Here is a 72,089-nt window from a genome sequence, read left to right as displayed (position 1 = left end):
GAAGGCCCTTGATCCTTTATTTGACTATGTTGGACAATTCTTTTGGTTGTGTACTGGGGCAGCATGACGTCACAGGAAGGAAAGAGCAGGCGATCTACTACCTCAGCAAGAATTTCACATCATATGAGGTAAAATACACTCAACTCGAGAGGACGTGTTGTGCTTTAACCTGGGTAGCGCAAAAGTTGAAACATTACTTGTCAGCATATACTACCTATCTCATCTCTCGGTTGGACCCATTGAAGTATATTTTTCAAAATCCCATGCCCACAGGGCGGCTGGCAAAATGGCAAATCCTGCTTACGGAGTTTGATATTGTCTACGTAACTCTGACTGCAATGAAAGCACAAGCACTAGCTGATCATCTAGCCGAGAATCCCGTTGATGATGAATATGAGCCTTTGAACACATACTTCCCGGATGAGGAGATAATGCATATTGAAGAATTAGAGCAAGGCGAGAAGCCTGGATGGAAACTATTCTTTGATGGAGCTGCTAATGCCAAGGGTGTCGGAATAGGAGCAGTACTGATTTCTGAGACAGGGCAACACTATCCTGTCACTGCTCAACTTCGTTTCTATTGCACCAATAACATGGCTGAGTACGAAGCATGTATCCTGGGATTGAGATTGGCTATAGACATGGGTGTCCAGGAAATCTTGGTCATGGGTGACTCGGATCTTCTTGTACACCAGATTCAGGGAGAGTGGGAGACACGAGATTTGAAGCTCATACCATACCGGTAGTGTTTGCATGAACTTCGTCAACGGTTCAATCAATAGATTTCAAACACATTCCAAGGATGCACAATGAGGTTGCCGACGCTTTGGCCACTTTGGCGTCAATGTTGCATCATCCGGACAAGGCTTATGTGGATCCGTTACAGATTCAGGTTCGAGATCAGCACGCCTATTGTAATGTGGTGGAGGAAGAGTTTGATGGTGAGCCATGGTTCCATGATATAAAAGAATATCTCCGGATGGGAGTATACCCGACACAAGATACAGGGGATCAAAAGAGAGCAATTCGACGCTTGGCAAGCGGATTTTTCTTCAGTGGAGGAGTATTGTACAAGAGAACTCCAGATCTCGGGTTGTTGAGATGCATAGATGCCAAACAGGCTACAATTATCATGGTTGAGGTACACGCGGGAGTTTGCGGACCTCATATGAGTGGATACGTATTGACCAAGAAGATTCTCCGAGCAGGTTATTATTGGCTTACTATGGAACGAGATTGCATCAGTTTCGTACGCAAGTGTCATCAATGTCAGATACACGGAGATTTGATCCATTCTCCGCCATCTGAATTGCATACAATGTCAGCACCATGGCCGTTCGTTGCCTGGGGAATGGATGTTATTGGACCAATTGAGCTAGCAGCATCAAATGGGCATAGATTCATTTTGGTAGCTATTGATTATTTCACTAAGTGGGTGGAGGCAAAAACTTTCAAATCTTTGACCAAGAAGGCGGTGGTCGATTTCGTGCATTCGAATATCATATGTCGGTTTGGGATCCCAAAGGTAATCATCACAGACAATGGTGCCAATCTCAACAGTCAATTGATGGCTGAGACATGCCAGCAGTTTAAGATCACGCACCGCAATTCCACCCCATATCGTCCTAAGGCAAATGGAGCAGTCGAAGCAGCTAACAAGAATATCAAGAAAATACTTCGGAAAATGGTAGAAGGGTCAAGGTAATGGCATGAAAAACTACCTTTTGCCTTGTTACGCTATCGCACTACTGTCCGCACTTCAGTAGGAGCGACTCCCTATTTATTGGTGTATGGAACCGAAGCAGTAATACCCGCAGAAGTTGAAATCCCGTCCCTCCGGATCATCGCTGAGGCGGAGATTGATGATGATGAATGGGTTAAAGTCCGCCTGGAACAACTAAGTTTGATTGATGAGAAGAGGCTGGCAGCAGTGTGTCATGGACAGTTGTACCAACAGAGAATGGCAAGAGCATATAACAAGAAAGTGCGCCCGCGGAAGTTCGAAGTAGGACAGTTGGTGTTGAGACGTATCCTACCTCATTGGGCTGAGGCAAAAGGAAAGTTCGCCCCAAACTGGCAGGGGCCATTTGTTGTAACCAGAGTTTTGTCCAATGGCGCTCTATATCTAACGGACGTGGAAGGAAAATGTGTAGAAATGGCTATCAATTCTGATGCAGTCAAGAGATATTATGTATGATCTCTTTATCTTTGTGTATCTGATTGTATTTGGCATGTTTTGAGATTGAAATGATGAAGGCATTTTGTTCTGCTATCCAAACACTTTATCCTTTGTTATCCCTTTGAGCCTCATTATATTTTCTTTCGTATCCCTCTTTTGGAATCAACAACAAAACTTGAGAATCGAACGGGGAAGTCAAGTGGGGAAAGCAAGAAAAGGAAAAGGAAAAAAAAGGAAAAAAAAAAGAGAAAAAAAAAACAAAGAAAAGGAAAAGTAGGGAAGGAAAAAGAAAAGAAGAATAGTAGGAAAGAAACGTCGCAACGATGAAGCGATCTTATGGCCTGAACTACGTTTGACTTGATCCCGAAAGGGTACGTAGGCAGCCTCGCTGAGGTTCAGTCACAACAGAGGAAAAATCCAAGAATCCCCAAGAAGGAAACTGGGGCAGAAGTTATGGTTGTTGCAAGAGATACAATTCCGAAAGTTGTAATGTTGAACCCACGTTTGAATTATTTTGAGCTTTTATACCTTTCTTTCTAAAACCCGTCCAAAAGCCACATTACGGTCCAAAGAATGACCTTCTGATCAATTTCAAGAAATGTCAATACGGGCAGGTAAAGTGACTCATGTTGGAGACAACACTCTGGTGACAGAAGGAAAATGATGAAATGAGAGAGTCTTATCGGTGAAAACCCTCACGGGCACCATAGGGCGATGTGAGTTGAAAGAAATGAAAATGAGAGAGTCTTATTGGTGAAAACCCTCACGGGCACCGTAAGGCGAAGTGAGTTTGAGAGATATTAAAAATGAGAGAGTCTTATTGGTGAAAACCCTCACGGGCACTGTAAGGCGAAAGTGAGTTTTTCAGTTGGGCAAATGAAGAAAGTCCATGGTTGAAAGGTGTTTGAAACATGGCAAAACAAGCAGGGTTCTGGTTTGGCGAAAGTTGGGTGTGAAAGTATGAGATAGCAAATGTAGTAATTGACAATTGATTGGTTGGACAGACTGGGCTGGAATCCGAAATGCATGGCACGATCAATGGAATCAGCCTTTCCGCTCAGATAAGTCCTGTCCCTTTTCTCTTCATTACAACTCATTCGTTTTCAGAATCTTTCTATCCTCAAAACCTTCGAGATCATTGCATTTCATTCTCTTGAAGTTTGTCTATAAGATGTTTCAGTGTCAGTTCTATTCAAAACAAAAGAAGGACGTCAAAGCTAACTACCAGCTTCCCAGTTAGATGGCGCAACAAGGTTGGGACATCTCAAAAGAGAGTAAAACATGCAGGACCAGTGCAAATCAGTGGAATAATCAGATGGTTGTGAGGGAGAAGCAAAATTCACAAGAAGGGAACAGAAACACCAAATAGTAACACGAGGTAAAATATTTCGGTCATCAAGATCATAGGGTTGAAAGTTAATCGGGAAATCGTGGCAAGTCAAAGCAAGTCCAAAGAAGCAAGTCAGAGCAAGTCGGAAGCGGGAGCAGGGCCAACAAGGATGCCAGCAGCTAACCACCATTTTGCATTAACAAATTTTTCTTTGATTGGAACAGGGACAGAAATTTCGTTGTCTTGTATGATTGTTGCAAGCAGGGAGTACCGTCCAAGGTAGCAAGCAGGATCCCACCTGGAGAACAAGGGGATACTTTTCAATTTCAGCAGTCAGGAGCCCACCTGGAGAACAAGGAAATACTTTCAAGCGCAGCAGTCAGGCACCCACCTGAAGAACAAGGGAAGTATTGCAAGTTTTATTTTTCAAGCTTTAATCTTTGGTAGCATGACGCGCCCAGCTATCAAACTAGGGCAGAAAATTTCCTTTGTTTTGGTTGTTTTGTCGCAATCAGGAGCCCACCTGGAGAACAAGGGAATTTTCAAGTTCAGCAATCAGGAGCCCACCTGGAGAACAAGGGGATACATTTCAAATTCAGCAATCAGGAGCCCACCTGGAGAACAAGGGAATGTTTTTCAAGATTCAGCAGTCAGGCGCCCACCTCGAGAACAAGGGAAGTGCAATTCGATTTGTAACTCTTAATATTTGATAACATGCTGTATCCAGTTATCAAACTGGGGCAGAGAACTTTCTTTGTTGTCTATTCTGTTGAAATCAGGAGCCCGCCTGGAGAACAGAGGCATACATTTCAAGTTTCAGCAGTCAGGAGCCCGCTTGGAGAACAGAGGTATTACAACTCAAGTTTTAGTTTTCAAATTTTTATTAATGTTTGGTAATATGATGCCCAGTCACCAAACTGGGGCAAGAGATTTTCTTTGTTTTGTCTATTTCGTTGAAGTCAGGAGCCCGCCTGGAGAACAGAGGCACACATTTAAGGTTTCAGCAATCAGGAGCCCGCCTGAAGAACAGAGGAATACCGTTCAATACAGCAATCAGGAACCCGCCTGGAGAGCAGGGAATACATTCGAGTCAGCAGTCAGGCAGCCACCTGGAGAAAGGGCAAAACATCTCAGATCACAATTCAAGGCAGCAACAAAAGGATGTCGCTAGGGAGAATACAATACAACAATGCAACAAGGACCATAAGAGCAAGATTGAAGACATAGATAGGATCTTTTGTAATTCATAGATCGTAGCTTAGTCTAGTTTCTTATTTTTACACGGTGTAATAAGGAGGTCAGCGAGCAGTAACAGCAGCAACAGCAGTGAAATCACAGCTCCTGGTAGTCCCAGCTACCAGACCTTCCCGAACTAAACTGACCTGATTCCTGTTTAGCCCAGGATATGTAGGCAACCTCTGAAGCAGGGTGCGGTCAAACTTTTCAAAAAATGCTTCACACGGAGTATTCGAACGGGCAAAAATCGCTCGTTTCCGCTCACTTATCTTTGCACGAAAATTCTTCATGTTTCCGGGCAAAGAGGGGCAGCTGTGAGCACGTGATTTTTGCCCTATATGAACTACTCCCATAAATTCAAAAACAAAACAACTTCTTTCATTATTTGCAATTTTATGGATTTTGTGTTATTTTCTGTTAATTGTTTGCATTCATTGGTGCATTTTAATTCATATGAAAATATTTTAAAAATATATACATTTGGCATGTGCATTTAGGGTTTAATTTTACATTTTAGGATTAATTGGAATTAATTGTTTCATAAAAGGAAAAATCAAAAGTATAAAGGTAGTTTGCACTTTTAATTTTGATTTTTTGATTTTTGAGTAATTTCGTGTTAATTTGTTGTGCTAATTGTCATTTTTGGGGTTTAATTAGCTTCTCTTTAATTTTAGGATTTAATCTAGATTTTTGATAGTTCCAAATCAAGAGAAAAATAATAAAAATAGGAAAAAAAAGAAGAAAAAAAAAGATCTTGAAAGAGATCAGATTTTTTTTTACATTTGGGCCTAGAGTAATAAAATAACCCGACGGAATCCGGGAATGCCTGACACCTTCTCCCGGGTTAACAGAATTCCTTACTCAAATTTCTGGTTCGCGGACTGTTAACAGAGTCATAATTTCCTCGGTTCGGGATTCATCAGGTGACTTGGGACACCATTAATCTCCCAAGTGGCGAATCTGAAATCTTAGTAATAAATCCCGTTCCGATTGTCCTCTAAGTGGAAAAACTCCTTTATACCCTTTACGGGGTGTAAGTAAAAAGGAGGTGTGACAACGATTTGCTATGATTTTCCCGTGATTTATTCGTATTGTTTTATACTCATAAGATAGGTAATAACTTTTGAGCAAACAATTTGGCGCCGTCTGTGGGGATTTCCTAGCAAAATTGCGTAGTTCTTCCCTGGACCAAAAGGAAAGAAGCGCCAAACTCGAAGGGGAATTCTAAGATCTCAAATCAAGATCTAAGTTCTCTCTCTCTCTCTCCAATCTCAAACAGTGCAAACAAGAATAAGCATCCCCCCTCCTTTCCTAAGGGAAGGTCTCTGTAAGACATACGAGCTCCGGTCAGAAACCGGCACGGAGATATCTCGAGCCGAAAGTCGCCTCAAGACAGCCTATGTACCCCGGGTGGGGAAGACAACGGATAAGCCGCTCAAAGTCTCGAATCCAAAACGAGTTTCAGCACTCAATACCCGCAATATGGGACTCAGGCTATGTGCCTCCGTCGTCAAAATCGACAAAGTTCAACAACGGTTGAACCGGGACTCAGGCTATGCGCCTTCGCCAACAAGTCCAACTACGGTTGAACCAAGACAGGCTATGCGCCTTCACCAAAGAAGTTCAACTACGGTTGAACCGGGACTCAGGCTATGTGCCTTCACCGAAGAAGTTCAACTACGGTTGAACCAAGACAGGCTATGCGCCTTCACCAAAGAAGTTCAACTACGGTTGAACCGGGACTCAGGCTATGTGCCTTCACCGAAGAAGTTCAACTACGGTTGAACCAAGACAGGCTATGCGCCTTCGCCCACAAGTTCAACTACGGTTGAACCAAGACAGGCTATGCGCCTTCACCAAAGAAGTTCAACTACGGTTGAACCGGGACTCAGGCTATGCGCCTTCACCAAAAAAGTTCAACTACGGTTGAACCAAGACTCGGGCTAAGCGCCTTCGTCATTAAATCAAGGCTATGCGCCTTCGCCAGTAAGTTCAACTACGGTTGAACCAAGACTCAGGCTAAGCGCCTTCGTCATTAAATCAAGGCTATGCGCCTTCACCAGTAAGTTCAACTACGGTTGAACCAAGACTCAGGCTAAGCGCCTTCGTCATTAAATCAAGGCTAGCGCCTTCGCCAGTAAGTTCAACTACGGTTGAACCAAGACAGGCTATGCGCCTTCGCCAAAGAAGTTCAACTACGGTTGAACCGGGACTCAAGCTATGTGGCCTCACCGGTAAGTTCAACTACGGTTGAACCAAGATAGGCTATGCGCCTTCACCAAAGAAGTTCAACTACGGCTGAACCGGGACTCAGGCTATGTGCCTTCACCGGTAAGTTCAACTACGGTTGAACCAAGATAGGCTATGCGCCTTCACCAAAGAAGTTCAACTACGGCTGAACCGGGACTCAGGCTATGCGCCTCCGCCATTAAATTCAACAAGCTCGACCTCGCTCGAACTACGAGGATGGACGCCTTCTTCCTCAACTTTAGCAAGTTCAACCACAGTTGAACCGAGGCTCAGGCCAAACGCCTTCGTCTGTGAAAGCAAAGCCCGACCTCCGACAAATCGAAGCGCAGGATAGACTATCGCCATTCAAGTAAGTACTCCCAACTCGAGTTAAGATTCGGGCCACGTAAAGTTCGGCCCTACGAGGCCGCATTTTTCACCATCAAGACCGGTAGTTCGACCGCGTCCGAACTGGGACTAAGGCTAAGCGTTGCTATCGCCGAATAACGGCTAAGACTCGCCCGCACCGAGTTGAAAAAGCAGGGCCATCAATTATATTTGGCTAAGGCCATCGCCACCAACGGTCGACCTAAATTCGACTACGGTGAGTAAACGAATCGACGACAGTCGAAGTCGCCTACATGGCCAAGGCCATCAACTATATCATGGCTAAGGCCATCACCGCCAACGGTCGACCCAGATTCGACCGCAGTGCGTAAACGACTCGACGACAGTCGAAGCCGCCTATATGGCTAAGGCTACCCAAAAGAGTAAACGATTAAACGGTAGTCGAAGTTGCCTTTATGGCTAAGGCCGTCGATTCCATCACGACTAAAGCCGTCGATCTAAATTCGACCAGGGCACGCCGACGTTCAACAAAATAAGCACAAGGCAGGCAATGGAAAAGAAAATTTATATATCTACAAAGTCAATGATATTTACAAAGTCAATGACGGGTCATCCCCGCTTACACTCGGCCAAAGCCAATCAATACGAGAAATAAAAAATATATATATAAGAAACATCTAAACGCCAAGCGGCGAACAAGACAAGAAAAAATGCATAAACATCTTTTTACTCGGTGCCGTCCGCGCCACCGTCTGCACTAGCGTCAGCCTCTGGCGTCGCCGCATCAAAACCACAGTCGGCACGGGCCTCACGAGCCTTCTGACGCGCCCCCTCGAAAGCAGCTTCGGTCACGCCAGCCTCCCACAAACTCTTGTATACATCACGTTGGGCCTCGGCAAAGACCAAAAGTTCTCGAGCCTGGATGGAAGAAGCGGCTTGATCCCGTAGCCGCTGATTCTCTTCTTCTAAGGCTGTGATCCGGTCCGCCATGACCTGGGCGTCCTGCTCAAAGACACCAATCCGCTCCTCGAGACTCGCTTCTCTAAAGGCCGCAGCATCCTTTTCCAATGCCCGTTAGGATTCGTGCACGCGGATAGCTTCCTTCAACGCCCCAGCCCTCGACGAGGCATCCCTCACTTGAAGCTTCAATACCGCGACTTCACCCTCCAACGCNGATTCGAATTGGAATTGTCAAGTCATCCATAACTATTTAGTCAAAACAAGAATTCATTTTGATCGAACCGTCTAGTTTGCTTTGTTTATTGGTTTATTGTAGGGCATATCTCATTGCAAGATTCATCGACTGGAATCCGATTTTATTTCCATTATACTTATTTCCATTTTATTTAGTTAGTAGAACCTTCTAACTATATATTACTCTTATACAAATTCTCTTGTTTCTCTTGTTTTCATCCAGGATTTTCTCTAAAGACCTCACTTGAAGCTTCAATACCGCGACTTCACCCTCCAACGCGGTCACTTTTCCGCTCCATGCTGCAGCGGCCTCCGCCACCTTGGCCTGGCCCCAGCGCTCACACTCAGCTGCGGCCCCCTTTGCCGACTCGAGCTCCTCATCCTTCCGGCAGAGCTGCTCCTCGAGAGCGCTCGTTCTGCCAAGTGTTTGCTTCATCTGAAGCTCCCGCCTCGCCAGCTCTTCGACCAAGGCCCGGCTACGGGGATCATTCCTCAAGCGCACGCGCAACTCTCGGCACTGATCCCGGTAGTGGCGATACTTCTCCAGCACCCGCATAAATATCCCCGAGCGGACCTTGGCTCGACGGATGCTCTCCACCTCCAACAGATAAGACTGCAAAGCAAAGACAACGATCAGAATAAAAGAATAAACTTAAGGCAAAGAAGAAGCCAACCGACGTAATAGTACATACCCTCAAGCACATCACGGCCACTTCATTCATCAGCCCGACATCCGTAACGCCCCTCAACGACGCATTCTCGGCCTCCGAGCATAGCAGCTCGAACTGCGGCACCAAGCTTTCCCCTTGGAGCAATAAGTTCAATTCCGTGGGAACCTCGATGAAGCGAGATCACCCCCCTTCGCGCACCGCTGAATTGGTGGAGCCTTCCTGGAACGTACGGACGTCGTCGGGATCCAAGTCGGATTCAGACTCATCCTCACCCCCTACAGCATCTCTTCCCCCTTCAACCGCCAGCGAGGTGGAATCTCCCGCCGCAGCCGTCGAAGGAGCGCTTGCCTCACCCACATTAGCAGTCGCTGAGGAACTACCCCCCGTCTCAGCGACTGGAACCACCAACTGAGTCGCCGAAGCGACGGTATCATCACGACCTAAGCCAACCGAGGCAACCCCCATTGTTTGTCCGCCTTCAAGGGCAGGCGTCGCAGCTGCAATCCTCTCCGCGTCCGCCGGGGGGGAGTCCAAATTAATTACCACAGGAGGAGCCGGCGTGAACACGACCCTACGCCTTATCAACGGCCTCTCCTCCTCCCCGTCTGATGATGATTCCGCCCTAGGACGCACAACCCCTGACGGCCCCTCATCCCGAAGCGCGGCCCGTACTGGAGAAGGAACCGCTGAAGATTCAACTGATACCGCCCTCGGTATCGAGCGCGACACAGGCGTCGCAGTAAGACGAGCGACTGCACCCGGTCGATGAAAGGCCAACTGAGGAGCCCTGACGCGGCGTGCCCTTCCTGACCACAAAAAAAACAAAATTGAGGAAGCGTCGAAACAAAGCGGAACAGAAGAAGAAGTCATTTCTTCTTACCTGCCACAGGACTACGGCCATGCCTCTCCCAGAAAGACGCCCATGTGCGTATCCCCACCGTGTGGGGGAGCACGACCTCCACCCATCCGCGAATCCCAGCTAACGGAGCCGGCGGCGATTTCTCGGCTGCAAAATTGACACGAGTTAATGCTTACGAGCACAAGACGTAAGGAAGGGTAAAAAGAAAAAGAGAGAGGATTCAATGGCTAAGGAACTTACGTGCATGATTCCAAGCCTCTGGGAATCCAGTAGAGCACGCCACTAAATGTCCAGTGCTGATGTAGAAGAAGTGCTCGAAAGGGCGAGGTTCAACCTCATCATCCAGCTTCGCAGTCAGGCCCCTTGTCCCGCGAGGGCACGCTCGAATCATGGTACCCCGAACCCTCTGTGGGGCGTAGAGGCTAAGCACATGCTGCAGCGTAATCTCCCTACCAGCCAATTCTGCGTATTTGATGAGCATTGCTAACAGCTTGTAAAGAGAAGGAGTAAGCTGACCCGGGCATACCCCGTAATAACGACAGAAATCAACCACCAACATTGGGAGTGGGAGCTTAAACCCCAACTTGAAGGGGTAGGCGTTAAAGATGCAGTATCCCCTACGGTCTGTGTGGACCCTCTCCTCGCTTCTAGCGAGAATGACGTCAGCATAGCCGGGGATGACCCCCTGTCCCCGCAGTCGAGACATCCCAATATCCCCCATTAATGGGGCTTCACCCACCTGATCCTCCCCACCATCGGCGGTGAAATCAGTCATCGGAGCTCCGGGCAGAGATACTATCTCGTCAACCGACGGAGCTTCGCCGGTCTCCACCTGTTCTGCACCCCCCATCGCCGGAATTGGCCCCTCGGTCGCCGGTGAATTAACCGGAAGGTCCGTCGGAAGAACATTTTGGGAAGAAATGCCTGCCATTGTTGATACAATAACGAGTAAGAAACGAAGTTCGGGGGACAAAGACGAAGGTGAAACAGCAATACGGAAATCTTCTTCAGAATTTCTCTCAGACAAGCGATAAGAATATGAAAAATGAATGCCTCAGCCTTTATTTATAGGCAATACAAGTGGCCCTCATGCATCCCAACAGCCACCATTAACTACATGACCAACCGCACACCGGTTCAATTCCATAGGAATGTGCGTCATTATGATAGGCTCCATAAAGCAGCCTTGCAAATCACGGGAAGGCGTCTCGCCCTCGAAATGGTCATAACGACCTATGAATGCCAAGGAGGTGTTCCTTGCGCCCTAAAAATTTTTTTTTTTTCGACACCGCCGAGCACGTATCAAGCGTGCCCCCATTCTCCTCGGCCGCACAACATACGACCCGTCTGCCATGGCCGACGTGTATGCTTCCCAAAACAAACGTGAGGATCAGAGAACAATGCAGCTCGACTCCACTCGAAGTAAGTTAAAAGGTCAAGTGCTTTCGCCCAAAAGGAGAGCTCGACCTCGATCAAACAACGACTTGATAGCCCGATAACAGGACACTAATACTCCACAAGGCTAAGGGCCATCGCCAAAAAGAATTCGGCCTCGACCGAAGCAACAGTCGACGTCCCCATCCGTGTTTCTCGAAATACAGCCAATGGAATCCACTCATTGATCTCGGCCAAGGCCCGACCTCAATAAGCGGAGGGACTAACTGTATGGGCCAGAATCCGACCCCACGATAATTAACGAGGCTAATCCCGTTTTAAGTTAATTCATTTTAATTAGTGGCACGACCGCTCAGAATTGATGATGTTCAACCCGCGTCTGGCTCGATCGACAAGGCCATAGCCTATCTGCCACCATAAAGGCGAGATCCCAACGTGGTCACGGCCACTTATTGCCAGCTCACGAAGCCCACAGCTATAAATACTAAGAGTGGAAGCCCTAGAAAGGGGGGCTTCTTCTTGACCACTATGGAGAGAAAGAGATGTCCACCCGATGGGAAGGGGAAAACACCATTGTAAGGCTCTGAACCTCTTCATGGAGAGGCAGACCAAACCAATATTATAAATAAAGGCTTCTAATGTTTCTCCCCCTAATCCTGAGTACTTATTTTCGTTTTCTTTCATTTGGTCCAACGGATTATTACGATTTGCTATGATTTTCCCGTGATTTGTTCGTATTGTTTTATACTCATAAGATAGGTAATAACTTTTGAGTAAACACAGATGTTCAGCCACCAATGGTATGCACTCAACTCATGTTTTGAATTTTAAAAATTATGAAAGTACACGAACAGCAGATGCCATTATGTTATCAAAGAAATGAAGTGGGATCCAAAGTTCTTAATATGTTTTAAACTAAATGCTTTCACTCTTCAGTCCAATAATTCTCATGAATTTCTAGTATATTTGCAAAAACATCACTCGTGAATCTTTTGGTACCCTTTAGAATGTTCACTTAGCTAGATGCACTAATTAATCTATGAACATTTATAAAATAGTGAATACCTCCATCCATATGGAACATTTAGTTAATTTTCGGAGTGATATGGTTTTTCTTTCTTCAGTTTCTATCAACTGGTCATTTAAATCTGGTGCTCTAGAGATTTTAAACACTCTGTGAAATAAGAATTTATATTTTCCTGTAGTGGCATATTGAGGCATCTAGGAGAAAGCACACGAGCCAAATTGAGCACTCTATTCTGATTTGAGTGGCCAATCAAGTGTACCTATTCATTGGTTTAGCAAGTTTGACCAATTGATTCAATCCATATCTAATGCATTTCTAACTCTCAAGCTAGCCATTGTTGCGTAGCAATCCTCCAAATGGCCTACTGCTCCGGAGGTTGCGCATGGTTTTGGGTCACTACTAGCCATGAACTATGCTTTTTTTTGGATTCAGATTAAAGATTAAGATTAGAAGAATTAACCCAAATTAGTGTTATCAAAGGCGCGCTTAAGCCCTGAAGCGAGGCTCAAAACATGTTGAGCGCTTCGCCTCGCTTAACGGGCGCTTCAGTGTTGTCATCAAGGCTCTAAGACATACTTTCCTTGCTAACGAGCTTAATCCGGAAGACGCGACACTAAACAATTGATATTTCACTTTATCGTAACAAAAATTCAATTTCTTTGTCCATATATTTGTTATTCATGCTTATAGATATTAGTCTTGGACTACGTACACATACGTATTTGTAATTTTTCTCCATTTGCGGCTTTCTTCGTTAAACCCCACGCTCTATTTGCGCTTTGCGCTTAAAGCCCTAACAAACGTTAGAGCTTTTTTGCGCTTTTCGCCTTTGATAACACTAACCCGAATAACCGCATTCAACCACTTAAACTAAAAATAGCCGGTGAATTCATAATATATGTGCATATTTAATGTATTATATGCGTATAATTGAGTATAATTAATATGCAGTTAAATTTGGATCTAACAAGTTTGAGATTGTTGTGCTACCTTATAATAAGCTTCGAAACTTCTCTAGTAGAAGAGAAGCACAAAACCAAAGTGTTAAAGTGGATGAGAGTTGAGACTGAGCCAAAATGGATATTTATTTTTTCATTTTAGTCATATTATGTAGTTTTCTCTAAAATTAATTTCCGATTAAAAATTATTTCTTTCCAAAAACAGAAGGAGAACAGATGCCACATAAGAGTTGGGATAAAAGTTGTTAGTGAAAATGCGTTTGACTTATAAACTGAAAATGCTGAGATAAAAAAATTAACTGATGTTGGAATGCGAATGTTTAAAGTACTTTAATGCCAATTACAAATTTTATCGGAGTAGAAACCCCCAAATATTGTGTATATTTGCATGAAGAAGATCATGGGATGCTTTGGAAACATCAAGATTAGAGAACTTTGCACAAGTTAGACGGTCTAGACGACTTACAGTTTCTTTTATTTGTAGTGTCGCCAATTATGAATATGGAATCTACTGGGCAAGAATGATAAAGTCATGATCACGAAATCTTTATGTACTTACATGTTCTAAAGAAATTAGGTGACATTGAAGTATTATGACAAGTTCACACTATTTTCTTCAGAATACTTCTTCTTCTGGAAATGACCTACTTTTTTTGAGTTTGCACTCTTTGGTTAGATCTGTTTGGCGATCTTAAAATTGCAGATGAAGTGTATCTTTGAAGAGAGTAGGAAGGAGCAAATTATAAAGTACCAGGTAGTGATTCTCTTTTACCTTATCACAAGAAGCGCGTGAATGTATTTATGATCTATATATGAAAATACTTGAATTATCATGTTAGGGTTTGAATGTCTACGTCAAGACTGTTGATGAAGATGTCTCTGATAATGAGCTGCACGAACTGTTTAGCCAATGTGGCACGTCTGCAAAACTTATGCAAGATGAGAAAGATGTGAGCAAGGGCGTTGGATTTGTATTCTCTCCACAGCAGGGAAGACCAATAAAGCTGTGAATGCTGCTCAAACAAAAGAGGAAAGACGGGCACAACTACAGCTTCAACATGCACAACAAGTTGCCGGACTAACAGGACCTTCAGCTGTGTTTTTTAGCGGATATCCTCCTGCCCATTATCCAGCCCCTGGTAATACCAGCACGACCTGGGCTGATGTATCAGGCTCCCGGTATGAGGCCAAATTGGAGGATTAATGGATACACAAACATCACTACACCTGCCTTTTCCAGTTCCTGTGGTTAGTCCCTGTACTTCACATCTCAACTTTCTCCACTACAGGAGTTTGCTATGGTTATGGGGCTCATATTGAAGCACGCATTCTTTGCCTTTTAGCAGTAGTTGGCACACGCTAAATTGCACTGACTTGCTATAGTTTAAACTTATGATGATGGAGGTTACATTTTGCATCTTATTTTTCAGATTCCTAATACTTCCGACAATATAGGCAGAACAGGGGAAGGATGGACGGATGATGATAGGCTATAATTACGTATTTTAGTCGATTATTATACTCTAATTTACTGCACTTTAGTTGGGTTTGCGCTTTAATCGCGAGTGTTTTGCACTAACGGTGTGTTTTATGCCTTGTAGGAGTGATTCCGAGCTATATAGATGTTATGGAATGAATTCAAGTGATTTAGAGCTTTGAAGTCTGAGTAAAAGCCCAAGGAATTATGTCGGGATCGTATTCGGGGATCAACGGATGATAGAGCAACAAAACGAAGAATTGAGTAGGCATATTGCGCACTGTCTAGTAAAATGCACATAACTTTTTGCTCAGAACTCCATTTGAGCTCCACAATATATGGTTGGAAAGCTAATTCAAAGAGATACAACTTTCATGTTTTACATTTTTTCAAATTCCAAACGGAACAGGGTGAAAAATGCTGTCGAAATCGCGACTTCGGACCTGAGGCGGGCTGAGGCAGTACACTTGCCAAATACTGCGTCCATACCGCGGTTGACCGCGGTCGCGGCCGTCCAGACGTGAAAAAATTGTCCTTTTTCGCGTAGGAGAAGGTATAATTATTTGGGTCCGACCCTACTTGGTATATATACATGGAAAAACGGTATTTTTGAGAGGTTGGACATATTTTTGACGTAGATTCGACCTAAGGAGGCAGAGACATAATAGGAGCAAGGCGGGGAATTCTTCAACGAGTTTTTCCTTCCTCTTCCTATATTTCATTGTTGATTATGATTTTTAGTATTGTAGTTTTACAAATTATTATAAATAGCTAATTTGTTATCTAGGATTTTGATGGAACCTTTTGTAAGATAAATTCTTGTTATGTTTTTATATAATTGAGCCATAGTATTTTCTCTATTTGTTCAACTATATTATTCTTGTGGTTGATTGAAGGGCCCTCAATTAGCAGTGCCTATTTAGTATGTATTACTCGGGAGAGAGTGCCTATTTAGGTAGTTGTTGAACAACATCACTCCCGACGTATGTGAGGAATCAATTACCAAGGGTTTAAAGGTGGTTTAGGGATAACGAAACCTTGGGTGCAATCTAAGTGAGCTGTAATAATAGCCAGCTAGCGTAATTCGGGAGAGTGCGTCTAGTAAATTGTGATAATTACTCGGGAGAGAGCTACGACAGTCAGCGCGCTCATGATCGATAGAGAATACTTAGGCGAATTTATAGAAAACGTAGCGGGAAAGATTCTGACAATTGGGGAAATCATTACCCTAGACCTCCTTAATATTGACTCCAATCCTTATCCTTGTTAATTGATAGTTTTACGGCTTTCTAGATTTGTTAGTTAGTTAGATAAAAATAAATATCTAACTTTTATTATTGCAGTATTGTATATCCTCGGTTGCTTTATCTTTACCTCAGCCTTTTGGTACTCATGTCTCACAAGGTAGCTAATATGTCTAATTACATTCAAGGTACTAAGGAATATTCACCTCGAAATGGAAACCTGGTTTTTTTCCCCTAGACTGTTTTTCTTCAAGAATTAAACGCATGCTGGGACTTAAATAGTGTCCTGAGATTATTCACTTAATGTGCATGCTAATACATAAAGAAATGAATTAGTCTTTTTCCATAAAGAAATGAATTAGTCTTTTTTCCATAAAGAAAGGAATTAGTCCATCTTAACAAATTGATCTCTCAATTTGGTGTTCTGTTTGAAGCTGTCTAATCTTGTTCTTACTTACAACCACTCTAACTTCAGTGAGTCATTGGTCTTCTGATGTTTCCTGACATCCAGAGAATTATTAGCAAATCAATCTTAATAGTGAAATTTGTATGCTTTCTTCAGGCCGAGCTTGCTGCAAAGATAATTGGAATGCCATTGGAGATGGACAATTCAAAGCTGCTATTATTATTGGAGTCATCCGAATCTTTAGCAGCCAAGATGGAGGAAGCTGTTGAGGTGCTCAAGCTCCTTAAGGCTAAAGTCTGTATCTGCAGTTCTTTCCTTAGCATTTGCTTCTGCCCATAGTTCATTCTGCCAATCAAGAGCCTGCCTATAGATGCCTTGCCACCCCAATAATGTCCTCCATACTTCAGCAGATTCTCTATAAGAGAAGAATAGATTGTCTGTAGACTCATCCAATTAATTGCACAATAGACCGCTAGCATTACCAACAACTCCCCAAGCAACAAGTCAGTCCCTAGTAAGTAGCATATTTTGTATAGCCAAATTTAATACAACGATTGTTACATATTAATCTCCTTCATGATAACCTTTGAAAGTCACCTCATTTTGTCACGACTCGAAATCCTAACTTCAGGATCGTAATTGCGCCTATCATTTTACTTGCTTGGCAAGCCAATGTTAGCTATATTTATTATCTAGTCTTTAACAATTCTAATTAATTAATAACAATTACAACTGAAAAGTATGAATTAATGTAATAAGCTACTGAACGATGTAATCCAAATACAACCCAAAAACTGGAGTCATGAATACATGAGCGTCTAGAATACTACACATAATAATCTGAATAAAACATAACTGTTTGAATCAAAATAAATAGTAATAGTAACAGAGAAGGGGACTTTAGGGCTGCAAACACTGTGCAGTTATATCTCAAGTCTCCGCCAGTAGCTATATCAGCGGCCTCACTAAACCATGTCGGGACCAACGCCAGTAGCTACTCTGTAAGTGTTGTGCTTAATAACCTCGACGAAGTAGTGACGAGGCTAAAGCGGACCACTTACAATAATTGTACATAATAATAATAATAATAATAATAATAATAATAATAATAATAATAATAATAATAATAATAATAATAATAATAATAATAACAGGAAAAGAAAAACAGGAAATGGAAGTAAAGCAATTAACTCGTGAAAATGAACTCAAACCTCACTATCAGAGAGCCCAGAATAATAAGTCTCGTAATCTCATATAAAAATGCCGAGGCCAACTCAACAATAACACCAAGTATACATATACAACCCGTTGTGGCGCGCAACCCGATTTCACCATATCATTATTGTCAATGCCAAGTACCACATATACAATCCATTGCGGCGCGCAACCAGATCCCACAATATCATTATTTGTCAATATCATGATTCGCCCTTATTCCACCATTTCAATTCATTATTTTTCAATTTTTATTTTAGCGTGCAACCCGCTCCCCAAACAATTTTATTTAACATAAACAATCTAATAACTCAAGTTACAAGGAATTTCTACATCAAGAGAGTAAAAGTACAAAGGTAATAAAAGACCGCCTAATAACCAAAGAATCTCTAACAATTCGAAGTTTCAACTTCACAAGTTTATCGATATCTAACAAACTCAACAACTTACATAAATAAAACTACATCATAGAATGCAACAAATATTACAAAAATAATAGGACAAGTAAAATATGTGACAATCAAGGTGTGCAAGTAAAACAATTAAACGCAAGTAGAAAATAAGCATGGGGTCTTGGAAGGGACGAACAATTTAATACAAAAATAATTAAATGACAAATAACAATTATGGCGTAGAAGTCAAATAGAGCATGTAACAATTAAGGCATGGAATAAGATAATTCATGAACTAACGAGAAACACGGAAACATACATTTTGACGGCGTATATACACTCGTCACCTTGCATATACGCCGTTTTCTCACATAAACCACACAACACGTAGTTTAAAAATTCTTAATTCCTTCAGGTCAAGGTTAGATCCAACACTTACCTCACTCCGCGAACCAAAGCAATCAACTAACCACGACCTTGCCTTTTGAACAACTCTCCAAACCAACCAAATCTAGCAAATATAGTTCAAGTAATTTAAAATAAGCTTTAGAAACTATCCACAAGTGAAAAAGATTTAATCTTTAATAATTTTGAAAGATGTCAACAAAAGTCAACCCCGGGCCTGCTTGGTCAAAACTTGAGATTCGTACCAAAATCCAATTACCCATTTATCCCCGAGCCCGGTTATGTGATTAGTTTCAAAATTCGACCTCAATTTGAGGTCTAAATCTCAATTGCTACCTAAATCTTTAAATTCTACCATGAAAAGGCATAGATTAAAGGTTAGAATCAATGGGTGTTTGTGGATATGGAAGGAAATAAGTTAAATTCTACTAATCACCGGAGGCCTTCGATCTCCAAGCCAAACATACACACAAGTGTAATAACATCATACGAACTTGCTCGTGCAATCAAAATAACACCTAGAACTATGAATCGAACATCAAAATGTATGAACTTTTCAAAGAAACTTAAGAAATTTCAAATTCACAACCGAGCGTCCGAATCATATCAAATCAAATTCTGTTTTACACCAAATTTTGCAGACAAGTTATAAATGGTAAAACGAATCTATACCAAGCTTCGGAACTAGAATCTGAACCCGGTAGCAAAAATGTCAACCTACGATCAAACTTAGGAATTCTTTAAACCTTCAAATTACTAGTTTTAAACAAATTACGATAAATCAAGTTAGGGACTTTCGAATTCAATTTCGGGTATACGCCCAAGTCTAAAATTACTATACGGACCCACTGGGATCGTCAAAATACCAATCCGGGTCCGTTTATATAATATGTTGATTGTAGTCAACTCAAATCATTTTAAGGCTTAAATTCATATTTTCTTTAATTTTTCACATAAAAACATTTCGGAAGAGAAAACGGACAGCGCACACAACTCGAGAAACACTAAAAGGAGCTAGTCGATGGTTTGAAATGCAAAAATAAAGGCAAAAATCAAAATGACCCATGAGGTCATCACATTCTCCATCTCTAAAACAAACATCCGTCCTCGAATGGACATAGAAAGGTAACTGGGATGGTGAAAAGGTAGGGGTATCTACTCCGCTTGTTGGACTTAGAATCCCACGTGGCTGCCTCGATTAGCTGACCTCTCCACTACACTCTAACAGAAGGATAACTCTTAGACCTCAACTTTCGGACCTACTGGGCTACAATGCCCACCGACTCCTCCACAAAAGCAAAATCCTTATCCAATTGGACTGAGTTGAAATCTAATACATGTGACAGATCACCGTGATACTTTCGGAGCATGGAAAAATGGAACACTGGGTGAACTGCTGATAAGCTAGGTGGAAATGCAAGCTTGTAAGCCACCTCATCAAATCTCTCAAGAATCTCAAAGGGTCTGATGTACCTAGGGCTCAACTTGCCCTTCTTCCCGAACCTCACCACATCCTTCATGGGTGAAACCCAGAGCAAAACCCTCTCTCCAACCATGAATGCAACATCACAAACCCTCTGATCGGCATAACTCTTCTGCCTAGATTGAGCTGTACGAAGTCGATCCTGAATCATCTTGAACTTTTTCAAGGCATCCTGAACCAAATCGGTACCCAAAAACTTAGCCTTTCCCGATTCAAACCAACCACCTGAAGAACGACACCTCTTCCCATATAAGGCCTCATAAGGAGCCATCTGAATATTGTATTAGTAGTTGTTGTTGTAGGCAAACTCCGCAAGCGGCAAGAACTGATCCCAAGAACCCTCGAAATCCATAACACAGGCGTGAAGCATATCCTCCAATATCTGAATGGTGCACTCAGACTGTCCATCCGTCTGAGATGATATGTTATACTCAACTCAACCCGTGTGTCTAACTCACATTGTACAGATCTCTAGAAGTGCGATGTGAACTGCATACCCTGATCAGAAATAATGTACATAGGCAAGTCGTGAAGACGAACAATCTATCGGATATAGATCTCAGCCAACCACTCTGAAGAATAGGTAGCTGCTACTAGAATAAAATGTTCTGACTTGGTGCCACGACCCCAATTTCTCTCTGTAGGATGTCGTGATGGCACATAGTCTCTAAGACTAGGTAAGCCTCACATACATACAAAATTTAACTAAGAAAATGATAAAACTTTCAAATTGCTCAACTACTATCATAAGAAGGACTCCGCAACTCAACAGAACAAAACTCCCAAAATCCGGTGATACCAAGTCACAAGCTCTACAAGAGTATATTGAACATCCCTATACAATCGTATCTACAAAAAGGGAAAATGAAATAGGACTAGATAGAGGGTGACTCCGAAGCCTACAGACACCGGCAGGTATACCTTGGAGTCTTCAAATCTGAGCTCGTCTCACTAGTGCCTAGGCTAGTAAGAGGTACTTGGATCTGCATAAAGATGTGCAGAAACATAGCATGAGTACACCATAACGGTACCCAGTAAGTATCAAGACTAACCTCGATAGAGTAGTGATGAGGTCGGGTCAAGACACATGCTGGAATAAATAAAAAATATGAACATGCATAGCATAGTATGATAATGGAAACAAGGGAACAATGCAAGAAAGATATACAACAAGAACAGCTACACTGAGACTAAGTCAATTAAGGCATCGCAAAGAAAAATAAGGAAATAAATGTCAAGGAAATAATGCAAACAAAATACAAGTGATGTAATTGAAAGATATCAACAAGAATCACTAGCGAGGTACCGCCTAGTAGTCTTATTTCACAAATCAAATCATATTTTTTCCTTATATCACTGCGGGAGCCTTGCATTTAGTTTTAAAAATTATTTTTCCGAAATAGCTACCCGTGTTTTAGCCCACCTTATCACACCGCGTGACTTCAAGTAGTTTCCCTTCTAGCAACACGGGCATCAAGCCCACTTTATCTCACCGGATGTGTTTCAACCCCAAATCCGTATACCAATGCATGATTATCAACATCATAACATATCACAAATCGCACCTCAAGTGACATTACAACTTGCCAAAGAAGTCAACAATAATAGTGTTTTCCACAATAAATAGCCCATGGCTCAACCACAATATGTACAAGAGTCTCAACAATAGCAACCAAAAGTGTATAACTCAACAAAATGGTATTTTAACAACTTTATAACTTTGCCTTAATGTAAATCGCGGCCTTTATAACTTCAACACCAAAATTCAACAATAATATATTTCAAGAATAACAACTTCAAGTAAATGAATCTCAACAGTTAAACAAGGAATAAGGAATTGAGAGAACAATAAATTCAACTAAACATGTAAAGAAATTAGCAAGTAAGAGATAAAACAAGTGTTAACGATGGCAAGTAAAACATGTAAAAATAGACAAATGATGATGAATATAACATGTTATGGCAACTCAATTTAAAAGCATAGAAAGAATACTCGTCATTGCTAAAACTGATCAATTACCATATTTAGCCCGTGTACACACTCGTTATCTTGCATACACGGCTTTCACATATCACAATTAATACAAACAACACCAATCCTAAGAGCTAATTCCCCCAAACAAAGTTAGACAAGACACTTACCTCAAAATACGCTAACTCAATCCACTAGTAAGTTTTTCCTGCGATTATCCAACTTTGAACAGCTCGAATCTAGCCAAAACAACTTTATACCATAAATACAAACTATATGAAGCTATTCTGAATAATACAGTTGTAATCTTTAAGGAGAAACAAAAAGTTAACTCAAAAAGTCAAACCTAGGCCCGCGTCTCGGAATCCGACCAAACTTACAAAATCCGAACACCCACTCGATAACGAGTCCAACTATACAAGAATACTCAAATCCGACTTCAAGTCACCTTTCAAATCTTCAAATTTTGGTTTAAGAAGTTTCATAATTTTTCCCCAAAATTTTTAACGCAAATTACTAATTAAATGATAAAAAAATAATGGATTAGTGTATAATAGCCAAATCCGAGTTAAAATCACTTATCCCGATGATTCTTTTGAAAATCCCTCGAAAAATTGCCACAAATCGAGCTCTCTAGGTCAAAAGATGAAAAATAAAATAAAGCCCTCGAACACTCCCTTTTTTTTGCCAGCTATTCCGCGGGTATCACCTAGGTGCATGGTCAAACTGGACATGCGAAAAGCTTATGATTCTATTGAATGAGTATTCTTATAGCAGATCCTAGTCAGCTTGAATATCCCTGCTATCTTTGTTAATTGGATTATGAACTGTGTATGTACTATATCATACTCTATCTTAATCAATGGCCATCCAACAAAGCATTTCCAAGACAAAAAAGGACTCATGCAGAGTGACCCACTGTCTTTTTACCTGTTTGTATTAGCCATGGAATATTTGAGTAGAACGCTGAAGACTTTGCAGGCAAAACCAAACATCAATTATCATCCCAAGAGTGATAAGCTAAAGATAGTTCAATTGGGGTTTGCAGATGATCTTCTTTTGTACCATAGAGGAGATGTCATCTCTATAGTAATACTATATGAATATTTTGTTAACTTCTCCAAATCATCAGGACTGAAAGCAAATGAGAGTAAAAGCTCATCTACTTTGAAGGGGTGAACTATAGTGAGCAGCAGAAGATCTTAAGTGCCTTGAATTTCTCCAAAGCTAAATTCCCTTATAAGTACTTGGGAGTGCCTTTGAGTACTAATAGGATATTTGTCTTATAATACAAGCCATTGATAGAAAAAATCATGGGCAGAACTAAGACCTAGACTTCCAGATACCTTTCATATTCAGGAAGGTAAAAATTGAATTAAACTATACTGTTCGATATTTTAGTCTCAGATTTTTGTGTTACCAAAGAAGATCCTAAAGAGGATACAGGCTACCTGCAAAAGTTACTTATGGATAGGTGGGATTGAAAATTCAAGAAAGGCTCTACTTTCATGGGAGAAGATCTATCTACTAAAGAAAGCTGGAGGCTGTCATCTGCAAATTATTATGGAACCTTTGTAAAAAGAGAATAGGTTATGGGTCCAATAGTTGCATATGTATTATGGAAAAATGCAGCCACTTTGGCTCAAGGTACCCAAGCAAGCTTCATAGGTGGTCTAAAAGATCGTAAAGGCAAGAAGATACATTGAAGAGGCAAGAATATGCATAACTGGTATTTTATGGTGGAAGCACTTCTATGTCAAGAAGCTCTACTTATAAATGTGTGATGACCCAATAGGCTATTTTGAGCTTTAGACTTTATTTTTAAGTTTCGAACCCTCGACTAGCTCCGTTTAGTGTTTTTCGATATGGTGTTGTTCTAACACGGGCCAAAGAAATATAGAGTGTTGGTATTATTTATAATGCAAAGTCCAAATTTTCTTTTTTAAAATCCATTTACAACAAATAGCCATGGGTCTTTTTATTTTTCAATCTATTTCCAAGTAGCTTCTTGCATGAAGCCTTAAAGCCAAGTGTTGAATGGCTTTGACAAGTGGCTATGCAAATCTACCATGTGTCTTCATGCATGGAAGACTAGGTACACTTGTCAAATGGACTAATATATTTGGACAAGTGTTAAAAGACTCTCCACACTTGTCATACATGCAACCTCCCTAATTGCCTATAAATAGGATGGTCATTAGCCATCATATTCACTCAATTTCTTAACCAATAATTCATCTTGCCAATCATTACTTTCTTCCTACAATATTTTAATTTCTGTAACAGCTACAGAAAATACCTTCATCTTCTCTTCTTTCTGGGCAACTGTTTTGTGCAAATTCTAAACTTCCAGCCACGAGTTCACGTGTTTAGAGGTGCTGTGGAACCTTGGGGAGCGACCGGTCTTAACGATTTGCACCCAGTCGGGCCCGAATCGCTTTCAAGGCAATGGCTTGCCACGACATAGTATTTTTGATAAGTTGTAGTCTTCTTTTCTTTTTGTTCTTAGTCAATGTTATCTACTCATTTTTCCTTACAATTTGAAAACGATTTCGTATATAATATTGACTAATGGCCACCACTTTGAACAAAACACTTCCTGATCTGTCAAAACTTGAGCCTTTAGATGGAAACAATTATAAACGTTGGTCCCAGAAACTTTTGATTTTCTTTGAACAATTAGAAGTTGATTATGTTTTGTTTAACGATCCTCCTGCTGATAATTCTAATTCTGCTAATATTGTTGGTGTTGATGATGCTGCTAAGAAGAAATTTGAAAAGGATAATAAAGCAGTAAGAGGGCATATGCTTAATCATATGACTAACCCTCTCTTTGATTTGTTTATAAATTATAAATCTGCTAAAAACATATGGGAAAGTTTGGAGAAGAAATATGGTGCTGATGACGCGGGAAAAAGGAAGTATGCCGTTGGAAAGTGGATCATGTTTCAAATGGTTGACGATAAGCCAATCATGGAACAGGTTCACGAGTATGAGAACTTGACTGCTGATGTTTTGAATGAGGGCATGGAGATGTGTGAGGTTCTTCAGGCTAATGTTCTGCTTGAAAAGTTTCCACCTTCCTGGAGTGATTACAGGAATCAACTGAAACACAAGAAGAAAAACTTAACTCTTCAAGAACTAATCAGCCACATGAGGACTGAGGAAGCAAACCGTCTCAAAGATGAGGAGTCTGAACGGCTTAAGGATAAGATGAAATCTCTCTCTCTTTTAATTCTTCTAAAGCTAACCTTGTAGAATCTTCTAGTACTTTTGTGAAAGACAGGTTTAAAGGAAAACAAAAGAAAGTCCAGAAGAAAAGACATGGGAAGAAGCAGAATTACTTCAATAAGCCAGAGGGTCATATTCAAAAGTCGAAAGGACCTTGCTATGTCTGCGGCAAAATTGGTCACAAGGCTTTTCAGTGCAACCAGAGACAAGGACAAAGCTCAAAGAATGGAGGAAAAGATCCAGTCCAAGCTAACCTTACTGAGGGTGGTGATGTCATTGCTGTTGTGGTTGTTGAGGTGAACATGGTGGCTAACAAAACTGACTGGATCTTGGACACGGGCGCTTCAAGGCACCTTTGCGCCAACAAGGAGCTGTTTCACGACTTTGAGGAATCTGCTGATGGCGAGTGTGCCTACATGGGTAACTCAACTACAGTTGAAGTTATGGGTAAAGGAAAAATTCTCCTTAAATTAACTTCTGAAAAAACCTTACCCTTGAACAATGTTCTGTATGTACCCTCCCTTCGTAGAAACTTAGTTTCTGGTGCGCTTCTCAACAAAGCAGGACTTAAACGTGTTTTTGAATCTGATATTATTATTTCTCGCGAAGGAGACTTTGTTGGGAAGGGTTACCTTTGTGGGGGTTTATTTGCACTTAACATCGCTCAAGAGATTACTAATAATGCTAGTACTTTTAATTCTGCTTATATTGCTGAGTCTATTTATTTGTGGCATGGTAGACTGGGTCATGTTAGCATTGCTTCTGTTAAACGACTTAGAAAAATGGAATTAATTCCTGCAATTAATATTGATAATTTTTCTAAGTGTCCTGTTTGTGTAGAAGCAAAACATACCAAAAAGCCTTTTAAGAATGTAACTAGTAGAAAAACAGAATTGCTTGAACTAGTACATTCAGACTTAGCAGATTTCAAGAATACTGTTAGTAAGGGTGGAAAGAAATACTACATCACCTTTGTAGATGACTTTTCTAGATACACTAAGGTATATCTTCTTAAGTCAAAAGATGAGGCTGAAAGCATGTTTTTGAAATACAAGACAGAAGTAGAGAATCAATTAGACAGAAAAGTCAAGAGGCTTAGGTCTGACAAGGGTGGTGAATATAGTACTAATACTCTAGAAGCCTTTTGTGAGAAAAATGGTATTATACATGAGGTTAGTGCTCCCTATACTCCCCAAGAAAATGGTATAGCCGAACAAAAAAATAGAACCCTTAAGGAAATGATGAATTCTATGCTTTTGAGTTCGGGTTTATCTGATAATATGTGGGGGAAAGCTGTTTTATCTACATGTTATGTTCTTAATAAAGTCCCTCATAAGAAGTTAGATAAAACCCCGTATGAGTTATGGAAAGGGTTTGCCCCTAACTTGAAAATTCTGAAAGTGTGGGGGTGTTTGGCTAAGGTTGGTCTACCTGATTTTAAACTAGTAACTGTTGGACCCAAGACTTTTGATGCTATTTTCGTTGGTTATGCTCAAAATAGTGATGCATATAGATTTATGTCTTTGAATGATAGTTCTATTTGTGAATCTAGAGATGCAGATTTTTCCATTGAAAAATAATGTGCCTAGTGTTGTGCCTAACAATTCTTCTATATCTATGTCTGTTAATTCTCATATTGTGCCTTTTTCTAGTGTTACTGCTAATGAGCATGAAAATGAACTTAGAAGAAGTAAGAGGTGTAGAATTGAAGCTAGCTTTGGTCCTGAATTTATTACTACTTTCTTGACTGAAAATATTGATCTTGATGTTTTGAGTGATGAATTAGTGTCAATCTATTTAATAGAAGAAGACCCTAAGACATACAGTGAAGCAATGGGGTCAATAGATTCTAGCTTTTGGAAAGAGGCCATTAAAAGTGAATTGACTCTATAGTTTCTAATCACACTTGGGACTTATCTGATTTACCTAAAGGTTGTAAACCCATAAGTAGCAAGTGGATATTTAAGAAGAAATTGAGACCTGATGGTACAATTGAGAAATATAAGGCTAAACTTGTTATTAGGGGCTTTAACCAAAAGAAAGACATTGATTACTTTGACACTTATTCTCCTGTGACTAAGATAGCGACTATTAGAACTCTTGTTGCTTTAGCCGCTATTCATAACTTAGTGATACATCAAATGGATGTTAAAACGGCTTTCCTAAATGGTGAATTAAAGGAAGAGATCTATATGTCTCAACCTGAGGGATTTATGATCCAAGGACAGGAGAATAAAGTATGCAAATTGAGAAAGTCTTTGTATAGTCTAAAGCAGGCACCTAAGAAATGGTATGAAAAGTTTAATAGCACATTAGTGGATGTTGGTTTTGTTGTTAATGCATCTGATACTTGTGTTTATTCCAAGATGATAGGATCAGATTGTGTTATTATATGTTTGTATGTGGATGACATGTTAATCTTTGGTCCTAATGTGAATATTGTTAATGAGACTAAGAATTTTTTGTCTACTAAATTTGAAATAAAAGATCTTGGAGAAGCAGATGTGATTTTAGCGGTTAAAATCAAAAGAACTTCAAATGGTTTTTCATTGTCTCAGTCTCATTATATTGAGAAAATGTTGAAAAGGTTTAATTGTTTTGATGTAGCACCTGTGATAACTCCTTATGATCCTAGCATACACTTGAAAAGGAATAAGGAATCTAGTATTTCTCAAACTGAGTATGCTAAGATAATCGGTAGTGTAATGTTTCTCATGAATTATTCACGACCTGATATTGCTTATGTTGTTAGTAGATTGAGTAGATATACTCACAACCCTAGTAGTGAACAGTGGGATGCTCTTCATCGTTTGCTAAGGTATTTGAGAGGTACTATGGATTAGTGTTTGTATTTTAATAAATTTCCTGCTATTTTAGAAGGATTTTGTGATGCAAACTGGTTTACTGACAATGATGAAGTTAGATCCACTAGTGGCTATGTATTTACTTTGGGTGCAGGTGCTATTTCATGGAATCTTCAAAACAGACTTGTATAGCACGATCTGCTATGGAGTCTGAATTCATTGCTTTTGAGTTGGCAGGGCAAGAAGCCGAGTGGTTGAGAAACTTATTGGCAGACGTGCCTTTGTGGGGAAGACAAGCTTCACCAGTTTCCCTACATTGTGACTCACATGCGGCAATTGTAATTGCCAAAAATAGTGTGTACAATGAAAAAAGAAGACATATCCGCATTAGGCATGGCGCGGTAAAACAATTATGGTGTTATTTCCTTGGAATATGTAAGATCCGAAAAAAAATTTAGCGGATCCTTTAACCAAGGGTTTGGTAAGGAGAGTTATCCTTGAAACGTCGAGGGGGATGGGGCTAAAGCCCATGGATTGAGGAAGTATGGTGGGTACTCGTTTGTGGTCAAACGAAGCCACATGAGACCTCAATATGCACTATATTTCCTATCTCTATGGCGTGGTGGTAGTGCTTTATAAGGTTGAGCTTATTTTCCTCTTAATGATTCCATAGCCTTAAGGTAGTCTATGTGTAGATAGACTTGATGGAATCACCTACGTGAGTGTAAAGGTGCGGTCGCCTTTTATTAAAGACTTGAGATGTCTTTCTAGAGCACTCATGAGACCCAAGGTATGTGCATGACCATAAAAGTACTTTGTTAGTATCGCGGAGTTTGCATAAAATTAAGGATATAGTATGTGTTGTGGGGGTCTCAACTAATGTCCATTCAGTTCAAGAGTACTTCACTTTGTGGATGTTAGTTGTTGCCTCATTTCACTACGTGTCAATTCAAATCGAAAGATATTGACACTTAAGTACATGTTCCTTCTTTTGCCCAGAATTGTTCTATTTTTGTCTTTGCATTAGTGGGGGATTGTTGGTATTATTCATATTGCAAAGTCAAAAATTTCTTTTTGAAAATCCATTTACAACCAATAGCTATGGGTCTTTTTATTTTTCAATCTATTTCCAAGTGGCTTCTTGCATGAAGCCTTAAAGCCAAGTGTTGAATGGCTTTGACAAGTGGCTATGCAAATCTACCATGTGTCTTCATGCATGGAAGACTAGGTACACTTGTCAAATGGACTAATATATTTGGACAAGTGTTAAAAGACTCTCCACACTTGTCATACATGCAACCTCCCTAATTGCCTATAAATAGGATGGTCATTAGCCATCATATTCACTCAATTTCTTAACCAATAATTCATCTTGCCAATCATTACTTTCTTCATACATTATTTTAATTTCTGTAACAGCTACAGAAAATACTTTCATCTTCTCTTCTTTCTGGGCAACTGTTTTGTGCAAATTCTAAACTTCCAGCCACGAGTGCACGTGTTTAGAGGTGCTGTGGAACCTTGGGGATCGACCGGTCTTAACGATTTGCACCCAGTTGGGCCGAAATCGCTTTCAAGGCAGTGACTTGCCACGACACAGTATTTTTGATAAGTTGTAGTCTTCTTTCCTTTTTGTTCTTAGTCAATATTATCTACTCATTTTTCCTTACATAGAGAACACTATATCCTTGTCATGAAAAATTAGGAAAATCTACACTGCCTGGTCCCCAAAGTGGCTCATTTAAAGAAAAGGCCATATTTCTTTTTTATTACCCAATTTGCGTATTTTAAAAAAATATGGCTACGTTTTATAGCTAAAACCTAGATGTAATCCCCATTCCATACCGCGGCTTTCCATACCCTATTCCCGCGATTGTGGCATCAAGATGGATTGAGTGGGTGAGGGAGGTGATCCAAATTAGGCTTGAGAAAAAACTGGCTACAAAATATATGGCCAGAGCGGCTGTAAATATTTTAGGTTGGTAGAAGTTTTAAACTAATTATTTTAAGAGTTAGATTGATAGAAGTATATTTTATCACATGAATATATGAATTTGAATTGCTAAATGGATCATCTTTCACAAAGTTTGTTAGAATATAAATTTTGTCAATCATGTCTAATGTCTTATAGTGAAAAGTATATCACATAAATCAATAAGAAATGAGGTTTTTGGACACAATATTTTTATTGAGTGTACATTAAGTTGTTAACTAATATATTACCTTAGAATGAAACATTGATATTATCAGAATAATTACACTGAGTCCATTATTATCGAAGATACAAGACGGAGAATATGCTTAAGATAATTAAAGAAAATAAAACTAATAATTTCCATTTTTCTTAAGCAATTGATACAAACGCGCATCCAAAAGTCAGCGTAGACCCAATTTTTTTTAGTTGATTCATGGTCGTTCAAATCTGACCACATACAGGAGTAGTTTGACCAGTGTAGGACTTCTCCAAAAGAGTTGTGGACTTAGAATTTTTGTTCTTGTCATCTAATTATTCTCCTCATTAAAAAGATATAAGCTAAATATTTTTTGCTTATGCCGTGATATTCAAACTGAAACAGTTATAAGAACATGTATTTGTTAATTCTATTCATCAAAATTTAAACAGATCGAAAATCATCTTATTTTTTGCCTTGGACTTGAATATTGATGTTTTATTGTCTCATCATTTGACTCAATGATGCTAAATATGCTAATATGCTAAATATTCATGACTCAATAAGCTTATAAGATTAACGGAAACTTTAACAAAATACTGATAAAGGAAGTTTTGAGAGGAATTTCATACTCATTTTGACTAAAGTTATTTAAATGATCAATGAATTAAAACATTCTAATCACCAAATATCGATTCTTAAATTGGATATTGAATTATGTTCATTTTAATCGATTTTTATTGATTTCATGTAATAAAGATCTTTTGTAATCAAATTAATTAGTTTTATTGATCATTTGTTACGGATCAATTTTATTGCTCTTTTTGTTAACAAAAAATTAGTTTATACAAATGTATTTTAGGAAAACCCCCGACGATATGGGCACATAATTTTTATCAATTTGCTGTAAAAACTATAAAATGTGATTTTAGGCACAAAACTTTCTTTTAGTTATTTATGCAAATGAGATTCGAAACCATCGGGGTCCTATTAGCTTCTATATTCTTCACTTCCAAATCAGATAATTCATATTCTTAATTTAAAAATATTCACAAATGTTAGTCCTAAAACACTCTTATAAGTGACGAGAATAAATTAAGATGGTAGAAATGAATCAAAAATGCAAAATAAATAATGAGCATTTATATAACCAAATTTAATTAGTTGGAGACTAAAAACTAGTAATAATTATTTTTGTTGTTGTTGTCATAAAATTCAATTTTTAGTATGTCATTTCTTTCCACGACCCAAAAATCTTTTCTGGTAAAGAAATCATATGACAATTATCAGCATGATATTTTTAATTCTCAAAAATAAAAGAATTCCCATAATTGGGGAAATAATGGGAAAAGGGAAGCTTCTATGGAAACCAACGAACCAAAAACAGAAAAAGAAAATAAATAAAGGGCTGCTTTTGAATCTGTGGAAACTTCAAAAACGAATATATCTGAGCATATAGAGTTTTAAAACAGTTTAAATACTTGGTTTAAAGAATCAGAGTATTAAAATCAAACAGCTAATTCAACTTGCAGTTTGAGTAGTTGTTGAAAGAATACCGATTCAAAGAGAGAGATCTAAATTTCGTGTGAATCATGGCTTCAAGTTCAGCGAAGAACAATCCGTTACTACCAATGACGACGGCGGCGGCCGATTCACCGCCGCCGCGAACGGAGGAGAAGCTCTTCAAAGGATCGGCCATGACCAAACGCGGTGCTTATGCTGCTATATCTTACATGTCATGTGCTGGTATGAATATTTCCTCTTTCTTCGTTTGCTACTTATTAGCATATCTGTTACTGTTGAATTACGAAATTGCGGTTTTGAAATTTTGCTTCTTTTTTTGAGGAATCGCAATTGTCAAATTTTCTCCCCATACATCGAAGACAGTTGTTAAAATTGCAATTTTTAGAGCTAGGAAGAGAGTTGATTTATCTGTTTATTACGTTCGATTCACATTGAGAGTTTATTTGTTGATCGTGAGTGGAGTGATTCGTCATGGAACCTAGTGTTTTACGGCTGTTAGTTAATTAAACAGTTGAATTTTGACTTTCTCTATCACATCGGAGAAACTAGTTGAAATCGCAATCCTTAGAACTAGCATGGGAGTTGCTTCTACCTGTCCGATTCAAAAAAAAAAGAGTTTATTTTTGTTGATGGAGAGTCGAGTGATTCGTCATGAAATCAAGTATTATAAGGTGTTTCCTTTTCCTAATTGTCTTTAAAAAGTTGAGCTTTTGATTCATGCATGACGTTATTAATAGGAAGTTCTCTTTCCAATTTGGTGTTATTCAAGGGAAAACCATGTATCCAAGTACTAAGTGTGTAAATATCTCACTGTTATTAAATAGGATTAGTCCCTCAATATCTTTGAAATGTTGAGCTTTATGTGCCTTACACATCAAATACCTTAGTTTTTTTTACTCCTTAAAAGAAGAACTGCCGTTCTTGTTGGTTCTTTTCAAGTTATTTTTTTCTTTCCTCAGTTGTATAAAAAGTCATCATGCTTGTCGACTTGCTCAGCTTTTGATGGTATGATCAGATGCTCCTTTGGATGAATTTACCCCTCATTGTATAGTGGGGGATTTTCGGGGGTTGGACATGAAAGTGTTATGCACAATCTCATACCATCTAGAATGCCACTCTGACTTTAAATTGCACCAATTGTTCATTAACATGTTCATTTGATCTTGGCAATGTTGGATTTAGACCCTCAGGCCTCAGCATTACTCTTTAAATTATTTAGCACTTTTACACACAAAAATGTGTTGATTATATTGGACACTGTATACATATTGATCCAATTGTGTGTATTCACGCATCCTTAAAATGTCTCATCTTGTCAAATGATAGACATGTTTGAAGACTCGACTTTTCCTTTGCTTTGCTTTTTTCCAAGTCCACTTGTGTTATAAATCAATGACTTCAATGGGATAAAAGTAACTGGATAAGGAAGGTCAAACTTACTATTAAGTTATTAACTTATGATGGACACTTGTATTATTTGGAATCGTAGCTTTTATGTCCACCAAAGTTGTCTTTCTAGGCATTATAAGCAATTAATATTAAATATATAAAAGTATTGTGTTGTGTCTTTGGCACATCTTATGCTACATGATTCAGACAAATAGATCATATTTATGCCGTTCCGGATGTGACTTTTGTCCAAATATGCCACTCTACCGTAGTGGGAACTTAACATGTTTGTTTGTGGGTGATAAATCCATGTCTATATGTCAGTGTTATATTAATGATATTCTACAACCTAAAGTGGGCAGATTAAAATCTGCTGTTTATCACGTATCTGAAAAAAGAAAAGCTAAAAGATTTCAGATTGGTCTAGTGACTCCATTTAACATACTAAATTAGGGTTTACCTTTGACTTTGCTTGTTGAATCAAAACATGAGGACTCTGAAGATAAAGACTCAACAAAGACCCCATCGCATGTCGTTCCTTTGAGCTTACTGTCCATTTCTGGATGTTATTCTTTGTCTTGCACTGTCAATGTTAATTCAAGTACAGTGAGGTCAAGGGAGTCCACTCGGTACTAAAATTATATTATAGGACATTTAGCTGAAAAATCAAACACTTAATAATGTGACCCCAATGACAAGAATTAAGATATAGCCACTGATGTCTTGTAATGATGCATGGTAGCAATAAGCATATACATCTAGAAGAATCTCAAATTCAAAGTCAAGTGCTGAAGTATAGTTGCCAGTCTTGAATTTTGATTCTGTCAGGTCGAATTATAGAAACTTCCTTTTATTTGTTCTATCCCTTTGCTTCACCTTTCTAAGCATCATAGTCCTAGAGTTGATTTAGTCCTATTGTTTATCAAAGACCTTTTGGTTCTCCATAATATATATTTCCTTGTGGTTTCCCATTTGCGTTTAAGGATGTTTCATCTTGTTCTTTTGGAGAAGCTCACCATAGTCATTTATGGCACTGCTTGATGCTTACAAAATTACCTGATTTTGACTTGCAGTTCTCTTGGTATTATTCAATAAAGCAGCTCTTTCTTCATACAACTTCCCATCTGCAAATGTCATCACACTCTGTCAGGTACCTAGAGACTCTGGTTTTAACAGTGATGCCTGACAGTCTCAGCATTGTACCACACATTATTTATTCATTTTCCGGAGCTGGTTGCAAATATTTATCCTAAGCAATTTGTCTTCATGACCTTTAAATAGATTGTCAGTTCATCACGCAAAAGCTCTGGCTTATTTCTTAAGTTTTACATGGTTTATCAAATATAATGTTTTGCTTTAGTAATAACTAATATCTCCATATAATGTGTTATATTTCCAAATAAGTTGTGGAACTTGTGCTTGACAGGAGTTATTTTGTTCTGTGCTTTTCAAAAGCAGTTCTCTATATCAGTTGGCATCACCGAACTGATATATTTAGCTTCCTGTCATTTGCAGATAATATGTTCATGTTGTTTTCTTTATCTCCTAAGACGGTTGAAGCTCATTTCTTTTCATTTGAATGAATCTCCGGTAATACCTGACAATTTTAAAACATTTGTGCCACTGAAGACACTGATTGATACTTCACCCGTTGCTGTGACCTATCTTCTCTACATGGTAATTGCTTCATTTAGTATTTTTATGCTTATTATTTCCTCAAAGGTCAGGAGTTCGCATCTCACCAACAGATTTTATGTGGTCTCTGGTTCTCCTTGAAAGCTAGTTACGATGGAGTCTGTTCGGGGAGTAAATGTGCCAATGTACACAACCCTTAGGAGGACAACTGTTGTATTTACAATGATTGTGGAATCCATTCTTGCAGGTCAGAGGTACAGTCGCCCTGTTATTGGAAGGTGAGATTTCCTTTTTCTTTTAGTTAGTTCTGTTGCAGAAGCTATGTCTACAAAAATACTATGGGATCTTGAGATAGACAACAAGGAAAAGTTCCTCATCAAGGGATCAGATTATTAGGAAAGAATATTTAAAACTTAACTTCTCACAGTTTGTAAAACCGAGGGATAACTGGGATTAATGTTTCACTTTCTATTCATTTTGTTCTCTCTCGTGTTCTCGATTTAGGAATTGAAGTTGCTTCCGAGATTTCTTATTAAATCATCTGGCTCACCAACAGCGGACTTTCTCAACAAACTAAACAATTTCCCATAAAGAAGAAAAATTCAATATGGAAAATAGTGACAAGAGGAACCGGATTAATGTTTCAGTTGTTCCTTCATTCTGCTTCCAGAAACAAGATTTATAACTCTGGGAAAAAATGAAAGTTTTTTCGACTCAAAATGCATAAAGTTGAAACGAGGCTTTTGACCCTGGGAAATGAGATTTCTGACTAAATGCATAAAGTTGGAAACTGGTTGCTCAACCTGACAGCCTTAAATAGCATAATGGTATGATACATGAGAGCCAAATATATCGCTATATTCTGTTGCTTCATCTGTGCTACGCTGGAAGCTGCAAGAAAGAATAGAACGTTTAATTTTCTCTTTTGTCTCAGTTCTGTTAAATTTCTAGTAATTAGTATTAACGGTCTATTAAGGGGTTTATCATTTAAACACTAAGGGCTTGTTTGGTATGATGGATAAGCAAAATTAATCTTGGAATAAAAATTTAGTACCGCCTTATCCCTTGTTTGGTTACTAATCTTGGGATAAGTTATCCCAAGATTAAAAAAAGTACCGGGATAACTTATACCTGCCAGTGGGTGGAACAGAAATCCCAGGATAAGTAGTATAATTGACAATCTCAGGATTAATACAACATACCAAGCAATCAATAAGAAATAATACTAGGATAACTAATCCCAGCATAACTTTGTTAGCGAAACCAAACGACCCCAGGGATTCTGTTATGCAGGAATTATAATCCAAGGATTGTAATACAGGGATTTATAATCACTGGTTTATTTAGTGCTTGCCAGATGTTTGGTTCTGTGAGAATGCACGGGAGAAAATATTATTGATGTATTGACATATGTTACAATGAGCCCTATATATATACACACACATAACATGTCCTACTCCTAATATATATTGGATTAGGGTTATTTATTTACTCCTATTTACATGACTATTCTAACACTCCCCCTCAAGCTGGTGCATATAAATCATATGTACCGAGCTTGTTACATATGTAGTTAATACGAGGACCAGTGAGGGACTTGGTGAAAATATCTGCAAGCTGATCATTCGACTTCACAAACTTTGTAGCAATATCTCCCGAGAGTATCTTTTCTCTAACAAAGTGACAGTCAATCTCAATGTGTTTAGTTCTCTCATGGAACACTGGATTTGACGCAATATGAAGAGCAGCTCGATTATCACACACAAGTCCCATCTGACTAATCTCACCAAATTTCAACTCCTTGAGCAACTGTTTGATCCAAATTAGCTCACATGTCGCCATAGCCATCGCTCGATATTATGCTTCTGCACTAGACCGAGCAACCACATTCTGTTTCTTGCTCTTCCAGGACACCAAATTTCCTCCTACCAAGACACAATATCCAGACGTAGAACGTCTATCAGAAGGTGATCCTGCCCAATCAGCATCTGAGTATCCAACGATCTGCTCATGGCCTCGATCCTCAAACAATAAGCCTTTGCCTGGAGCTGATTTTATATACCGAAGAATGCGAACAACTGCATCCCAATGACTATCACACGGAGAATCCATAAACTGACTCACAACACTCACAGAAAAGGAAATGTCAGGTCTTGTCACTGTAAGGTAATTTAATTTACCAACCAACCGTCTATATCTTGCAGGATCGCTAAGAGGCTCCCCCTGTCCTGGCATAAGTTTAGAATTCGGATCCATCGGAGTGTCAACCGGTCTACAACCTGTCATTCCTGTCTCTTCAAGAATATCTAAGGCATACTTTCGTTGTGAGATCACAACACCTGAGCTAGACTGAGCGACCTCAATACCCAGAAAATACTTTAGTTTGCCCAGATCCTTAGTCTGAAAGTGTTGCAAGAGATGTTGCTTCAATTTAGTAATACCATCCTGGTCATTGCCGGTAATAACAATGTCGTCAACATAGACCACCAGATAAATACAGAGACTCGAGGCAGAATGCCGATAGAATACAGAGTGATCAGCTTCACTCTGAATCATGCCAAATTCTCGAATAACTGTGCTGAACTTACCAAACCAGGCTCGAGGAGACTGCTTTAGACCATAAAGTGACCGACGCAAGCGACATACAAGGCCACGAGACTCCCCCTGAGCAACAAACCCAGGTGGTTGCTCCATATAAACTTCATCCTCAAGGTCACCGTGTAAAAAAGCATTCTTAATGTCCAGCTGATAGAGGGGCCAATGGCGAACAGCAGCCATGGATAGAAAAAGGCGGACTGATGCTATCTTAGCCACAGGAGAGAAGGTATCACTGTAATCGAGCCCAAATATCTGAGTATATCCTTTGGCAACAAGACGAGCCTTAAGACGATCAACCTTACCATCCGGACCAACCTTGACTGCATACACCCAACGACAACCAACAGTAGATTTACCTGAAGGAAGAGGGACGAGCTCCCAAGTACCACTCGTATGTAAAGCAGACATCTCGTCAATCATAGCCTGTCGCCATCCTGGATGAGACAATGCTTCACCTGTAGACTTAGGGATGGAAACAGAGGACAAAGAAGATAGAAAAGCATAATAGGGTGATGACAAACGATGATAACTCAAACCGACATAATGGGGATTAGGATTAAGGGTGGCCCGTATACCTTTCCGAAGTGCAATCGGTTGATTAAGAGGAGACAAGTCCGCAGTATTAGCAGGGTCAGGTGCAGGACGTGAATCAGCTGGACCTGATGCTGGGCGCGGACGACGATGATATGTCAAAAGTGGTGTTCCTGTGGCAGGGAGTCTAGGAGGAGCCACACTAGACTCCTCAACGGCTGGAATGGATAAGACTTCTATAGCGGAAGGTGAAGGAGGAGCTATAGGAGACTCGGGTAAGACTTCTGTGGCGGAAGGTGAAGGAGGAGCTATAGTAGACTCCTTAAAGGTCGGTATAGGTAAGACCTCAGATATATCAAGGGGGTCAGAAAGGTCAGAAGAGGTAAAGAAAGGTTTAGACTCAAAAAATGTGACGTCAGAGGACATAAAGTACCTACGAAGATCAAGTGAGTAACAACGATAGCCCTTCTGAACACGAGAATAACCAAGGAAGACACACTTGAGAGCACGAGGAGCTAACTTATCTTTCCCAGGGGCTAGGTTATGAACGAAACAAGTGCTCCCAAAAACACGAGGGGGAACAGAGTATACGGGTGATTGGGGACACAATACTGCATACGGTATCTGATTCTGGATGGGAGAGGAAGGCATCCGATTAACTAAATAACAAGCTGTGAGAACTGCATCGCCCCAAAAACGCAGCGGAACATGAGATTCAATGAGAAGTGTGCGAGCAGTCTCAATGATGTGCCTATTCTTTCTCTCTGCAACCCCATTTTGCTGAGGGGTATAAGGACAAGAGGTCTGATGAATAATTCCTTGAGAAGTCATAAACTGCTGAAATTGAGAGGATAAATATTCTAAGGCATTATCACTGCGAAAAGTGCGAATGGAAACACCAAATTGATTTTTAATTTCAGCACAAAAATTCTGGAATATAGAAAACAACTCAGAACGATCTTTCATTAAGAAAATCCAAGTACATCTTGAATGATCATCAATAAAACTAACAAAATAACGAAATCCCAAGGTTGAACTGACTCTACTAGGACCCCATATATCAGAGTGAACTAAAGAAAAAATAGACTCTACGTGACTCTCAATACTACGAGGATAGGAGGCTCGGGTATGTTTCCCGAGCTGACATGACTCACACTCTAATGTGGATAAACTAGACAAACCAGGCACCATCTTCTGAAGCTTGGATAAGCTTGGATGTCCTAAACGTTTGTGAATTAGGTCCGGAGGATCTGTAACTAGACATGCCTTGGAGGATTTTAGGGAGTTAAGGTAGTAAAGCCCTTCTGATTCAAGTCCTGTTCCAATCGTCTGCCCTGTACTGCGGTCCTGCATAATAAAAGAATCATCAATAAAATATATACCACAATGGAGGGCACGAGTCAAACGACTAACAGATGCAAGATTAAAAGGACAGCCAGGGACATAGAGAACGGAATCTAGAGTGACAGAGGGTAGGGGATTCGCTTGTCCAACTCCTTTTGCTTTGGTTTGAGACCCATTGGCTAAAGTAACAGTGGGAAGAGACTGTGAATACGCAATATTTGACAAAAGTGATTTATTACCAGAGATATGATCAGAAGCGGCTGAGTCCACAACCCATTGTCCAGGAGGACTAGACTGGGAAACACAAGCAAAAGAATTACCAGCAACAGAAGTATTAGTCTGAGCAACAGAAGCTACTTGTGGAGATGTCTGCTTACTTGCTCGATACTGAAGGAACTCATTATACTCCCCTTCAGATAAAGAAAATCCCTGGTTACCTGTAGTCTCAGTCTGAGCAACATAAGCATTTTTGGTTGGGCGGCCATGTAAAGAATAGCATACATCACGAGTGTGTCCAAGTTTATGACAATAGGAGCACTTGGGTCTAGATCTTCCAAAACGACCTCCTCCTCGTCTATTTTCCATAGTATGAGATGCCCGATTGTCCACTGATTGGGATACGAGGACAGATGAGTCAAGTGTCTGTGATGAGCTCACTGGGTGACTAGGTGCTGCAGCAAGGCGAAGTAATCGAGAGAATAATTCATCAACTGAGGGGACGGTTGGACTAGCCAAAATCTGGTCACGTACTGAATCAAGGTCATTAGGGAGTCCAGCGAGTGTAAGAACTAGAAACATCTTCTGTCGTTGCTCTTGTTGTTTTTCAATACTAGCAGAAACTGGCATCAACGTCTCAAATTCTTCCATGACTGCCTGAACTTGTCCCAAGTAAGTAGACATATCTAATTCCTGTTTCTTCAAGCTTGTCATTCGCGATATTACATCATAGAAACGAGATATGTCATTAGTGTATAGATTACGAGCCTTTTCCCAAACTAAATAACATGTCTGGAATGGACGGAACAAGGGCATCAACTTGGAATCAATAGATCGCCACAGGATACTACATAACTGAGCATCGACCTTCTCCCACTGTGTTTTGGCCTTTTCATCACCTTCGCTAGCCTTTTTTGTTAAATGATCTTGAACTCCTTGACCTTTACACCACAACTCGACAGATGAAGCCCAATCTAAGTAGTTTGAACCTCCCATTAAAGGTTCTGAGGTAATCATAACACCGGAACTGCCAGAACCCGGGTTTCTAGACCCGAAAGCATCGACTCCCAAAGACATGGTTGGATTATCACCAAATAACAAAAAAGAATCTACTGAAAATTCTCTGAAACAGATGAAGAAAACACTGTGTTTGCCGGAAAAGTACTGTAGCTGCCGGAAAAATTAGTGTAGTCGCCGGAAAAACTCAAAGTGGTCGGAATTGAAAAATAAAATTATGGGTAGGCTCGGTATTTGAGGGCGATCCAACTGCCCTGAAGGAACTTCGTCAAAAAATGGCCGTGAAGTGGTGCACGCGCCGGCGCGTGGGCTCACGCGCGTGAGCTTCTGGTGGCGCGTGGAGGCGCGTGGGGTACTGTTTGCCGGAGATTTTTTGTGGGGTTTGGTCGCCGGACAGTGGCGACTCTTGTGGTAGTGTTGGATTTTGCATAACACTGACAGAGACAAAGCAGACGCAAACAGGCTTGAAAAAGTCGCCGGAAAAAAAGGGTTCCAGTGACTGATTTCTGTTCCCGGAATCGCTGGAATTTATGCACAGCGATAAATCTCTCACAATTGCTCTGATACCATGTGAGAATGCACGGGAGAAAATATTATTGATGTATTGACATATGTTACAATGAGCTCTATATATATACACACACATAACATGTCCTACTCCTAATATATATTGGATTAGGGTTATTTATTTACTCCTATTTACATGACTATTCTAACAGGTTCATTGCATTAAAAATGAAATATACGGTGTATAATGTAAAAATTTACAATTTTACCCTTATTTTAAAAGTAAATTATGAATAGAAAGATGTAATCAAGGTTATTTTTGTTTTTAGGTGTTTTATACCCATAAAGTGAATCCCTGTGTGAGTTATCCCATGCTGGATCCGGCACAAAATAATACCAAATTTGTCATATAAAATTCTAACCAAACACGGTATAAGATATTATTGAATTTTATACCATGACCATTTTCCTAATCTTGGTAACCATAATAACCTCTGGGATTCTCCTTTTACACTTCTAAATTGACCCGTAAGAAGATGAGTTATTGTTGCCTGCCTTCCGTAAGTTTTATTCTTGCTTCTTCTGTTAAGGGTTCTCTTAATCACACATCATTCAAGCACATAGTTTGAGTAACGCCGTGAGCATATTTCTCGCTCGTTCTCTAACAAACATTGCCTAACATTACCAGTGTGGTGATAATCGTGTTTGGTGCTTTTGTCGCTGGAGCTCGGGACTTGTCATTTGACTATTATGGCTATGCTGTTGTCTTCTTATCCAACATCACAACGGCAATATACCTTGCAACCATAGCGCGGATTGGTAATGTTTTTGCCTTGTCATGTATTCTTTTCAGGTTGATATCTTTTTGGTCCTTTCTAATATTTCCAGCTATCCAGGAAAATCAAGTGGCCTCAATAGCTTTGGCCTAATGTGGTGCAATGGTATTGCTCTCGTTCTCTATTAGTCATCCTTGCTGTTCATCCTAGTTCTGGTTTTCTGATTTTTTTTGCTCTTTTTACCTCTAATAGGAATCATCTGTGGACCTCTCTTACTTGTTTGGTCACTTATTCGAGGTGACCTGGCACTGACAATGAACTTTCCTTATTTGTTTTCACCAGGTTTCCTGGTAAGTTTCACGATTAATTTGATTATGGTATCTTACTATCTCACTGATCTTTTCCTGCACCACATAATGTGATAGTCCACTTTGCTTCATCGCATTGTCTCTTGGGAGCTCAAAGTCATAGGTGTTCTTCCCCACTCCCCCATCTCCCACCTCTGGAACAATATTTTTGCTTCCCTCGGGTAAAAAGGAAAAGAATAGAGAGTGAATCCTGCTCCAAACATTAATGTTGTTTCCAAAGTAAATATGTCCCACCATTTTCATATTAGCATACTCTCACCTGGTTCCTTCCAACTGTTGCTGGACATTTAACTGCTACTTATAAGTGTCTTAATGGGATGTCATATGGCTGTGTTTTGACTCTCGTATTTTGTAAATGAGCAGGTCGTAATGCTTATGTCTTGCATATTGGCATTTTTCTTGAACTACTGCATATTTCTCAATACAACACTGAATTCAGCCGTCACACAGACAATATGTGGTAACTTGAAGGTTTGTTCTCCAATGAATCTTTTTATTCTATTAAGCTTTCTGATTCACCTTGCTGGGTTGATACTCCAATTGGAGAAAGTGCAAAGTATCATTTTTTTTGGCAAAAGATGTTTGTGGTCTTGTGGAGGAATCCAAGTCCATAATTCAGGTAGTCAAATACTTTGCTTTGTTGCAACTGGAGTTGAATAGAGTGCACGATTGCAAGCGATTGTGCTATTTTGAGAAAATGAAAGGAGATTCTGTATTTTGCTTGCATCCTTGCATGCTGACCAGAGGTTCTTGCTCATAGGATGTAATTTTGAGGTTTGGCTCCCCAGTGTGCAAGTTTTTGGTTTCTAATGCCAATTAAAATATCTCATCATCCTAAGCTAGGACTAGCCATTAATGAATAGTAAGAATTTCTAGCACGTTCAGCTCTTCTTTTTGTTATTTTTCACAAAGTTTCAGTTACTGGAGAACAGTCATTTCTAGAGTACCTGGGCTCCTCATAAGGCTTGTCGCAGTAGAGGGTGCTGATAACCCACATGTGAAGGGTAAAAGTTATCTGTGTGAACCTTGCATCTCTTGAAGGTCTGTTCTGAAGGAATTCTTTTTTTACATAAATCCACCTAAATAGGTGGAGGGTTAGGCTCTAACCCCTGCATGTTCTCATGTTCATTAAAGCAAATAGAACAGCTACAAAATGGAAGAGGGGCCATATTCCTTCTCTTTCTTTTGCTAAGTAAGCAAAAAAAAGAGGGGTGGGGTGGTGCCTAACCTCCTTAAGCCAGCTATGAGTGGATATGCCCGCTCCTTTTGTAATTTGATCCTATAATATAAATTTTAGTATAGTAAATCCTTTCCAACTGTGTATAGGACTCCTATTTACAAAATGACAATTGAAACAAGTTTTACAGTTAGAATTCTTTGACGTTACCTACTATCAAATGGAAATTCACATCTCTATCTAATCACCTGAACCAGCATGGGGTTTGCTCCATCTACCTTTTTTAACTCTGAATAATTTTACTACAATATCCATATAAAAGTGATGAAGAACCTTCGTCACTTGATTCTCTTTCTAGATTTTCCTGCTTTTGTTTTAATAGCTTTAGTTAAGAGTTGTTAGAGGAAGATGTGGCAAAAACAGTTAGAGGCCTGCAGCCTTTGTCCATCATACCTTCCTCTTGAGATATAGTACCAATTATCCAGTGCTCGTTTCCTCTCATGCATGTGGTTGCACGTAAATTTTCTCGTCCTCACATTAATCCTTGATTTCTTGTTGAAGAACTAAAGAGTATTGTGGTCTTATAACTTCTCATGTGAATACTTGGAATTTAAAGATGGACGTACAACTCATATGAGGATCAAATACCTAGCAGAACAAGATGTTAACTTCTAAAGTACGGATTTAAGTGTTGTGTTTTTCAATCTATTGGAACTGCCATAATCTCGACCTACCATCAGCTACATCCAATATCCCCAAAATGATGGCAAAGGAGAACAAAACCGCTGAACTTATCACCTTGTCCCACAGAAGCCAGCTTTATAGAATAACCTCATATCACTATATAATTACTGGATTATCATCCTTGTAGTAATTTCAATAGATAACTTGCAGATATACTTTCTTAACATACCAAAAAATAGCTCTTGTCCTTTGTCGAAAGTTTTCTCATTTCTATGTAGTTGTAGCTGAGCATGAAGCTACATGAATCTTTTGCAGAGCTGATGGAAATTTAGATTAAGTTGTCCTTGAGGCTTGTGATGCGGAAATATCTAAGTTTGAAACTGAACCTTTACTCAAAAATGTCAGATTGCACTTTCAGTCAAAAGTTAGGTAGCAAACTGAAGAGGTGATCTACCAACCTCTGCCCCCCTCCTCCTGCCCTTCCTAAACCCCTCTAAAGAAGAGTAGAAAGTGATCCAATCGCTATGGGGCCAATAAACAAGATTCAGAGCCCTACTGCTCACAACCTCTTTGCCCTGCAATTTCCTATGCACCTTCAAATTTTCATCTACTCCCTGTGTTTTTTGTGAAACAGCACTTCTAATATGAAATTGAAAAAAGAAGGGAGAGTTATTCACTATACTGGGCTGGCTGTCAATCTTTATCTCCTTTGAACTTGAGCTGTGCTAATCGCAGTTAGCTTGTGAATCTGCTCTCTGCATTTGCACTTATAGGATTCTCTTGAAGATGAACTTCTTTCTGGGTTTTCATTTTTCAGCAGAGATAGGTTGCACCTTGGTAAGTGGCTTGAGTCCACTTTCCAACCAAGGTCCTATGCTTGCGAGACTTCCATTTATTTAATTTGTCATGTACCTCGGGTAAACAGAAGCTAAAATGTCAGTGATTGATGAGTCTCTATCACTACTACAGCTTTTTCTTCCTTTTATGCAGGACTTTTTTACAATCTCCTTAGGATGGTTCATTTTTGGCGGGCTTCCATTTGATATGGTAAGCGTACTATTGCTGTTTCTGTGATCGTGTTCTATTTTGTATGCTAATCATTGTAGATGGATATCTGCTTTCAGTTGAATGTACTTGGGCAGCTTCTGGGATTTGCTGGCTCTGGTCTCTATGCCTACTACAAGCTCATAGGGAAGTGATTGTTGAGAATGTACATGTGATCGTTCCAGGAAAAGTTATTATTTGCAGCATTATTCTCCCCCATTTTTGTAAATGGTAATTTTGTGATGCTTGAAGAGACACTCAGCTGCAAGGTATAATTTCCTTAGGTAATTCAGGTATCCGATCCTCATCGGGGTAGTAAAAGTCCCTGTTGACTTAATGTTACTGAGAATTGGGTGAGCGTAAAGATTGTAGCTTGTTGCAGGACCGAGCAGGGCCCTAAAAAGGAGAATTACGCCACAAGGACGAGGGAAACTTAATTAGTTTGAGATGTACACAGTAATGACATTCTTTTTATGAACAGATTTTAATTTAAACCCATTGCTTAACGAGATTCTTCATGGGGCAAGTTGTGACCCCAACGATGTTAGCTTAGCTGTATGATGCCTTTCTTAGGCAATTTTTTTCGTTTTCCTACTAATTTATGTATCTTTCGGTGTTTGTCTCGATTTTCTGCTAGTCCATCTTATCACGAGAGAATTTTAATATTTACATTACTTGGTTGGCAAATACGAGTGCAGGAAGTGAATACTTTTGAGATCAACTGGGTCTTCTAGCTAACTTTAGAAATAGCTGACCGGCTTGTCGGAGGAAAATGAGAAAAAGAAAGTCAAAACTTGATTTGAAGATGGCAAAGACGAAATGTACAAGAAAAATATTTAACTTTTGTATAATGACTAAAGAATTTTTACACTATTAATTTTCTTAAAGGCCAATACAAGTAATTATATTTATTATTAAGTGTAGTGGTAGCATAAAAAAGATGATAAACCTATATAATCTTGGAAAACTTACACAAATGTCCCAAATAAATCTCAACTTACCAACCTCTAGCCATTAGTCATAGACTTACCAAAACTAGCCAACAAAAATTGAAAAAGCAAATAATAGGGTTCTTTCTCTCAAAGAATCACATGCAAAAATCACCTTCCATATTTTTAAGCGTGATTAGCAACATTAGATACAAGACGGAAAGGTAATTTCATGGACGGGGTAGCAAATAAGGTGATGAAATACAAAAATCTATACAATATTCCAAACATCTAAACAAAAAAGGAATTTTTTCAATAGGTATAGTTGAAATTCATTGAAAATATATAGATAAGTCAATATACAAAATTTGAGGAAGATTGGAGGTGATTTGGACTGGTTTTGTATCAAAATTCGTAATTAAATCGAGTTCAAAAAAGTCTTCTGCGACACATGTATCAAACATGTATCACGCATGTATCTCACACACAGGTATACATGGATATATACATGTGATACACAATTGATACAAATATGATACATATGTGATACACAAATGATACACAGTGTGATACGCATATCATTTTTTTTCATGTTCAGCTTTTACTTCGAATTTTCAATTTGAACTACCTCAAAACTTCACCAAATCATCCAAAATTGAGATTCAAGCTCCTTAAGTTGTGCCCAATCTATTCTAATAACACCCACTCAAAACAAAGCAAAAATTTGGTATTTTTTTTGCTTCAAATAACTAATTGGCTAATATTAGTAATATTTTATCAATTGGCCAATTTTTGTAATGAGCTACTTATAAATAGACATAGCTGGTAATTTCCCTATAAACTTTTTGAATTTATATTAGTAGCTCCTGTATACCAATACTAATACCTCAAACATATCTATAATAGCCTCGTTCGTTACGAATATTTTTGAATGTTATAGCGAAATGCTGTTATAGAAAATATATTCATGAAAATTGGTTTTGATAAAAGTTTGGCTTTTATAGTGAAGTGTTGTTATATAAGAATATTGTTATAGGTGGTTTGATCTATTGTTGGTTCACAAAATAGTTGCATGTACTATAAGAAAAATTTAATATAAAAAGTATCGTAAAATTAATTCAAACGACAAGGAATTTGAACCATTGAAAGTTGGAAAAAATAAAAAAGTTCACAATCCCTACATCTAATGGTAGCCACCAAATCATTTGGAAGTTTGAAGGGCATTCATATATTACTATGTTGATATAAAATAAAAATAAAAAATAAAAAGAACGAGAAGAAGCAAATTTGTTTAACACGTTCGTCTTGGTGCGTGATTGAAACAGTTAATGCCGGGAACCAAAATAACTGTCGTTCTATTCCTTACAAAAGCTGAAATCAGCAAAAATAACTGCTGTCCTCTCTCTCTCTCTCTCACACATTCTCTCTCTTTTGAGAATCTCCTCCAATTAAACGAGACTGTAACCCTAATTCTTCACCAAACAACCAAACCCCTTTGAAACAAAAGGGGAAAATTTTGACCGAAAATGGTAGTAATGAATCAATGTACAAGTCAGAAGTAAGAAGAAGATTAATTGAGGGTTTGCATATTAGTCATGCAAACCTTAGAGACAATGGAGGAAGATGATGTTAGCCCTAAAGTTTCATTAAGAAGGAATGGATCGTTTATTTGTGTAGCAGCACCTTTCTTGTATGATAAATTACCTGAGGAACCCCTTAAGCTTACCATCCTCAAATTGGATGGCTCTTCTTTTGGTAACATTTCGTATAATTCTGCAATTTTGATGCATATTTTGGGTTGAGCATATGTGTGAATTTTGGATGGTTTGTAATGTATTTAATTTTGGGATTTGTAGATATTGAAGTGGCTAGAAATGGGAGCGTGGAAGATCTCAAACGGGCGGTGGAAGAGGCCTTCAGCCATTGCAAGATTTCATGGTATGCACACTGCTAATGGAAATGCTGCTAATATAGCAAATTCTAGACAGTTTTGTGATGTGTGGCCGGGGGCCGGGAGGGCGGTTGGGGGTGGGGGGTGGGGGGGGAGAGTTAAATAGGATTCAAGGAGTTGTTAAAAATTCGTAGAATATATTAGGAATTTACAGAACAAACGAGCATTGTGGTGTTTCTAGCCATTCCACACAAGTTTGGTTGTGCCTGATGCAGTGCCTTAGAAAGGGTTCCTAATTCTTTACATCAAAGGGAAAATTAAATAGGTTGTTGATCATGAATTCTCTACATTGGAATCTATAGTTGTGATGCATTATTGTGGATCTCGATTCAGATATGTTTCGTTCATCTAGCTTTGTGGATTGTGCAACATAGGAAGATAAAATGTGGTTTTGTGATTTTTCTCCTTCAATCATTAGAGTTATTAACGTTAATGGATTTTAAAACCGATTCCTTATTCCATGTCCCCTTTCTTAAACGCAGCACGCAATAATGAATGTTTGGCTGGTCTGGTGTTCCTTAAACTGTATTCATTAATTGTTGACTTCCATTTCCGTCTTACTTTCCACTCTACTTTATCTGGGGTTCTAACTTTTTGGGCTGACAAACAACTTATGTGCTACCTTGTTCAAAACTTCAAGTTGATTTCTTTCTGAACAGTTAAAAGATACCAAATTACATAGTTCTTAGGACTCCTAATTTGAGTCTGACTCTTTTGCAGGTTACATGTATGGGGACATTTTTGCCTGAGCTATTGCGGGCAGAAGCTACTTGCTGATGATGATTTGATAGGAACCTATGGGATCAAGGATGGTGATGAGGTTTATTCTCTATCATAGGATGTTTAGGGAAAGATCATATGAATACAATCTTATATATGTTTTTATGGTGTATGCTTGTTGCAAATACATTGGTATCTGCAATCTGAAAAAAGGAGACAGTATAGGATTAGGCTAACAACGACGTTACAAATTATTCAGTCCATCGAACGCCCAGGCATTATAGAATCTTTAGATTTTATAATTTTAGGATCTTCATCTTCTGCAGCTAAATGTGTTTTCACTTGCCCACATAAGTTTATTCACGGTCATCTGGTTGAATAACAGAAAAGAAAATATCTTTTTCTCTCCTATTCTCTCAAGTCCCAAGGGAATAAATCTGTGATGTATGAACCACTGAGATCAGCACATCTGGTGTAAACTAAGCATAGACAACAGATCAGAGATTCTTTTAACACCTTTTAAGATTCGTTCTATTACTTGGCAAAGGGAATCATTCTTTTATCAGACTGGGATATTTTAGATTATAGGTCACCCTGAGATCCCGTAAAGTTATTGTTGAGTCCAATATTGGCTGTGGGAAGGGAAATTGTACTCCTTGTATGGTCTTGGGAAATCATCACCTCATGTGCTAGCTTTTGGGGTTGCCGAGGTCCATTTCTTTGTCGGTTCGTCAGATCAGTGATGTGCACTTATGCAGCTGTATTGGCTGATTCAGAAGAATGTCAACACTAAGTCTGCATGAAGATATTGATTTATATGGATTCCCCTACCTCTTCCTCCCCTCCCCCCCCCCAAAAAAAAAAAAGGAAAAGAGGAGGGGTGACAGTAAAGATAATTTATGACATTAGAATTGATGCTCAGGGTATACAAATCTGCACAATTATCTGTTTCCGGAGGCTGTGGTATCTTTTACTAGATTTGCACCTCTAATTAAGTAAAATGCAGAACTGTGAAGAAGCAACTGTGGGAAAAAGCAGAGCACCTTGTTCACTACAAGCTAACCTTTCTTTAAAGGTCTTAGATGGAGTCTCATCTTGCCATCATGAGATGCAATTCTCCTTTCCAAGAATGATGTTTTGTTCTGTGTTAGTGAAAGTAAAACTGTGTGATATTCTTTGACGATCTATCATAGATTTTTTTTTCTCTATTTGCAGCTTAGTTTTGTGAGACATGTATCCATTGGTTATAATCCGGTAAAAACATGGCCAGAAGGAGAGGACCGTCGTTTCGATGAACCCAGCACGTAAGTTCTGTAACATCAACTTCATCCTTATCCTTTTCCGTGAATGTAGTTGTTCTTCATGTCTTTTACTATTGTGAAATGCACTCGTTGTTTATGCAATAATTTTGGTACCACAAGTTACATATCTCTCTTGAGGTGTTATTTGAGTAAATGGGAGGGAGCATGATTGTGTCTACCTTGTGTGATAACAGAGTAGAAATAGAAGGTTTCGGACCTCTTCAAGAATTTTCAGCCATTCAGATGTTTGAAGGAATTAAAGAGATCTTGACATGGAAAAAGAAAAACATTTATCTTGGCTCATATATAACTTTTTCAAATTTTTAGGGTGTAAAAGGGAAAATACAGAGATCCTCTCGTCCTGATTTTTTCAGTTCAACGAAAAAATCAAAAGTATTATCTACTACTTGTAGCTGGTAGGGAACTTAATGCAGAGTTTACAGTAATGGGTTAAAGGACCAAGAATTTCATGTAAGGATACTTGGAACATTTGCTTACAGAGATTCGTGGAAGCATGTTTAACACTATAGCTAAGCACTTGTTGAACTAAGTGAGAAATGTTTGGACCTTGCTTGTCTAGATGTTCCTTCTGTAGCTTCATCTTTTTCCCAATGTAAGCTTGGTTATTTCACTTAAGCTTCACATCATCAGAGTAGCACCCTATATTTTGTTGAGACGGCATGTCCAAAATGTTTACTATGTTCATTAATACCTCTAGCACTCCTAGACTGATAGAGCACTTGGGCTAACATTATCTTGGAACACACAATCTGCAGATCCAATGGCTTTGCTGACAAAGAGCGGAAAGGTGAAGAAGAGGATAATCTATCCCAAGATGATTCGGAGAATGATGAAGACAGCAGTTCTGAGGATGAGAATGATGGGGGTATTCTTAGCAGTTGTCAGTACAGGTTGTTTCATTTATTTAGAGGGTGGTTATCGTATCAGAAACTGGCGAACTCAGAAAGGAGAGTGGAGCAGAAGATGGAGTAATGCATCAAGATTACCCCATGGTTACTTAGGGAGTTTTGAAAAATTGTTGTGCAGTTGCACAATAATAAGTATTGCCTTTCCAAAGAGAGTTGGAAAGCAAAACAATAACCAGCACTTTTGCAGCTCTAGGATATGAATCAAGTTGACATCAATGGTAATCAACTCTGATTGGAGGTCTAGCCTCGTAACTTCCCAATCATTGCCAAGCTGCTTCGGCAGAGAAAGTGATGTCAACACATTGAATTATGCTTTTCCTGACGATACAGTCATTTGAGGCTCTGCAATAAAAGACATTACTTGATACCAGCTTGAGCTTATCATTAGAGAAGATATACTGCTGCTGCTTGTAGTGTATCTTCCCATCTATAGATGATAATAGGTTGTATCGAGATGAGCTCGGCCGGCATTTAGAGCGAGTTTTGACAAGCTAGATCAGCAAGATAATTAGGAAAATATCTGGTTTTGTACTAAAAACCTCACGGGTGCAGGTCTGAAAATATCTGGTTATTGTGTAAAAGAAACTCCTGACTTTTCTGGGCATGACCCCCTGTTCATCTTGATGTACCACCCCATTTCAGATTTAATGTAAGTTTTACCTTTTGGCAGAAAACAGAGATACAAAAGTATAATTTGAGGCATTGTTCTCCTATTTTTGACTGAATACTAGGTTGACAAGCAATCCATTTCATAGCTCTGTTGTGTTCTCACTTTAGACTCTTTACTTTATAATGTCTAGGATTGATCTGTAAAAAGAAAGGTTTTTATCTGTGTAAAAAAGGCAGCCCGGTGCACTAAGCTCCCGTTATACGCGAGATCCGATAGACCACAAGGGTTTATTGTATTCAGTCTTACCCTGCATTTCTGCAAGAGACTATTTCCACAGTTCGAACCCGTGACCTCCTGGTTACATTGTAGCAATTTTACCAGTTCCGCCAAGTTTGTCCTTCGTTTTTATCTCTGTTTATGGAACGAAAAAATTGAAAATAAGGTAAATGGTTTAATCAGTTAGAGATCTTAAACTATTTTTAGTCATTCCTTTTTGCTCATTTTTTCCAGAATGATTGTTAAAGTCAAAGAAAGGAGGCCACATAATGAATCTGCATCTAATATGCTACTAGGTATATTAACGTTTTCAACCTCTAAATTGAAATAGGGAATACAATGTGTGTCAAATGCAATCAAACTTGAAAAGGCAAACTTGGAACTTCTCTTGGCTCTCAAAGCAATTATGGAAGCATAAAATCTCATTTTCGCATACCTTGATAGGTGAGATTGTCATTTCATACATATTTTATGCCTTATAATCTAAGTTAGATTATTTCACCTCTACGTCTCAAGAATGGTCTATATTTACGTTTAGTCTTAGATTGTCCACCTTGTACAACATACAGTTCGGCATTTTAAAAAAAAATAATCTTGTAGGCATTTGACTATACCTCGTATAAACGTGTCGTTTTATAGTTAAACTTTGGTGACTTGAAATATTGCCATGTACTTATATAATTATGCTAGATATTTAATTATTTTTTCCACATTTTTTCACTTTAAGCTTTGTATAATTCTTAATATATTTTCTATATGATAGAAATTGTCCCAGCTTGCATCTGGTGGACAATTTGGAACAAGAGATATCAGAGATGTTTTGAAAATAATAGAAGTTCCATTCAGATACGGAAGATGAATTTATTTTGTAAAAATAGCAAGTTTTTGGACTGATCATTCAAAAATACCCTGCGTTTGTAAAGTCATTGAAAAATAGCCACTATTTTGCTGCAACACGGAAAGTTCCAGCATAATATATTGGAGATCGGTGCACCTGTGTATGAACTTCCGGCATATTATGCTGGAACTCCAACACGCAGAAAGTTCCAGTATAATATACTGAAATTCCATCATACTTATGTTGGAACTCCAGTATATTATACTGACATTCCAGTATATTATAATGGAGTATTTTTTCGGATTTTGAGCAGTGTTTTCGTTCAGATTTATCTTTACATGAAAAGTGGCTAAATTTCGATTACTTTTAAAATTGTGGCTATTTTTGAATGACCACTTGTAAATCTGGCTTTTTTGAATTTCTGCCTTTTATTTTTGGTGTAAACATGAGTACTTACAAGAAGCTGAATCTATTTATGTGATTTTAGATAACTTATGATAGTTTAAGGTTAAAATATCATGGTATAGCCAGTTTTCACACTGGTCAATGAAAAATAGCCAGCGTTTACCAAGTCAATAAAAAATAGCCACTATTTTGCTGCAACAGGGACCGGTCCAGTATAATATACGGGAGTTCTGGTGCATTTGTGTACGAACTCCAGCATATTATGCTGGACCGGTATACTTTGCTAACTCCTGTAAATTTTGCGGGAGACTGGAGCACCAGTGCTCTAAACTCCAGTATATTATACTGGACAATTATACTTGCTGGAACTCCCGTAAAATTTGCGAGAGTTCCAGCATAATTATGCTTGAACTCCCGTAAAATTTGCGGGAGTTCCAGCATAGTTATCCTGGAACTCCCGTAAAATTTACGGGAGTTCCAGCATACTTATATTGGAACTCCCGTAAAATTTGCGAGCGTATTTTTCCGGTTTTTGAACAGTATTTTCGCTCAGATTTAAAGTGATTAAATTTCGATAACTTTTGAAACTTGACTATTTTTCAACGACCAGTGATAAATCTGGCTATTTTTGAATTTCTTCCTAGTTTAAGGGCTAGGAACTCCGGCTTCAATTCTCCTTGTAGTTATATAGGACTACACTGCTTTGTGATCCTTGTTTAATATATATATACCTACTCAAAAAAGAAAATCTATAATTTCTCGAATTTTATAAATTACTGTGAGTTATGCCTCAAATTATCTAAATAATCTGAATTCAGCCCTTTCTATTTAGATCAACTCTTACATTTTTACTTATTTTTCAAATTTTATTTTATTTTAATGGCACGTGAGTGGCACGCCCATTGCCACTGTTGAGAATTTGAGAATTGAGAAATCCATCTCAGCCTCTTCAAGATTGTGTGGCTTAGAATGAGATAACCTTTCTGAGATCATCCTTTCTTCCACCAGTAAAATCAAATATCAGCCGACCCATCTTCACAAAATCAAAAAATCAGTGTATTCATCTCAGAAAAAAACTAAGCAGCAAAAGAATTTCAAGAAAATAGCTTAAGCCATGGCCAACATGATCATGGCTTCCTCCAAAGCCCTAATCACTTCTTCCATTCCTTCATCACCAAGAACCAAACTTTCCCTCCCACAAATCCCAATTCCAAAACTACCCCTCCCCAAATTACCCAAATCCCCACTAATCCTTTCCCTCCCATCAAATCTCAAGTCCATTTCAGTTATTCTTGCTAGCTCATTAGCCTTTGCACCCCCTTCACTTGCTGAAGAAATTGAAAAAGCTTCACTCTTTGACTTCAATTTAACTCTCCCTATTATGATGGCTGAGTTCCTTTTCCTCATGTTTGCTTTAGACAAACTTTACTTTTCCCCATTAGGGAAATTCATGGATGAAAGAGATTCTGCCATTAAAGAGAAATTAAACAGTGTGAAGGACACTTCAGCTGAAGTGAAGCAATTGGAAGATCAAGCAGCAGCTATAATGAGAGCTGCAAGAGCTGAGATATCAGCTGCATTGAACAAAATGAAGAAAGAGACACAGTTGGAAGTGGAGAAGAAGATTGCTGAAGGAAGGAAGAAAGTTGAAGCTGAGTTGCAAGAAGCTTTAGCTAGTTTGGACAAGCAAAAGGAAGAGACTATTAAGTCTCTTGACTCTCAGATTGCTGCTCTTAGTGATGAGATTGTCAAGAAGGTTCTTCCTGTTAGTAACTAATGTATTTCTTGAAATTTGTAATTTGGTTTTTGATTTGATAAAAGTTGCATAAATGTGAAATACTTTGGTACTATCTTATATTGTGAATTTATCTCTAGTGGTGTACATCTTGTTGGAGCTTCTTATTTGCTGCTCCTGATTTAATTTTTAGTTGCATAATTTACATGGGGTGGTGAGTTTTTGAAAAACAATGGAGTATGTGAAATTGATAGTGTCAAATCTATGGTTGACTTTTCTAGATTGTATGTGAATATTTTGAGGAAATTTTGGGAGGGAGATGTTAAAGTAAAGTGCAAGCTTCAAATCTTGAAAATGTTACATCAAGGGCATGATTTTTTATTTATTTAAGATGAATCATAGCTGTGATGAGAATACATGGAATATGTTTCAACATGTGGTACACTAATGGACTGTCGATTAATGGACACATTGATACTTCAGATGTGGATATTTCAAATTGGTAATTTAGAACAGAATTAATGGATTCACTATTCAGTATTCTCTTTGTATTGAACTTGTGAAGTTGACACCCCTTCGCCAAAAAATTAAGCTATGTTGCTAGGTAATTTTATACATACTCTATATTGAAACCCCTTGACTTTTTTGTATGGTTACTTCTTTATGTTTTGACACTGTCCTGTTTCCTTTAGCTGTAGTTAAGCTTATAGTCAAAGATGTTTGTTCCACCTTCCTACTTTCGAATGGTAAGTATTTATACATCTGCGGCATTGAACAGTTTAGAATGAAAGCCAGTTTGTGATCAATACTTTTTTGGAGACCACTGATTGTTTTGTTTCAGTTATTCTTGCCATTATGTGCATTGCTTGTAGTATTACTTTGGGCAGGGCATAAGTTTTCTGTTGCTGATGCATTAATGTATGCCATAACTCTAGTAGTAAATCTGCTGTTATGAAAGAACAGTAACAATTTGACAGCTTCTATTATCCACTGAGAAAAGAAAGTTGTATAGACTGGTTGAGATAAAGAAAAAGCAAAATAAGTAAATGGAGGACCGAGGATTACATAGCCAACAGGTTTTCCAGAATGGACAGCTTAATGTTTCTCACTCTCGCCGTTGCATAAGCTGGTTATGAAGTAGTTATGACCTAGGCTATGTGTTTATGAGTATATTCACTCATGTCGCGTCTGTTTGGCACGGGTAGTTCAAGGTAAATGAAGGATCCACGCAATATAGGTCATGTCTATAAGCTAGGCTCCGCGAGACTGGAAAATCGAAATTCAGTTTCAGGACCTTTATATATGATCTTTCTTGATGATTGTTGCGCAAACGATACCATTAGTTTGAAAGGATTTGAGTGAAGCAAAGGATGTTTGTTTTAGCACTCAGGCAGTTTATGACTCTATTTCAAAAACAATGGCTTAAAGTAGTTGTCCATGGACTGAAGAGGACATTTTGCTTTGTGGAGTCTTGCCTTTACCATTAATAAGGAGTTGTCCATATCATGTGCTTGTTTACTTCAGGAGCAGGACTTTCTGTTGCTGAAATTAGTATTATAGGCAGTGACTTGCACCTAATTTTTATCATCATGTGTCCTGGACCTTTCTTTCTTCTCCCAAATTGCATCATTATCTTGATTTGAGAAAAAGAAATAATATGCATTTATGCACCCAAGCGTGTGGTCTAGTGGTTTGTAAAGTGGTCTCAAATCTTGGATACAGAGATCAATCTTAGTGGAGACCTGACATTCTTCTCATTTGCTTAAGCCTTGGTGGGCGGTTACCTAGTATCTATGCTGGTGGTGAAGCTAACAAGTCTGGTAAAATAGTGGTGCATACAAATTAGCCGGAACACCATTACCGTACAAAATAAAAAGGAAATAATATGTATTTATCTGATTGAGTATATAGTGAGACCTCTTTATAATAGCATCCCTATATAACAACCATTCATTATAAAAGCCAAGTTTTTTTCAGAACCGATTTTTTAAGTTAAATTTTACCTCTCTATAACAGTTTTTTACCTATAATAGCAACGACCTTATTTATAGCAGAACGCTCTTTGTAAAATGACCCATCTATAACAACCATATAGAATGTCTAGAACTATTAATAATAATCCTAAAAATATGCAGACAATCTTTTCCATTGAACAAAGTTTTCATCTTGCATTGTACATAAGATTTGAAGATTTGCACATGATATCTTTTCTATTGGACAAAAGCCAAGATAGAAGATTCAACTATTAAGCACTTAGATTGCCTTCAAGGGAAAGCTATTGGATGCCCTTACACTGAAATTTTGGACATAAATATTCGCCAATTCAAGTATTATATCGCTAGAGAGAGAATGGAGTCTTAGAAAGAAGCTACAATTGCAAAGTTTTTCGATTAATCTTGAAAGAATTTATTTTTCTAGTAACTTTAAAATGTGTGACTTAGAGTTTAATCTTTGTACGTTTAGTTACGGATTCATTAATAATATATTAGTTTTCTTTAATATTTAATTAGTAAAACATGCATATTTTTTGAGATTTTAAATTTGGATATTTTTTAATCTTTTATATGTAACATTAAAATAAGAAAAAACAAAATTTTGGATAATTTTTATTTAAACAGCCAAAATATATTTAAATGTTAAATACTGTTATAGGTGTATAACAACATTCACTACAAAAATAAAAAAATATCGAAACAAACTATATTGTTATAGAAAGGTTTGACCGTACAAACTAGAAGAATAATTTTTTTTGTTGTTGTTGTTGCTGTAATTGGATACAAAGTCGGACAGAGAATAAAAAGATAGAGATAATGGGTGACGAATAATTAACCTCATGCAGTACATGTTAGTAATTTCAAATTCATCTCAATTGCGCGTGCTAGGTATGGCAATTGTAATAAAAAGATTGTTTCAAAGTAAATAATAAGAAGATTGTATATGGTAAATAATAATGTAACATTTGTTTTGTGCAATAAATAATAATACACCGACTGTTACGTAAGGATTTTTATTCTAAGGTTATTTATGTCCTTAAATAATTTTAAGTCTGTATTGATAATGCTTTTTTCTTTTTTGGTAATGAAAGATAGTATTGCATTAAAAACATAACGTACACAAACATATTACATAAGGGAGCAGGTTTAAGGGGGGTCTACTGAAACATCATATATGAGGTTTGTTGCATGCCTAGGGGGTTCTAAGGTAGGTTCTAAAGACAAAAGGGAGTTTAGTTTACATTACTAGGGGTTACAACAGTTGTTGATATAGTTGTTTGACGAGTCTGAGGGTCTCGGAAGACCTGGTCCATTAGTATCAGCATGCAGTATATCCAAGACAAAAGAGGGCGCCTCTGAGTATGTGTTTGTGGCGACAGTTGTTGGTGAGTCCAAAAGGTGCTTTGATAATTTATCTGCAACCATTTTCTGCTCCCGATATGCAAACTTGATCAAAGGATTACCTAGTTGCTGAAGAACGGATCTGCAATCATTTAACAAGTTTAAATAAACAAGGTTGTCGGTATGTAATAAAGCTATGACCTCCATGGAGTCAATTTCTACTTCCAAAGGGGTTAGGGTGTGTATCAAAGCTATTTTCAATCCATGCAGTAGAGCTAGAAGCTCTATTTGAATGGTAGTTGCGTGGAAAGTGCACCCTGAGAAGCCCACTTTCCAATTGCCTTGTGAATCTCGAAATAACACCACCATAACCCGAAGAAAAGCCTGAAGAACCAGTCGCACCATCTGTGTTTAGTTTCCAAAAACCTGCATTTGGTGGTTGCCATTTAACATACAAAGGGATTTTGTTAGGTACCAGTGGACTGTCAATTTGCGAGGTTTTTTAAATCCGCCGGTGAGATACACACGAAATACATGCAGGATCATCATTAGGACCATCATACTTGCCGACCATCGATGAACTGATCGGATTAACCAACCAAAGTTGGCTTCAGTCATTATGTATTGAACAGAAGCAAAAGCCTCAGTAACGGTCGGACGATAGTAAAAAGTCATAGCAAACCCAGTAGCTACTTGTACTAAAAAACAAGTAAGCGTAATTCTTTTCGTCCAAGGTAGAAGTATTCCTGAGCTGTACTCAAGATTGAGTTGAGGTTGACATAATTTGTCGAATGCTCAAATATAGCTTTATTTCTAGTTTTCCAGATGTACCAAAGGCAGAAAGGTATGAGTGTTGATGGAGGCAATGCCTGCAATGGAATACCGCTTGTCTCCATTATGAAACCTCTCAGCCATGGATTAGGCTCAGTATTGTTATGGCTGGTAGGAATAGAGGGAATGTTGATATGGAGCTGGGACCAAAGAACAAGTGATGTGTGATAGCCGAAGAAAATTGTGGTATAGTCTCTTCAGTATTAGTACATATGGGGCATATAGGGGAGGAAACGATATTAAGATGATGTAGGTAGGAGGTTGTGGGGAGTCGGTTATGGGCAAGCAACCAAATAAAGTGTATAATTTTTGGTGGGACTTTTAACCTTCATATCCATTGGAATGATTTGGTATTTTGAGGTTGACGGAGAGATTCATAGAGAGATTTTACCGTGAAACGGCCATTAGTAATGAGTCTCCATATAATGCGATCATAAGTATTTGTGATTTGTGGAAAATACACATTGAAGAGATTGTTAGTGAGAGGTGCTGGTAGTATGAAGGATAGGGAAGAGATATCCCAAGCATTATTAGGACGGTAGGAGGCAATACATGCAGTCATTTCACGGGCAGTTAGTAGCCCTTGAATTAGTTTCCTAAGAGGTGTATTTGGTGTTATCCAAGAGTCATGCCAGAAGTTGATGTATCTTCCCGTAGCGGGTTTCCAAATGATGCCATTTTGGCAATAATTCCAGCCCAGTTGGAGTTGTTCAAAGTGATGGAAGATTTGGATCTTGGTTTCAATGGATTGGCATATTTAGAAATAAGGATAGAGGCCCAATAGGAGTTTGGGGATTGAAATAAGCGCCAAGCAGTGCTAGCGAGTAGGGCTTGATTCTTTTCTTTGAGTCGATGAATACCTAATCCGCCTTCATTTTTAGAAGTAGTAATTTGATTCCAACTAAGTAGGTGGAGTTTCCTGGTAGTAGTGGTTGAAACCCATAAGAAGTTCCTTTGGTATTGATTTAATTTATGAAGAATAGATGTAGGTATTTTTGCAAATTGCATGACATATGTTGGAATCGCATTTAGAGTGGATTTTATGAGGGTGACTCTACCTGCTTTGGATAAAAATTTGGTTTTCCAGCCCGCTAGTCGTGCCTTGATATTGTCAAGCAGAAATTGATAATCTGTAGTGGTAGTGCGGGAAGTAGAGATGAAGAAGCCTAGATATTTCCCAAATGTTGAACCCTCAACCATATTAAAAGAAGTCAATACAAAGTTCTTGTCCAAGGAAGAGGTATTTTTTGAAAAGAAAATTTTTGATTTAACGTTGATTTTCTGGCCTGATTTGGATGTAAAGTGATTAAGATGGTCTATAATTGAGTGACATGATGTTGTAGTTATTTTGGTGGTTAAAATAATGTCATCGGCGAAGAAGAGAAGTGAAATTGAGGGGCCAAGCTTAGAAATATGTATTGGTTCCCAAGAGGTATGGTCTACCGCTACATTGATACATCTAGAGAGCATTTCCATACATAATAAGAAGAAATATGGGGATAAGGGGTCGCCTTGACGAAGGCCCCAGGACGGAGAGAAGAAAGGTGTAGGAGAGCCATTAATAAGTATTGAGACTAATGAAGTGGTGACACAAGACATTATAAGGTTAATAAGGGATATTGGAAAATGGAAATGCATGAGTGCATGGCAGACAAAGGACCATTCCATGCGATCAAAAGCTTTTTCAAGGTCCAGTTTGATGAGGGCTAGACCTGTCTTGCCTTTAACTTGTTGAAAATGATTGAGGATTTCTTGAACAATGATCGCCTTATCTGCTGCACGACGGGATTGTAAAAAACTAGATTGGGTAGGTCCAATGATTTTGGATAGTATTGGCTTAATGCGGTTAACGATTATTTTTGTGATAACTTTGTAGATCGTATTACAAAGACTAATAGGCCTATAGTGTGTGAGAGAGGAGGCAGTTTGATTTTTTGGAATAAGGCATATGTAGGTTGAGTTGATTTCTGAGGGAATACGATTGTTTCGAAAAATATCGTAGCGAAAATGAAATACAGATTCCTGAACCTCAGGCCAGTAAAATTGATAAAAATGAGGATGAAGTCCATCAGGGCCAAATGCCTTAAAAGGTTTGAAAGATTTAATAGCTTCTATAATTTCTAGATTAATAAGGGGCCGTGTGAGATTATGCCCATCATCAGAGGTTAGTACAGAAAAATTATTAGGAGGACATGTAGCAGGTGATGATACTAGAGTAGTGGTAAATAGAGTACCAAAATACTCCAAAATAGAAGAAGCGATGGTGTTAGTATCAAAAGTCCAGTTTCCAACTTTATCTTTTAAGGCAGTGATTTATTGCGCCTTCTCCTTTGGAGAGTAGAGAGATGGAAGAAGCGGGTATTAGCATCCCCATCGTTAAGCCAATTTATACGAGACTTTAATCTCCAGAATTCTTCCTCCAATTTTAGTAGGTGATTATAATCAATGATTAGATCTTGTTCGAGTTGCTGAAGAAAATGACTTGTGGGATAGTGGAAGGATTGCTGTAATCCCCCAATCCGAGCAAGCAATTTCCTTTTTTTTAAGAAAATATTTCCAAAGGTGTTGGTATTCCATTGTTGGACATCTATTTGAAATTGATGGATAGCAGAAAGCAAATTGTGTTGATTATTGATCCAAACAATAGAAATGAGAGGACGAAGTGTTGGGTGGGAGTTCCAAATGCTTTCAAATCGAAAAGGTTTTGAGTTTACATGTGTTTGCGGAAGTAAACTAAGTAGTAAAGGGCAGTGGTCGGAGTGGGTACGTGGAAGATGTCTAACAGATGCGTCAGGGAACAAATTAATCCAACTATAGTTAGCAACTATTCTGTCTAATCTTTTTAATATAGAGTAAAAATTACGTCTATTATTAGTCCAGGTAAACCTACTGCCTTTATAACCCAAATCAACTAGTTGACATTGATTTAAGCAGTTAATGAAGCAGTCAGTGCGTGTATTATTCACAGCACGACCTCCAAATTTTTCGGAGGCCCTAGTGACTTCATTGAAGTCGCCCTCATCAACCATGGACCATTATAATGATCATAAAGGCGTAAGTTATTCCATAACACACTTTGATTTTGTAAATTAGTACTTGCATACACACTTCTATTCCATATTATATTGTGCATAAAATAATGTATGTAACTTTTCTGCATAACTTGGTGCACGTATTATTTAACATTACTAACCAACGCTAGATTAGTCGGGCGGGGAATTTTTTTTCTACACGGGCAAAACCTTTTATTATGCGAGTATTATCTTCTCTATTTTTTTCAATCACATGACTCCGATGGACACGGGGTGAATTATGTGTGGCCAAGGGTAGTCAACTGAATTATGTTTCGCCGAAAAATTATACTACTGTATATAATGTAAAATATTATTTGTTATTGATAACAAAAATAGATTTTGAACGCATAGCCGACGTATAAAGGATATTTAAAATTTTAACACCTTTATTGAATTTCTTGACTTCACCATTACGGATTAATTATACGTTTATATAAGCATGTGATTATTATTAACCGTCTCTAACCTTTCTATAAAGTCTCATCTAAAACTTTTTTTAATTTATTGAACTATAAAAATATGTCTTCATCCAGAGGTCAATTTTAGTTAGTCATTCTCCACAAGATAAGTAATTTAGATAGACAAAACGTAAAAACCAAGGTGAATGAAAATTAAAATTTGTGTACCACTACGTTTTAATTTTGCTTAATTTCTTTTTTCTTTGGGGGTGATTCTTTTATTCTTTTGCTGATACCCTATGACAAACCCTAACTTATCAACCTAAGTAGTACACGTGGCGTCTAGCAGTATTTTTCGCGTACCAAAAAGTTTTATTTTTCTTTGTATGTCACAGGCCCACAGCAATTAACAAAATCATTACTCCAAAAAAGAACTTGTGCATACATTTGGCTTTTTAGTACTTGAACTGTTTTCATTTAATGTAATATTTTTTTTTAAATAATTAAAAAATATTTTTTTATTTAAATAATTTATTACCAACTTTATCTTTAATAACATGGTTTTATAGTTATGCATATTTAAAAATTAAAATTATAAGTTTCAAAAATATTTTTTTCTTACGCACTGTACCTATTCAAATACCGCTACGTAACTAATACATATGAAGTAACATACTATGAGATCAGCTCTAGATAAGCTAATTGATTAGAGAAAATTGAGTATTTTACAAGTACTAATTTGATAGGTTAACATTGCACGATAGTATTTATATTAAAACTGGTAATTTAAAAGTCCTGCCATAACAAAGATAAAAGGAACAAAGGAAGGAACAAAGATCGTACCTCCGCAGCGTTATGCATAGAATTGTTCATCAAACATTCTCCTGAGAGAGACTGTATTTTATTCCTGCCCTTTTCCGAAGCCAGAGGCTTCAGATAATTAGCAAGTTCCATCGGACGGGACAGCAGATGATATCCGATAGAAACCGAGAGGGAAACACTCCTCCTCCTTTGGGGATCATCGGAGGGGGCCGAATAGTTATGTCCCAAATTCCCATGAAGTGGGGACTGGGAAAGGGGGACATCCTCCCCTAGGACGACTACGACCGGTGGAGATGATGTAGCAGTTGCTAGTGGCGAAGGCAATGTTGGTGAAGAAGGTGATGGAGCTAATGGCGCTGTAGGTTGAGAAGCAGCTGCGGCAAAAGTAGTGTTGGTTGTTGGTTGCTCATCAACCGAAGAAGGAAAAGACCCGGTACCCAGTCTCACGATACCCGAAATGATGATTGGGACTCGGAAGAGGGAGTTAGCATCTTCTACTACATCATATTCTCCCAGAGCGTCGGGACGTCGTCCTCGGTTGGCGTAACTAACTCAACAGATTGAGCATTCTTTTGAGCTGATGAAGGTTGTCATCTTATATGTAGAGAAGTCCCCTCATAACTGGCCCCTCCATCATTGTCGATCACCACGGTGTCTACGACAGGCTCGGCGCGACGCTCGTCACCACAATGCCCACGGTTGGCTCAGGCGTGGTGCTCTTCGCCTTCTTATTTTTGCCCTCGGCCGCGGAGGAACGTCGTCTTTTTGGTTGCTTGTTCTCCGGCTGGGACTCCAAGAGGAAGAACTTGCACCGGAAGCAGGCCCGACGATACCCGTTTGGGCAAAAGCCTCCTACAGTAACTATGCTGCATCAGCAGGATCAGCCAAAATGTCTTCCTCGGGAATGACAACAGAACCCTGTGGAAGACCTGAATTCAACAGGAAAGAAGAGTTAGCCAATTTTCCTATACGAAAAGAAAAAGCAAGGTAAGTTCAACCTACCGTGATTTTTGGCCTTCCACCCTTATTTGAGAGCCAGTTCTTTTCACTTGCGGGCCTCGGGCGTAGTAACATCTAAAATCTTCAGGACCCACTAGTCCAAGCCTTCAACCCTTGGTGGTGTTCACCGAGTTGTTGAAATAGTGAAAGGAGAGAGATCAGTAATAACATGGGACAGTCTTTAACTAGAAGGAAAAACAAAGGATAAACTTACGACTACGGTTCCATGATTCAGGAAAGGATGGAGGCGTGGCCAGGATAATGTCCCTTGTGGCAACTGCAACGAATCCCTCCATCCATCCATAATTGTTGTCATCATCCATGATGGTTAGCAAAGCATGGTGACCGCGTTTGCTAAAATTTAACATTTTCCCACGGAAAATCTTGGGGGAATAAAGGTTCATCAACCGATCCAGGGACATCTCTTCTCTTGTCTCCTGGCATAGACGCCGAAGACAAGAAACTGTCTGCCACACAGAAGGGATCACCTGTGCCAAGCATACTTGGTACGGATGCAAAACTCCACGATAACGGAGTCTAGCTCCCAGCTCAATGAGAACGGGCCCAGAGTGAAGGGATACGTGTAAACATATGTAAAAAACCCTTTTGGGGGAGGGTTACCCGCTCCGCCAAGTCAGGAGCGATGATGTTCAAATCTTGACAACGACAGTCTACCTTCACAACAGGGATGCTAGAAGGACGGATGGAAAAAGGATACACGCCAACAACCCATGTGCGGGGGTTAGCAGAAGGGTACTTCTCTTCGAAGTCCTTAGTGACAGTAAGCTTTCTGGGAATGATGGTACTCATCATGGGAAGAGCAGCATCATCAGCACTTTCTTTGTTCTTTGAAGCACTGGATTTATGGAAGAGGAGGCCATTGTTATCAGAAGGGAGAAAGGGTTTTTTTTCTCTGAAGAAGAAGATTAGAGGGAGTTGAAAATAAGTGTGAGTCGAGTAAAGAGAGTGTAATAGAGTTTGGAGAATTATGAAGTGAAAGGGGGAAGAATGATGCGTATAAGTAAAGGAATAAGCGGCTAAAATCGCGGCCATGATTACCTCGAGAACCGGCGAAAGTGTTGCTGAATCATGGGATGATGCGTGTTCGGGGCATTAAATGCGGAGAGACGTGCATCTAATCAACCGTCAGAAACTTTTCAGAGGGAGTTAGAGAATTTTCCGCCAAGAAAAGTATCTTCACAAACTTCCTGGTAACACAAAGATGTGTCACCGTAAAGCAGGGGGACTATTTTTATAGAGTAAAATATGTTCTTATTAAATGCTCGCATAATAAAGCGATACGTGGAGCCGAAGGCAGAAGGCAACCAGGTCCGAAGGCAATAATCTCGTTTATCCCCGAAGGGAATGATGCTCATAAAGGTGAGATAAATGCCTGGCACCCGGTGACATTTAATGGAGAATATTCTATAGCATTAAGTACGTAGTCCGTTACAGAGAATATGTCATTTACTGCCTACCGTTACACATTCTTCAATGGCCCACGTAATTGTCATTTAACAAGGGCTTGGTCCTAGGACCTTGTTCCCTAGGTACCACTATAAATAGGAATTCCAACAACCATTGTAAGGGAGAGAATTTTCTAACAAGCTTATACTATATACTGTTCAAAGCTCAATAATATTTTATCTTCTTGCTTATTAATATCGTTATTGCTGCCTCCAGAAGCTCTGCTCCCAGAACCAAAATTTTCGCTGTCTTATCTCGATTTCAACTCTAAGTCTTACATTCTTGTTTAATTTATTTATCATTTTGGGATCAAATTAATTAACTTGTCTATAAATTATGTACAAATTCAAATGTACCGTTTTACGGCTAAACACGCAATTCTAATCCATACACTACAAAAAAAACAGCGTTTAGCGACGGCCGGATTTCGTCGCTAAATCAATGATTCCGTCGCTATAGTTGTTTAGCGACGAAATAGCGACGGATTCAGTTTGGTCCCTAAAATGCTCGTTTCTAAGCTTATAGCGACGAAAAATACCAAACCGTCGCAGAATTAGCGACGGATTAGCGACGACATATATCCATCGCAAAGGTTAGCGAGGGAAATAACCGTCACTATATAGCTTGTTTCTGTCGCTATTTTGACGCCTTTCGTCGCTGCAATACATAATAAAATTCGTCGTTTGTTCTTATAGCGACGAAATAATCTGTCGCTAGTCGTGTATTGCAACAAAAACCTTTTGTCGCCAATTCGTCGCAATATATAATTTCACGCGATAATTTTAGCTACGAAAAGTATCCGTCGCTAATTTATTTTTAATATTTTGTCGATTTTCTAAAATTATTTCTATTTATTATTTTAAATGTACTCTGTTCAAGCATATTACATAAAAGCTATTAAATACACGTAATAAAAAATCACTGATATTAATATAAATTAACAATATATTCAACAAGGTCCAAAATGTATAGCATAATGCATATAACAGTATTAAGTACAAAAAATCCACAAGGACCAACAATAAAGTCCAAACAAAGTAGACTAACTATGTGGATGGAGAGTTACGGTCATCATCCGAACCCAATGCATGAACCTCATCAATGTTAGCAGCAGTAGAAGATGTTGGAACTATAGGTGCCACGTCTTGATTGGTAAGATCAGTATTTGGCTGATGCGAGGGTAAGGAAACTAATTCGCGTACCCGCTCAACGATTACAGGAACTATATGATCTGTCAGAGCAGGAATCAATCGCATCACTAACTNTTTCAGAAAAAGTGCCTTGCATACGATTTTGATTTCTGTTATTTTTAGTTCTTTTCTTGTATTAAAGATTACGTGGTGGTTAACATGTTATTTATTTTAAATATACTAGATGTACCATGCGATGCACGGGCCCAATTATTGTTTTTTTTTTGGGAAACTTACACAAATGTCCCAAATAAATCTCAACTTACCAACCTCTAACCATTAGTCATAGACTTACCAAAACTAGCCAACAAAAATTGAAAAACCAAATAATAGAGTTCTTTCTCTCAAAGAAACACATGCAAAAATCACCTTCCATATTTTTAAGCGTGATTAGCAACATTAGATACAAGACGGAAAGGTAATTTCATGGACGAGGTAGCAAATAAGGTGATGAAATACAAAAATCTATACAATATTCCAAAAATCTAAACAAAAAAGGAATTTTTTCAATGGGTATAGTTGAAATTCATTGAAAATATATAGATAAGTCAATATACAAAATTTGAGGAAGATTGGAGGTGATTTGGACTGGTTTTGTATCAAAATTCGTAATTAAATCGAGTTCAAAAAAGTCTTCTGCGACACATGTATCAAACATGTATCACGCATGTATCTCACACACAGGTATACATGGATATATACATGTGATACACAATTGATACAAATATGATACATATGTGATACACAAATGATACACAGTGTGATACACATATCATTTTTTTTTCATATTCAGCTTTTACTTCGAATTTTTAATTTAAACCACCTCAAAACTTCACCAAATCATCCCAAAATTGAGATTCAAGCTCCTTAAGTTGTGCCCAAGCTATTCTAATAACACCCGCTCAAAACAAAGCAAAAAATTGGTATTTTTTTGCTACAAATAGCTAATTGGCTGATATTAGTAATATTTTATCAATTGGCCAATTTTTGTAATGAGCTACTTATAAATAGACATAGCTGGTAATTTTCCTTTTTTTTTCTTCTTTGTTTTCATCCTTTTAATATTTCTTGGTCTATTGTTAATTACACACTTTCTACGCCTTTAGAGAAAGAAGAAAGAGAATAGGCTTTTGTGTAATAACGTATAGAACCACGATTACATGTATTGTTATTTATCTTTTGCATTATGTGCATTTTAATTTTTCTGAAATCGTATTACTATACCAATCACTTTGAAACACTTGTCGAGTTTAATTGTCTTAATTTTTACTTCAAATATTCTCAACTCATATTTTAGAGAGGAGATACTTATTATACAATTTGAACAAATTTTTTATATTCTATAATAAAAAAGGGTACTTGAAACTATATTTTATTTTTAAATAATTTTTTTCCGAATATTATGAAGTATTCCCATTGAAATTGCAATTTAATGAGAACTTTGTATAAAATGACCTTAGTATTTTTTTTTTTTCTGATCAGGTGAACATTTGAATTGTAAAATTATCAAAAAAATAATTTTTCTAGTTAAAATTACTTATTGAAAAAATAATAATAACAATCAAGTAATGCATTTAATGAATATTGTGAAGGTTTGAATGGAAAGTGGGGTCCACCTAAGAATTTAATAGCTTATGGGCAAGTTAGTTTGGGTTTCCTGTNGCATATAACAGTATCATTAAATAAGTACAAAAAATCCACAAGGACCAACAATAAAGTCCAAACAAAGTAGACTAACTATGTGGATGGAGAGTTACGGTCATCATCCGAACCCAATGCATGAACCTCATCAATGTTACCAGCAGTAGAAGATGTTGGAACTATAGGTGCCACGTCTTGATTGGTAAGATCAGTATTTGGCTGATGCGAGGGTAAGGAAACTAATTCGCGTACCCGCTCAACGATTACAGGAACTATATGATCTGTCAGAGCAGGAATCAATCGCATCACTAACTCATCCAGATTCCCTGTCGGTGTTGATTGAGCATTTGGAGGTGTTGTTGACGATGTAGCATCGGATCCCAAAGAGCCATGAAGATTTGACCCGTAATAGCATTTTGCTTGAGATCCAAGACCATATACTCTTATTTTCTTTTCTCCTCCCGCGGCTTGATAATATGCTTTACACTGATTAACATCAGATTGAGTTTGTGTTTGTTGTTGTAATATCTACTGATATTTTTCCTGTAGAGTTAATAAGAACATTCAATTTACAAAATAAAAAATATATATGAAATTAAAGTCAATAAAATTATTAAAAAGTTATCTTACATGTACGATTCAGGATTTCTCAGCAACAAAAGATTTTCCATCATTACCATGTGTATGGACGTGCAAATGCAACTCACTTGGTGTTGGATCTCGACCCATTTTAACAGCCTATACAAAAGTTATTCAATTAAGAAGATAGAAAATATGTAAACAGTTGGACAAATGAAAAAAAAACAGTTTACTAATTACATTAATACATTAGTAGAAGTTCAAAGGAAACAAGAAATTTCAGCAAGCTAGAAGATATATTCTCCAGATTTCAGCAAGCTAGAAGAAACAACTTAAAGGAATTGCCAAAGGCTGCTGGGGAAAGATAACTTAAGACAATAAGTTACTCACTTTGTCATCTGCTATTGTTACAGGCTAAAAGAAAAATAAAAACCTGGAATGTTAAGATCACTCTAGAGATGGAAGGTATCCCTAAATCTGAACTAGCTTCAGATAAATGTTAAAATCACTCTAGGTAGAAAAAAGTTAATGGAATACATAAATCTGAACTAGTTAAGAAAAGGACAAATTTAGGGAAATATAAGTGGTAATTTCCTCATCAGTCTCAACAAAGATTGACACAGACATAAAGCACCCTAGGAAAGAGGTAATGTGGTCATCAATTCTGTGCTCCCTGCATATCTTGAAAGAATTTCAGGACAAGAAACATCTATATAACATGTACTAGGTGCCATATCCTGCAAATAAACCTTATGTCTGCACTCCCATAGCATGAAGTTCCTATAAGCTCCTGCTTTCTGCCAAATAAGAACCTATACATATGAACCATGAATGCAGTTCAATATTGCACTCCCTAAGCATGAAGTTCCTATAAGCTCCTGCTTTCTGCCAAATAAGAACCTATACATATGAACCATGAATGCAGTTCAATGAAGCTATATATAAACCATCACGTCCCCAGATTGGGTATGAAATCATACCAATACCACTGGATAACATCCTACCAGCACACATGTACACATAAGTAATCCTCCATCCTATTGAAAACATTGGATTCCAACTCTTGCATTGCAACAACCATTGATCCAGAATATGTTCAAGCACATAAAAACTAATGCAGAACCAACAATCAAAGCAAAGTATGTACTGAGACTCATGAGTAGATATTGGATTCTCCAGAAACATATAAGGTGCAGTATCCATAGCATGCTTATATGACAGCCTCTATACACCATTAAAGCACCTCCATAATGAGCATGAAACCATGATAATACCACTGGAAAATACCCTAACAGTATACAAATTGACAACAGAACACCTTTCTCTCAACAAAGTAATGGTAATAACCAGAAGAATTTCGAGAACTGGAAAAATTTGAAAGTCCCAACACTAAGAGAGCCTTAAATAGGAAGCAGCTTAATAAAACCAACTCATCTTTGCTACGGTTAATTAGTAGTAAAAGCTAACGTATGTACAGAAACGAAATACTAGTATAAGTAGTAAGTCAAGTTGAGTTATGTCTTAATAAGCTTAGACCCCATATGATGAAAACCAAATCTAAAAGCCTGCCTCAACAAGAAGCTAGAAAATGGTCACAATACCAAAACAAGAATTAACTGAAATTGCAAATGTTCAATCACAAGCACCACAAACAGAATTAGAGAAAGTACAACAACAGCAAAGATCACAAGCCAATAATAATAATAATGACAAGAGAAAGGCCATCGAAGGAAATGGTATACATAAAAGGTTAAAGGTTCAGATATTTTATATACACTTACAAGTCTCTTGCGATGCTCCCCAACATTGATAGAGCCACCTGTGTGAGTCCCAGTGGCAACTCCGCTCCTAGCACAACGATTTTTTGCATTTATTTGTGATTTTTCAACACACTTTGGATCTTTCCAAAGTCTCAACCAACTTTCCCACACATCATTCGGAATAGTTTTCGGTTGCACCCCATTTGATTTTAGTTTGCTAACAAAATCACTGTATCTTTTTGCTGCCCTACGCTCCCATTGGATCCGCACCGCACTATCAATTGAAGAATCCCAGTAGAAAGCCTTCTGAAATAATTTTATAAAGTAATAACATTAATAAGTTACATATAGAAGTTAATATACTTTCTAAATCCAATTGTGATGGATTATACCTTGAATTCTCCAAAATAAAAAATTTTGGTCTCATTTGAGACGCTTTTCCAGTTGAATCCATTAGGATCAAGTTCATGCTTGAAAGACTTAGTTATACAATCAGAGCATTCAAATGAACGCTCTAACCTGAACAAATTATAAGACATTATTTAAAGGAATACCATGTATCAATAAAAATATACCAAAAGTAATAGTACAAGTATGGACTAACCCTGTAGGAGAAATAGTAAGAGGACAATATTTTTTTTCCACAATCCAAAATTAATGCACTTGCTTTGTTATGTGTGATTCATGTTGACATACTATATTAAACAATTTCAGTTGTAGAAAACAAAACTAGTTTTCAAGGTGCTCAAAGAATGGATTATTAGCAGAGGAAACTGGATCTTGAAACAATGATGCACCTTTCATAATGATTATATAATCCGCTTGAATGGTGTAGGAATTCTGTAATCCTACAAAGTATTTTAAGCATATATTCAGCTCAACAATCTGGAATTGGAAAAGATGTAATACCATTTTCTCTAGTGTATCTTTTAAGGTGATATGGTCCATATATAAAGCCACTTGCTCTTTTGTTAAACTGGTAGGTCTACTATTACTTTCGATGCAAATTGGCGAATATGGTCTAAATATTAGCCATGTGTGGTTGTTATCCATGCGCCGGATTAATGTTGCATTAATTTCTTATGAACATATAAATAAGTCTTAGCGTGTGACAAATATAATTGCTCCCTTCCACTTTAAAATTAGAAAGTGTAATTACTCCCTCGATTGCACACATTAGTCAAACTATGTAACGACATCTAGTTACATTCAAACCCAATTACAATGTAGCCTTCTAGGTTGTCTCGCCCTGAAATCTCCCC

At 38.4% G+C, this 72,089-nt stretch overlaps 3 protein-coding genes and 1 pseudogene across 4 annotated transcripts; 3 read left to right on the top strand and 1 right to left on the bottom strand.

Moving 5' to 3' along the window:
• On the top strand, positions 31,586 to 45,683 carry LOC109231378 (UDP-N-acetylglucosamine/UDP-glucose/GDP-mannose transporter). Of its 2 annotated transcripts, XR_002068807.1 has the most exons (11): positions 31,586 to 31,973; positions 34,214 to 34,290; positions 34,656 to 34,817; positions 34,920 to 35,053; positions 41,677 to 41,807; positions 41,885 to 41,929; positions 42,017 to 42,114; positions 42,496 to 42,603; positions 44,984 to 45,040; positions 45,118 to 45,306; positions 45,420 to 45,683. XR_002068807.1 is itself a non-coding variant. In XM_019397026.1 (10 exons), the coding sequence occupies exons 1-10, from the start codon at positions 31,820 to 31,822 to the stop codon at positions 45,190 to 45,192; spliced, it is 1,041 nt and encodes a 346-aa protein (XP_019252571.1). In that variant the 5' UTR covers positions 31,586 to 31,819; the 3' UTR covers positions 45,193 to 45,683. The 2 variants fall into 2 exon arrangements, 1 of the variants encoding a protein (XP_019252571.1); XM_019397026.1 differs by having other exon boundaries at positions 45,118 to 45,683.
• On the top strand, positions 47,261 to 51,621 carry LOC109231377. The gene is made up of 5 exons (XM_019397025.1): positions 47,261 to 47,721; positions 47,823 to 47,904; positions 48,638 to 48,737; positions 49,853 to 49,941; positions 50,715 to 51,621. Exons 1-5 carry the CDS (start codon positions 47,562 to 47,564, stop codon positions 50,929 to 50,931), a joined length of 648 nt encoding a protein of 215 aa, XP_019252570.1. The 5' UTR covers positions 47,261 to 47,561; the 3' UTR covers positions 50,932 to 51,621.
• On the top strand, positions 53,961 to 54,890 carry LOC109231376 (ATP synthase subunit b', chloroplastic). Its single transcript, XM_019397024.1, has one exon. The coding sequence runs from the start codon at positions 54,111 to 54,113 to the stop codon at positions 54,771 to 54,773; it is 663 nt and encodes a 220-aa protein (XP_019252569.1). The 5' UTR covers positions 53,961 to 54,110; the 3' UTR covers positions 54,774 to 54,890.
• On the bottom strand, positions 68,534 to 71,457 carry LOC109231724 (annotated as a pseudogene).

This window comes from Nicotiana attenuata, chromosome 8 (assembly GCF_001879085.1).
Source record: "Nicotiana attenuata strain UT chromosome 8, NIATTr2, whole genome shotgun sequence".
NCBI classification, from domain to species: domain Eukaryota; kingdom Viridiplantae; phylum Streptophyta; class Magnoliopsida; order Solanales; family Solanaceae; genus Nicotiana; species Nicotiana attenuata.
The sequence above is the reverse complement of the archived record's forward strand: the minus strand, read 5'-3'. Positions and strand labels throughout refer to the sequence as shown.

What these genes read in the sequence shown, in the direction of transcription:
- LOC109231376 (XM_019397024.1), top strand. Translation starts at nt 54,111, where the DNA reads ATGGCCAACATGATCATGGCTTCCTCCAAAGCCCTAATCACTTCTTCC.
- LOC109231377 (XM_019397025.1), top strand. Translation starts at nt 47,562, where the DNA reads ATGCAAACCTTAGAGACAATGGAGGAAGATGATGTTAGCCCTAAAGTT. An exon ending in ATTGGATGGCTCTTCTTTTG is followed by an intron (nt 47,722 to 47,822) that starts GTAACATTTCGT and finishes TGGGATTTGTAG; the next exon opens with ATATTGAAGTGGCTAGAAAT. An exon ending in CGTTTCGATGAACCCAGCAC is followed by an intron (nt 49,942 to 50,714) that starts GTAAGTTCTGTA and finishes CACAATCTGCAG; the next exon opens with ATCCAATGGCTTTGCTGACA.
- LOC109231378 (XM_019397026.1), top strand. Translation starts at nt 31,820, where the DNA reads ATGGCTTCAAGTTCAGCGAAGAACAATCCGTTACTACCAATGACGACG. An exon ending in ATGTCATCACACTCTGTCAG is followed by an intron (nt 34,291 to 34,655) that starts GTACCTAGAGAC and finishes TGTCATTTGCAG; the next exon opens with ATAATATGTTCATGTTGTTT. An exon ending in TGACCTATCTTCTCTACATG is followed by an intron (nt 34,818 to 34,919) that starts GTAATTGCTTCA and finishes TCTCCTTGAAAG; the next exon opens with CTAGTTACGATGGAGTCTGT.